Source organism: Crinia signifera, chromosome 3 (assembly GCF_055691185.1).
Source record: "Crinia signifera chromosome 3, ASM5569118v1, whole genome shotgun sequence".
In the NCBI taxonomy this organism is placed as follows: Eukaryota; Metazoa; Chordata; class Amphibia; order Anura; family Myobatrachidae; genus Crinia; species Crinia signifera.
This window is the reverse complement of record NC_139219.1, coordinates 316,115,596-316,187,684: the sequence shown is the minus strand read 5'-3', so window position 1 is coordinate 316,187,684 and position 72,089 is coordinate 316,115,596. Positions and strand designations below refer to the sequence as shown.

Below are 72,089 nucleotides of genomic sequence, written 5' to 3'. Positions count from 1 at the left end.
TCCTTGTGAGATCACATGTTTTTCTTTCGGTGTCGCTGTCCCTTTGTAAAGCTTGGGTGGGCGCAAATTTATAGTTTGCAGGAGGGCACCGAACCCCCTAGCACCGGCCCTGTGCCCTTCCACGCACAATAAGACTCTCCACTAGCCTCCAAACTTTCAAGCGTTCCCTGAAAACTCACCTCTTCAGGCAAGTCTATCATATTTCTGTTCTACACGCATAACCCTCTGAGGCACTTATGTATTATATAGCTTCCCTTCTGGACCTGTAACTTGGTGGGACTGCTATGCTATTACTGGTGCCTGTCCTTGTGTTTCCCTCCTATATCCCTATAGATTGTAAGCTTGCAGCAGGGCCCTCTAGCTCCAAGTCTGTCTGTTGTTACCCAGTTTGTTTTATCACTGTCTACTAGCCAGAAACTAGTCAGTCCCACACATGAGTTGATTTCCACTGGCCTGGCGTGCGCCGCTGCCCCTGCTCACAAGCAGCTGTGACAGCCGGGCAGAGAGCTGCGTGCTGCCCGGCTGTATCCACAAAGCAGGTCCGCGGCTATTTTCAATGCTACTGCTGGACCGCGAGCCAGTAGGAGCTCGCGGTCTGGCAGCCAATAAGGAGCGGCAGTGGTGGCTTCTTATTGGCTGCCGTGCCGCAAGCTCCTTCTGGCATGTGGTCCAGCGGGATAATTTAAAATAGCCATGGTCCTGCTTACAGTATACAGCTGGGCAGCACGCATCACTCTGCCCGGCTTTCACAGGACTGGAAGAGAATCCGCCAGTCAGCGCCTGCATACCAGTGAAGGAGGACTGGGTAGCGGCGCCGGCTGGGCCAATCTACAGCCGCTGTTATTAATGGTGCTGCTCAGTCCCCAGCCTGCCTGCAGCTTCTCACGCCCCCATTCCCCGCTGCCTCTTTTGGGTAGGCAAGCCGCCTCCTTGCCCTCACCCCCCATTCTGTCGCCCCATATTACAATAATAATACTGACTGGGAGGCAGGTTCCATGGAGCTTCTCTCTGTGGTTCCAGATCTGCAGTGCAGGAAGAAGTGCCTGTACTGTAGCCGGCAATGCCCCTTCCTTTCTGCATGCATATTAATTGGCCTGGGGAAAAGGTGGTGTCCAGGGAAGTGCCCTCGCTTCGCCTCTGCAGGAAGCTCGTGATCGCTCACAGCTGCTTATAGTACCTTGTGAGCATCTGCGACAGTAAGATGCAGCAGCATTTCACTCCCGCTTGACTACGAGCAACTTACTCCCCCTTGGAAATAAGCATGAAGCCCCCTTGGCATCCAGCATGAAGTCCCTGGCATCAAGCATGAAGCCACTGGCATCGAGCATGAAGTCCCTGGCATCAAGCATGAAGCCCCTGGCATCGAGCAAACCCCCCTAGCAATGAGCATGTAGGTAAGTGGCACTTATGTTTTAAATATGTAATGGGCATCATGGTGTGCGGCATAATGTGTAACTGGCATCACGGTGTGTAGCACAATGTGTAATGGGTATACGGTGTGTGGCCTTATGGGTAATTGGCATTACGGCGCGCGGCTTTATGTGCAATGGGCATTAGGACATAGAACCTGTTGTTAATTTATTTGAATCCCACCACTGGTTATGGATGAGAGCAAATGACAGTTGACCATTTGCTTGGAAATGCTGGAAAACTGACAAACTGTCACTCATCCATAACCATGTTCCAACCAGCCAGATCTGAAGATAAATCTTACTAGTCTATGGGCACCTTTACCTTTGTCCGACTTAGGCAGGGTCAGCCTTTCTCCTCTCTAATAAAGATGTGCAATTGGTTAACTATACTTTTAGGAAATTTATGTGATATGTGCAACATAAACGAGTTGGTTTAAAAACAAACTCCAACAACTTACAGTCTTGTGGGGGGGGGGAATAGATTTTCCTAGCGCTGAGCTGTACTCTTTCACTGCACACTTGCATTATCTTGAGGACTGGTCAGGGGCATAAAAGAGGACATTTTTAAAAGTTGGCAATCTTTTCAGATTTCTTCCCACTCATGATCAGGAAGTTCCTTAAGCCTTGCAGGACAGCCCACTACTGTGGCATACTAGGAAAAATGTGGCATGTCCTTAGACTTAAATTTGGGGTGAACGCTCAGAAATCACTCTATCTCCCCTTTCTTTGTAACCCAGAATTCCAGAATGGACAAGCCTTCTATCCATGAAATGTTTGGCATGCTCATGGTATAAGTAACATATTACTTCTTGTCAGGGCCGGCGCCACCACTAGGCAAATCTAGGCATTTGCCTAGGGCGCCGGCCACTGGAGGGCGGCATTTTGCCCCCCCCCTCCGTGCCGCCCGGGTACCTGTCCTGCGGCGCTGTGTATTTAAAGCTGGCGGCAGCAGAGAGGGGTCCCTGCAGTCCATTAGAAATAACGAGCGCTATCCGCCGGGCTATGCGGAAGCGCTTCTGTTGTGAAAACACTGGCAGCACGGCGCACGCTGATCTCAGCCAATCAGCGTGCTGCCAGTGTTTTCACAACAGAAGCGCTTCCGCATAGCCCGGCGGATAGCGCTCGTTATTTCTAATGGACTGCAGGGACCCCCGCTGCCTCCGCCGCCAGCTTTAAATACACAGCGCCGCAGGACAGGTACCCCCCCCCCGGCACTGGGGCGCCCCCACCCCGACTCGCCTGGGGCGCTTCGGTGCCTTGCACCGGCCCTGCTTCTTGTTAATAAGTTCACTAGAAGGTGTAACGCCTACGAGGAAGCCAGGGACATCACACTGTTGCAGTATACGTTTTGCATGTTACAGGCCCAACGTGATATCAGCTCTACCCTATGGGCTTTCTTGGAAACAGATTAGCATAACCCCTATGACGCCCCTTTACAAAGTCTACCTCTAACTAGAAGAGCCATTTCCACAGCTTACGCCTATCTCCATAGGCTGCTGCTGCTGGCAGAAGGGAAGACACAACCAGACCACCAAGAATGTCGAGAGTAAATCATATCTGATTTGAGCAGTTATGAATGTCATCACGGTCACTGTCGATCACACGTGCCACAGAACTTATATACACTGACTTGTCCTCCAGGGCTGCCAATAAGGGGGTGCCGTGGGTACAGCTATCCTGGGCCCCGGCCTCTGGAAGGGCTTGGGCAGCTCATTTTGCTCACCCCCCCGACTGCCTCCGCAGCGCTGCGCGCAGTGCGCTGAACAAAGCAGGTCCCCGAGCGCAGGCTTATTCAACCCAGGATGCAGGCGGACAATTAAAATGCTGCACCGGCTTTTCAGCCAATCAGAGTCCTGGGCCCCAAAATTCCTGATGGCAGCCCTGTTGTCCTCAGCTTCATCTTTGCCACCCTTAATATGTTACATTTATCTGCTTACCAGACCCAGCTGTCTCCAGTTTTTTGTAGGGGTGAATTTACTATGCCGGCTGAATACAGCCGATCCCCATAGGAATGGGATCGGCCTTATACAACCCGGAAATACGAGTGATGAATACGACAAATTTACAAAGCTGTTGTATTCTTCTCATTCGTATTCCCCCCAAACAGCGATTGGCTAATGAAGGGACCGCTGCATTTAGCCGCAAGCCTCGCTGGTTTAGCGGCCGCACACGCCGTTTCTCGTAGCGACGTGGAAACGGCTTGTGCAGGGGGTCAGTTGAATACTGACCGTGCGAGCTGATGGGAGGGAGAATAGCAGGTGGCTGTCGGGATAGCTGTCGTTGTTTTGACAGTCGGGATCCTGACGTCGGGTAAATGCCTCGGGATCCCGACTGTCGGGACCCCGTCCGGCACCCCAGTATTCATTGCTGGCTGAGACAGAAGAGTTTCAGGCTTAATTAGCTCCGAATGAAGCTTCCTGACCAGAGGAGGGAGAGAGAGAGAGCTGTAAATGACACAGGGGTCCCAGAATTTCCTCCTCCCAGCCTGGGGGGGGCGAGATTTAGTGAAGTGCGATTTTATTGCACTTCCCGAAATCGCACCAAATCGCACTTTTTAAAATCTCATTATTGGGCTGTTTCGCATATTTAATGAGATGCTAATTCGCTGCCAAATAGCGTGATAAAGTGCGATATTGTGCGATTTTTAGTCATAAAATGTGCAAATTTCAGTCATGTGCGATTTTGTTTAAAAAAAAAAAAGTGGAAAAAAATGGAGCATAACCAGCCCCGGGCTCAAAGAGCCGGTCGTGGTGTCATAAAATCACAGGGCAAAACATGTTGGGGTCCCCAGGATGTTATAAAACCAACACCAGGCTCAAGGGCCGGTCCTGGTTCCAAAAATACGGGGACAAAATGAGTAGGGGTCTGTTGTATTTCAAGAACCAGCACCGGGCCTAACCAGCCAGCAGGGTAATGCCACAGCTGGGGGGAGACTTTTTTATACAAGTCCTCCCGTTCAAAGCATTCACCCCCTGACCAGTCAGCCTGGGCAGGGGTCCTGGGGAATTGGGGACCCCCCAAAGAAGGGGTCCCCCCTCCAGAACTTATCTGCCCATGTTGAAGCCCGGGGCTGTCTTTGATGCCCCTGGGCGGTAGCATCGAGCTGATTATAGTGTAAACAAATAGAAAAACTATTTTATATTGCTGTAGCACTACAAGTCCCAGCAAGCCAGCACCGCATGCAGGACTTGGAGAACCACAAGCCCTGCCCGCCAGCCAGCCAATCATGGTCCGGGAAAACCCCCATGCCAGACCATGATTGGCTGGTGGGCGGGGCTAAGTCCTTGTCTGGGAGCAGAGCTACGGATGTAAACAAACCCGCCCCCAGATACCGGACAGCATTGCGGAGGGTCCGGAGAAGCCCCGAAGATCAGCGTGGTGAGTATTATTTGTTTCTACAGGTACCTCACTATGGATTCTACTGGTGAAGGGGACCGATCTTCTATCAAGACAGGTGAGTTGGAATGTATGGGCTCTGTATGCAATAAAGTTGTACTGTAAGTGTGTGTGTGTTTTTAACTATTTGTACTGTTGGGGGACTACTAGTCCCAGCGGGCCCTTTATTGCCGGGACTTGTGGTTCTCCAAGTCCCTGCATGCGATGCTGGCTTGCTGGGACTTGTAGTGCCACAGCAATTCACAATAGTTTTTCTATTTTTTACACTATAATCAGCTCGATGCCCACAACCCAGGGGCATCCAGGACAGCCCTGGGTTTCAACAGGGGCGGGGGGGACCCCTTCTTTGGGGGGGTCCTCACTTCCCCAGGATCCCTGCCCATGCTGACCGGTCAGGGGGTGAATGCTTTGGCCGGGGGGACTTGTATAAAAGCCTGCTGGCTGGTTGCTGGCTCTTGAAATACAGAGGACCCCTACTCATTTTGTTCCCCCGTATTTTGGGAACCAGGACCGGCCCTTGGCCTGGTGCTGGTTTTATAAAATCCTGGGGACCCATATTTGTTTTGCCCTGTGATTTTATGAAACCAGGACCAGCTCTTTGAGCCCGGGGCTGGTTATGCTCAGGAGGGGGGACCCCATGCCATTTTTTTTTTGTGAGACCCTTACCCTCTACTGGACGAGCGCCCGACTTCTGAAATATAAATGTTGGGATTTTTGGAATATGCTGAACGCAATTATCTGAAAAAGGTAAAAATTTCAAATTTAAAGACCGACTAAGACAATTGTGATTTCTGGGTTACGATGACATTTTCTGGTAATGAAAGGGGCCCGATGGCTTAGGAATAGTTCTAGGCAGGTGGTGAAGGGTTTTTCTAATAATCTACCCACATGCTGCTTTTCTCAAGTACGAGAAAGCAACAAAGCACTAAATCAAAGCTTTGTTCCATATAGAACTAAGTTCAAGGCAAAAATATACAGAACAACACAATTAGTGATGATGCAGAGTGCAAGTAGCTATCTAGGTCCCATTCCATAAGGAGAGCAATGCAGACTACAGTGTAGTTGGATGAATCAGACAGGCATCTTCATATCATGTAGCTTTGTAACTGGGCAGGAAAACACTCGGCCGCTGGTGGGTAGGTCTGTGGCCCTGCTAGAGCACAACCAGGAAATCTAAAGCCATCCCTTACCGCTGCAGCTGTGCTTGCATCTTGCCGGGGTACTTGCCCAGAAAGGTGGGCAAGTTCCCCCGCTCGCCCCACGATCACCTATGGCATCATTTTAGCCCCGCCCCATCTCAGTAGAGCCACGAATCACGGCATTTGACTGGATCGGCCCCCTGAACTGTAGCTCAATTAGAGGAGAACTGAAAAGTAGGCAAGTATGGTAATTAGCTAATTCCACCATTGTGGTGGGAGAGCCTATCCCAGCTGCGCAATCTCTGGTACTCTGGGCCCAATTCAAAGCCGTTTGCTCAAATCCACAGCCCATACAATAATAAATGGTCGCTCATGCACATGGTCCGCAGTGCAGATGTGCGAGCCACCGTGCGAACAAAGCCAGCGTTGGATAGCCCTCATGGGCAAGGTGATTGACAGCCAGGGGCGGATTGGCCATTATATCTACCGGGAACTTTCCCGGGAGGCCGATGGTAGTGAGGCCGAATTTATAGCTGCAGGCAGCAGGGGCAGCAGAGAGCACAAATATACAGCAGCTGCAGTGCTCACAGAGCCGGCTGCTGTCAAATGTCAAGTGTCAGTCATGCGGGCTCTGAGCTTCTGACTGACGCCTCACCCGCCCACTCAACCATGGAGGCGCTGCGGCTGGGCAGGAGAGGCATCCTCTCTGCTGTCCTGCTATTGCTGGTCCGGCTGCTGCACTAAGTTGCCACAGTGTGTATGAGTGCAGCGCCGGAAGCATAAGATTTCAATCCGGAAGCTGATCTCTCCTTCCCCGCAGTGCCTCCCCTGCTCGTCCGCACAGGCTGGCAGTAAAAGTCAGCATCTCCCTGCTGCTTTCTGTTCCTGCTACTAAGCACGGAACGCTTCCCCCTGCACTCCAATTACTAGCCCTCCCCTCTACATGCTGATGCTGCACGGAAGACGGAGAGCCAGACAGATTTAACACTTTGACTACTATTTTACTACAGTAAGCTAAAGTACAAGTGTGTGTGTGTGTGTGTTTTTTTTTCCAAAGACATATAGGGTCTGTGTGTTTGCATGCACGTGTGTAATATATATATATATATATATATTACACACACACACACACACACACACACACACACACTGTATATATTGCATATTTTAGATATCTGTTGTACCCCAAATTCCATTCTCCTATCACTGTCACCCCCCAAGGTCTCTACCTCTCTCCCACCCAGCCACTGCTGTTGCTCCCAGTGGTCTCTACATCTCTCCCACCTAACAACAGCTGTTGCCCCTCCATGATCTCTACCTTACCTCTCTCCCACCCACCTCTACCTCTCTCCCACCCAGCCACTGCTGTTGCTCCCAGTGGTCTCTACATCTCTCCCACCTAACAACAGCTGTTGCCCCTCCATGATCTCTACCTTACCTCTCTCCCACCCACCTCTACCTCTCTCCCACCCAGCCACTGCTGTTGCTCCCAGTGGTCTCTACATCTCTCCCACCTAACAACAGCTGTTGCCCCCCCATGATCTCTACCTTACCTCTCTCCCACCCACCTCTACCTCTCTCCCACCCAGCCACTGCTGTTGCTCCCAGTGGTCTCTACATCTCTCCCACCTAACAACAGCTGTTGCCCCCCCCATGATCTCTACCTTACCTCCCACCCAGCCATCACTGTCGCCCCCGTGGTCTCTACCTCTTACCCGCCCATCCACCGCTGTCACCGCCCCATTGATTTCAGACCGACTGCAGTATCTCTGTGGGATTGGTATGAAACCCCGGCACCAGATCCCGACCGTCGAAATCTCCAAAAGGGGGGAAGTGGTTCGGCACACTAATTTATTCTCCCTTTATGGGTGTCGTGGACACCCACAGAGGGACAAAGTGCCGGGATTTCGGCTGCCGGGATTGTGACTGCATCCCATCTCTCTCCCCTCCTTCCGCTATCCCACTACCTGGCAGCTACCTCTCTCCCACCCAGTGGTGCCTTGTATCTGTGTCAGCATCCGTGTGTCTTTCAGCGTGTATCTGTGTGCGATCATGTCTGTGTGTCAGTGTACATTTCTCATCGTTCCTTCACACAGCATGCGAATGGATGTTTGACATAAACATCCATTCGCATGCCACTGAGACCCTCCCACATCTTTCGATGGTCGCCGACCATCGAAAGATGTTGAAGGTGCACCCATATATGTAAGGTTGCTCTGAGCAACCTTACATATGTGTGTCCGCTCGGGGGGGAGTTGGCGGGCAGCAGACATCCAGTGATGTCAGCTGCCCGCCCCCCGCATATCCGTAACAGGGAAATTGGGGGGGGCACCAACAAAAATTTTGCCTAGGGCATCAAATTGGGTAAGGCCAGCTCTGGCTGCTCACCTCGGCTCAGGCCGACTCAGTTGAGCAGTAGGCGGCCGTGGCATCATTACTGGCAGCCTCAGGTTCAGCCCAGTGAAGTCTGTCCCCTTGCTGACTGTCACTGCTGGATAGTAGCCTGGCCCTGCCACCTCCCGTCTCTGAGAGCCTGGCTCTCTCCAAGCAGAGCTACCCTCATATGTCCACTGTGTGCACTATATAATATAACTGGTAATAATGCTCTCTGTACAGCGCTGCGGAATATGTGTGCGCTATATAAATAACTGGTAATAATGTTCTCTGTACAGCGCTGCGGAATATGTGTGCACTATATAATATAACTGGTAATAATGCTCTCTGTACAGCGCTGCGGAATATGTGTGCGCTATATAAATAACTGGTAATAATAGTCTCTGTACAGCGCTGTGGAATATGTGTGCACTATATAATATAACTGGTAATAATAGTCTCTGTACAGCGCAGCGGAATATGTGTGCACTATATAATATAACTGGTAATAATGCTCTCTGTACAGCGCTGCGGAATATGTGTGCGCTATATAAATAACTGGTAATAATGTTCTCTGTACAGCGCTGCGGAATATGTGTGCACTATATAATATAACTGGTAATAATAGTCTCTGTACAGCGCTGCGGAATATGTGTGCACTATATAATATAACTGGTAATAATAGTCTCTGTACAGCGCTGCAGAATATGTGTGCACTAAATAACTGGTAATAATAGTCTCTGTACAACGCTGCGGAATATGTGTGCACTATATAATAACTGGTAATAATAGTCTCTGTACAGCGCAGCGGAATATGTGTGCACTATATAATATAACTGGTAATAATATTCTCTGTACAGCGCTGTGGAATATGTGTGCGCTATATAAATAACTGGTAATAATATTCTCTGTACAGCGCTGCAGAATATGTGTGCGCTATATAATAACTGGGGTACTTGTTTCCTAGAACGGCCACAATCGTGAGTGATCGTGGCTCTTAATTAAGGGACACGATCCTCACGATGTGGCCGATTTTTTACAATTTTTTCCATTTGATTGACAGAAATCGGGTCAATCGGTCGGTCGCGACCAATTAAAATCGGCCGCGATGCGACCGACCGATTGACCCGATTTTTCCATAGACTTCAATGTTAAAAAATCTTTTAACATTGAAATCGGTCGGTCTTGTGCCATTATAATGGCACAAGATGAGATGGACTTGATTAAGTCCATCTCACATAGGGAAAAATGATAAAAAAGGTGAAATGGGCCAATATGACCCATTTCACATTTTTTATGTGCCCGCCATGACCCCACGATAGACGTGAACCCGAAGCGTGGCGAGCGCAGCGAGCCCGCGAGGGGCGGCGGTGCGCGTCCTCCGACCTTTTCATTTCCCTACTATCCACTAGGGCGTGGAGTGAGAATATAATAGTGTGGCGAGCGCAGCGAGCCACCGAGCCCGAAGCGTGGCGAGCGCAGCGAGCCCCGCGAGGGGACGCGTATACCTGTGAAGTTAGACGCGTCCCCTCGCGGGGCTCGCTGCGCTCGCCACGCTTCGGGCTCGGTGGCTCGCTGCGCTCGCCACACTATTATATTCTCACTCCACGCCCTAGTGGATAGTAGGGGAATGAAAAGGTCGGAGGACGCGCACCGCCGCCCCTCGCGGGCTCGCTGCGCTCGCCACGCTTCGGGTTCACGTCTATCGTGGGGTCTAGCACACTTATTAACATTTGGGGGGGCAATTTAAACAAATCTGGTGTAAAAAAAAAAAAAATCGGGTGAAAAATCGGCAGATCGGATCGGTCGCATCGTATGCGACCAAATCGCATGCGATGCGACCGATCCGATTTTTTATCTTACGACCACAACGATCTAAATCGTTGTGGCCGTTCTAGGAAACAAGTACCATAACTGGTAATAGTCTCTTTACAGCGCTGCAGAATATGTGTGCACTATATAATAACTGGTAATAATTTTCTCTGTACAGCGCTGCAGTATATGTGTGTGCTATATAATAACTGGTAATAATAGGCTCTGTACAGCGCTGCAGTATATGTGTGTGCTATATAATAACTGGTAATAATAGGCTCTGTACAGCGCTGCAGAATATTTGTGTGCTATATAAATAACTGGTAATAATATTCTCTGTACAGCGCTGCAGAATATGTGTGCGCTATATAATAACTGGTAATAGTCTCTGTACAGCGCTGCGGAATATGTGTGCGCTATATAATAACTGATAATAAAAGTCTTTGTACAGCGCTGCGGAATATGTGCGCGCTATATAATATAACTGGTAATAATATTATCTGTACAGCGCTGTGGAATATGTGTGCGCTATATAATAACTGGTAATAATATTCTCTGTACAGCGCTGTGGAATATGTGTGCATTATATAATAACCAGTAATAATAGTCTCTGTACAGTGCTGCGGAATATGTGTGCACTATATAATATAACTGGTAATAATATTCTCTGTACAGCTCTGCGGAATACGTGTGCGCTATATAATAACGTAATAACATTTTCTGTACAGCGCTGTGGAATATGTGTGCACTATATAATAACCGGTAATAATAGTCTTTGTACAGCGCTGCAGAATATGTGTGCGCTATATAATATAACTGGTAATAATATTCTCTGTACAGCGCTGCGGAATATGTGTGCGCTATATAATAACCGGTAATAATATTCTCTGTACAGCACTGTGGAATATGTGTGCATTGAATAATAACCGGTAATAATAGTCTCGGTACAGCGCTGCGGAATATGTGTGCGCTATATAATAACCGGTAATAATAATCTCTGTATAGCGCTGCGGAATATGTGTGAACTATATAATAACTGGTTATAATATTCTCTGTACAGCGCTGCGGAATATGTGTGCACTATATAATATAACTGGTAATAATATTCTCTGTACAGTGCTGCGGAATATGTGTGCGCTATATAATAACGTAATAACATTCTCTGTACAGCGCTGCGGAATATGTGTGCGCTATATAATATAACTGGTAATAATATTCTCTGTACAGCGCTGTGGAATATGTGTGCGCTATATAATAACTGGTAATAATAGTCTCTGTACAGCGCTGTGGAATATGTGTGCGCTATATAATAACTGGTAATAATATTCTCTGTACAGCGCTGCGGAATATGTGTGCGCTATATAAATAACTGGTAATAATAGTCTCTGTACAGCGCTGCGGAATATGTGTGCGCTATATAATAACTGGTAATAATAGTCTCTGTACAGCGATGCGGAATATGTGTGCGCTATATAATAACTGGTAATATTCTCTGTACAGTGCTGCGGAATATGTGTGCGCTATATAAATAACTGGTAATAATAGTCTCTGTACAGCGCTGCGGAATATGTGTGCGCTATATAATAACCGGTAATAATAATCTCTGTACAGCACTGCAGAATATGTGTGCACTATATAATATAACTGGTAATAATGTTCTCTGTACAGCGCTGCGGAATATGTGTGCGCTATATAATAACCGGTAATAATAATCTCTGTACAGCACTGCAGAATATGTGTGCACTATATAATATAACTGGTAATAATGTTCTCTGTACAGCGCTGTGGAATATGTGTGCGCTATATAATATAACTGGTAATTAGAGATGTGCGGCGGCCACTTTTTCGGGTTTTGGTTTTGGATCTGGATCTCCCTTCGTGTTTTGGATCTGGATTGGTTTTGGCAAAACCACCCTTGCGGGTTTTGGTTTTGGATCTGGATTTATTTGGAAAAATGCTAAAAATTGCTAAAATAATAGTTTTCGGGCCTGTTTTTGCCCCTAAAGCAGTGGTTCCCAAACTGTGTGCCGTGGCTCCCTGGGGTGCCTCAGGACACTTGCAGGGGTGCCCTGGGTTGGTGATCCAGGACCAATTCAAATTATTAATGGCTAATTATTTATGAGCAAAACAAGTGCTGGTGGCTGCCAATTATAAAATGTGTTTAAACAGAAGCAAATCCTGGCCTTTAACAAATAACTGACCCTAAGAATCACATATAAACCCAACCCAATCTAATAAATAAAAATTTGGCCTAGGGGTGCCGTGAAAATGTTTTTGATACTCTAGGGTGCCGTGAATCAAAAAAGATTGGGAACCCCTGCCCTAAAGTGTTATTAAGCTCAATAACATTAGTTTCCACTCATTTCTAGACAATTTTGATCATTTCACAGCTCACAAAATCGTTTTCATATACTGTAGTAGGGCCATAAGGTTATCCCGAGGTAGCTGGATGACTAAGCTAGGCGACAGCAGTGGGCATCACATACATGTGGACCTTACACTTCCAACCTGGCACATGTTGGAAGCAGAGCAGCACTACAGGGGCAGACAGGGTGGCAGTTTAATAACCCCCCCCCCCCCCTTTTAGCTGCGCTCCTCTGTTAGAACCTCCACACAAGTACTATTGTCGTCACACTGGCCACTGGATATATGTCGTCACACTGGCCACTGGATATATGTCGTCACACTGGACACAGGATATATGTCGTCACACTGGACACAGGATATATGTCGTCACACTGGACAATGGATATAGGTCACGCTGGACACAGGATATATGCCGGCACACATTACATGTCACACTGGACACAGGATATATGTTGTGACTTGTGACACTGGACACAGGATATATTGTCGTCACACTGGCCACTGGATATATGTCGTCACACTGGACACAGGATATATGTCGTCACACTGGACACAGGATATATGTCGTCACACTGGATATGTGTCGTCACACTGGACACAGGATATATGTCGTCACACTGGACAATGGATATATGTCACGCTGGACACAGGATATATGTCGTCACACTGGACACAGGATATGTCGTCAGTCGTCACACAGGACAGGACACAGGATATATGTCGTGAGTGACTCGTGACACTGGACAATGGATAAGATATAGGCCGTCACACTGGACACAGCCCCTTGTATTAATGCTGCCCCTGTACACAGTGTACTACTCAGCAGCACTGCAGCCCCTGCGTGTGAGCACTGCAGCACTGAGTTAGTTAGTTAAATCACAAAAAAAACAGGGTTCAGGGCTAAATAAAATAAATCACAACACAGGGCTTAGCGCTAAATAAATCACAACAGGGCACGGGCCACAGGACAGCCCCTGGACAGTGGACACTGCAGCCCCTGCGTGTGAGCACTGCAGCACCTAGTTAGTTAAATCACACTACAGGGCTCAGGCCTATAAACAGTCACAAGTCTACAACACAGGGCAGTGAGGGCAGGTCACGGAGCACAGCACAGCACGGAGCACATGGCACGGAGCACAGCACAGGGCAGTGAGGGCAGGTCACGGAGCACAGCACGGAGCACATGGCACGGAGCACAGCACAGGGCAGTGAGGGCACAGGTCAGGTCACGGAGCACATGGCACAGAGCACAGCACGGAGCACACAGAGCTTCCCAACCACCCTCTTCCCTCTTCAAGATTGGAGTGAAGATGGCGGGGCGCGCGTGAGTCTTTTATAAGATCCCGCTCCCGCGAGAATCCGACAGCGCGATGATGACGTTCGGCCTCGTTATTGGTCCGGAATTCAGGCGGGAACTCCCGAGCCGGCTCGGATCTGGCCCGGATTCCCGATATTCGGATCTGTCGGATCTCGGGAATCCGGACCCGCTCATCTCTACTGGTAATAATAATCTCTGTACAGCGCTGTGGAAATTTTTGAACTTTTTGAAAATTGCATTGTTACTGTAGGTTGCTTACTTAACCCCTTCACGACATTTGACCCCCCCTCCCTCGTAGGTGTTAGTGGAAAAATTGTCTGGGATTTAGTGCACCCCTTCCTGGATAAAGGTTATCACCTCTATGTGGATAACTTTTACACTAGCATCCCCCTGTTTAAGGCCCTTGGTTCAAGAGGTACAGCAGCTTGCGGTACTGTGCGCAAGAACCAAAGAGGCCTCCCAAAAACGCACATTGCCCAAGTAATGAGAAGGGGTGAAAGCAGGGGAATATGCACCGAAAATATGTTGTTGGTCAAATATAAGGACAAGAGGGATGTCCTTATACTGACAACAATTCACGGAGACAGTACCACCTCCGTCCCTGTACGAGGTACCAGTACCCACACCTCAAAACCTAATTGTATCCTGGATTACAATAGGTACATGGGCGGAGTGGATCTTTCAGATCAGGTACTGAAGCCGTACAGTGCCCTGCGGAAAACAAAAATCTGGTACAAGAAGCTGGCTGTGTATATCATCCAGATGGCACTGTATAACGCTTACGTGCTATTCCGTTCTACCGGCCAGAGGGGGACATTTATGCACTTTCAAGAGGAAGTCATAAAGGGCCTAGTATTTGGGAACCAGCAGGCAGAGGGCCCCAGTACTTCTAGTACTGGCCCCCGTATTGTACCAGGGCAGCATTTTCCGAACGAAATCCCCTCCACTGCAAGAAAGGGCAGGACACAAAAAAGGTGCAAAGTTTGCTATAAAAAGGGAATAAGAAAGGAAACTATTTTCCACTGTGAAACTTGCCCCGACAAACCCGGCCTATGTATAAAGGAGTGTTTTAAAATATACCACACATCTATGGATTATTAGGTTCATCATTTCACCGTGCTTCGGGGGTCTTGCTAATGCCACATAGCACCCACCAACATTCCACCAGAATCTGAGCTGCAAAATCCAAAAATCACTCCTGACAGGGTATTGTCTAATCGCTGTGCCCAACTATCCCCCCACAAATGACATAACTCTCTTGTTGGATAAAATTGGCCACAGCAGCCATCTTTATTGAAACAATACAATTTTAAACAATAATCCAAAAACATTCTCACGGAAGGTGGTCCCCGAGGCCCTCAATAAATATATATCCACACCTCTAAGCACTTCCAGGAGCTCTTACCCCCAGCCGATAGCGATTGGCTCGAGGGCACCAATTGTACACACCCAGTGCTCATTAATTAACCTCACCCAGGGGAGTCCAGCCCCCTCATGGGGCCCTCCCCGCCACATAATTAAGCCTCAATGCCACCAACCTCGAGGACCCCCCTCCGCACAGGCCACTGTGACAAAAAGACATCCTATCAAATATTCCACCTAAACTATAAAAAATAGGGAAGGGTGGGTGGGAGCTGTTGAGAAAATCTCCCAGTGACCCCTATTTCCTGCCTGAACCCTGCTTATATACCCCTCCAACACCCCGTTAAGCCCCTCCCCCTATGACCCTCTCCTTAAGCACTCCTCCTATGACAAACTGCTAGTCAGCTCCCTACAAACCCTGTCAGGGGAGCCTACCCCCAGGCTTTGCCTCCAGTCCGGCTCCTACATGACAGGGTATTGTCTAATCGCTGTGCCCAACTATCCCCCCACAAATGACATAACTCTCTTGTTGGATAAAATTGGCCACAGCAGCCATCTTTATTGAAACAATACAATTTTAAACAATAATCCAAAAACATTCTCACGGAAGGTGGTCCCCGAGGCCCTCAATAAATATATATCCACACCTCTAAGCACTTCCAGGAGCTCTTACCCCCAGCCGATAGCGATTGGCTCGAGGGCACCAATTGTACACACCCAGTGCTCATTAATTAACCTCACCCAGGGGAGTCCAGCCCCCTCATGGGGCCCTCCCCGCCGCATAATTAAGCCTCAATGCCACCAACCTCGAGGACCCCCCTCCGCCACAAAGCACGAGGTTAAACCCTTAACCCCGTGCGCCCCCCCCACATCCGGAACGCTGTTTCTATTCCCTCTTGTAGTCCCAAAGACCAAACATCTATCCCCACAGCATTCAGGTGCACACCGTCACCTCTCCAAAATGCCCCGGCACCAGACTCAAGTTCCCTGTGCCTCACCACAACAGCCCCGTTCCTGGCCATAAAACGCCCAATCCGTGCCTTATTGAGCTTGTCAGCCGACCTCGCATCCCTCCAATAATGGCGTGGCACGATATCTGACCAAACCGTGATTAATTCCGGAAACATTGCCCATAACCGTAGGAGATCAAACTTGATATCCCGTATCAACTCCCTAAATGGTCTGCTCCCAAGGTCATTCCCGCCCACATGCAGAACTAATATGTCGGGAACCCTATCGAGCCGAACAAAACGGTGAAATTCCTGCAGCACTCCACTCCATACCATACCGCGTTTTCCCAGCCAGCGAACCACTGCCTCCTCTCTATCCAAACCCAGCTGGCGGCCGTTCGGTCTGACATCAGCCCGTAAAGCTCCCCAAAAGACATATGAATGTCCTACAATCCAAATCAGGCACGGAGGCTGCCCTAAAACAGAAAAAACACGGTCAACCTCAACAATCCCCTAAACGAACATAAGACCGAAAGCGAGACGATTCCCACCGCCCAATACGCTTAATCAACTCATCCCCAAATCCCATTCTAGCAGCCTCAGTTGCGGCCCCAATGCGGAAAGAGTGACCCGCGTATTCCTCCCCCTTGAGGCCCAACGTCCGCAGGACTGCTCTAAACACACTTGTGAACTGAAACCGTGATAAAAAGGATCCATTCGCATGCATCAGCAAAGGATCCCATTCCCTGCCCACTCTGACCTCCATAAATATCCTCAGCCGTGCCACCGGGCACATATCTGAGCCTGGTACAGAGAAGAGAACTACCTTCTTCCCCCTCCCTAACTGATCCGTCTTAGACCTCCTCACCACTAGCTCTACCCTATCCGAGTATAAATCCACATCCTCTCCTAACAAACCTCCCGGCCGGGACACGCTTGGACTAACGAGCTCCCCAATCCGCAGTGCCCCGAAGAAGGCAAGCGAAAAAGCTACCCCAAACAACCTTTCCTCGAAATTGGAACTACAGACCTCCCCTAACTTCATGCCCATATTCTGTAACAACTGGAAAGACACCGGCCTTCTCTGATCCTGTACGACATGACCTCTCCTCCAACCTTTTAAAGCCTGCGCAATCAGGAAATTCTTAGTGACGTCAGGCCTGCCGCCTGCACGAAACCCAAAAGCCAAGCCCGCCATGCAGCGCGTGATTTTTGCCACTGACCAACCAATCTCCTTACAATGGCCTATATATAGCAAGACAGCCAACTCGTCATCATCCTCCTTCAGAACTACTACCTCACGCCATTCTAACCAGCTCCGCCATTCCTGATTGTATGCCGACCATGTATTCGGGGCCAAGGATTCCCTGATGAGCTGATCGACTACCCGTCCAGCAGAGCCCAGAGCCGACTCGGGAACCCGGTCCCCTCCCCGTCCGCCTCTGGTGCCAACTCCCGAAAACGCTCCCACTGTGAACGAGATAAAGCATCCGCAATGCCGTTAGAGACACCGGGAACGTGCCTAGCCACAACCCACAAATTCAAAGCCAGACATTCCAATACCAACTGCTGCAAAATAGTGACCACTGACGGTGAAGATGCCGACAATTGGTTAATAGCCATGACAACCCCCAAATTATCGCAGTGAAAACAAATCTTCCTATTGCGGAATAGCTCCCCCCAAACCACTACTGCTACCAAGATAGGAAACAACTCCAACAACGCCAAGTTTTTAACCATGCCTCTCTGCACCCAAGACTCCGGCCACCGGCCTACACCCCAATGTCCCTGGCAATATGCCCGGAACCCACCACTCCCGGCCGCGTCTGTGAAAAGGTCTAGCTCAGTAGCGACGCATGTGTCAGACATCCACAAAGCTCTGCCGTTAAAAGCTTCCAAAAAGGTTGCCCACACCCGCAAGTCCCCTTTCAACTCACTCCCTAATCTGACAAAATGATGAGGAAGAACCACCCCTGCTGTCGCTGCTGCCAGCCTCCTGCTGAAAATGCGGCCCATAGGCATAATGCGACACGCAAAATTCAATTTGCCCAGCAAGGATTGCAATTCCCGCAATCTAATCTTCTTCAACAGCAATGCCCTCCCTACCTCGGCCTTCAAACCCAGCAATTTCTCCTCGGGCAAGCGGCACTCCATATTTTCGGTATCAATGACAATACCCAAAAAACTGATCACAGTCGCAGGGCCCTCCGTCTTACCTGGAGCAAGCGGGACCCCAAAGTCTGCCGACACCCTTTCAACAGTCCTCAACAATAAGTCACATACTCCGGTCCCCCCAGGACCGATACATAAGAAGTCATCTAGGTAATGAATAACTGAACTACACCCAGAGACATCCTTAACCACCCACTCCAAAAAAGAACTAAAAGCCTCAAAATAAGCACATGACAAAGAACAACCCATCGGTAAACAACGATCAACAAAAAATTCCCCGTCCCAACAACAACCCAACAAACGCAAACTGGTTGGGTGAACCGGCAGCAAACGGAATGCCGATTCAATATCCGTCTTTGCCAATCTGGCCCCTTTCCCAAACCGCTTCACCCACTGAACAGCCGCGTCAAACGATGTATAAACCACCGAGCATATGTCAGGGTCAATGCCATCATTGACCGACGCCCCTTTTGGAAAAGATAAATGGTGTATAAGACGAAACTTGTTCGCCTCCTTTTTTGGCACCACCCCCAATGGAGAGACTATCAAATCTGGCCATGGTGCCGACCCAAAAGGTCCAGCCATACGACCCAGCTGCACCTCCTTACGCAGTTTATCCTGCACCACCTCTGGATGCTCCCTTGCAGACTTCAAATTCCTCCTCAAGCCCCCTGAAACCTGCACGTCGGAAGGTATCTTAAAACCTTCCCTAAACCCCTCCTCCAACAACACGGCTGTCTGCTGGTCATGATACCTACGCAGATAGCCCAGCATCCTTTCCAGCCGAACCGGTGTCTCCCCCTTTTGAATTACCGTCCCGTGACTTCCCTCTGAAGCATTTATTTGCAACATGGGTCCCTCCACACGAGGAACATTCATGTTTAAATTTGCATTTTGCCCCAAAACGACATGACCCGTCATTAAAGGCAAAGCAGAGTCCCTTCTGCATGGCCGTCCCATTTGTGGCCTCCCTCGGCCCCCCCCCGTCCCCACGAAAGGGCTGCCCACTTTTTGTGGGAGCCGTCACCTTTAACCATAAAGCAATATCCTTATGGTCCCAACGTATGTTAGGGCGAACAGCCTTCCTCTGCCTAAACTGCTCATCGTACCTGAGCCAAGCCAAGCCCCCATACACACGGTATGCCTCTCCTATCGCATCCATGTAACAAAACAAGCCTGAACAATTGTCAGGTGCCTTCTCCCCAATCACACTGGCTAAAATAGCAAATGCTTGGAGCCAGTTCGTGAATGACCGCGGTATCAGCCGATACCGCCGCCGTTCCTCCTCCTCCTTCTTCTCCTCCTTACGGGGCCTATCCAGATTAAAACGCTCTAAAGGGAGCAATGAAAATATATCAACGTATTCCCCTTTCCAAATCTTCTCCCTCACCTCCTGCTTCAGGTGGGCCCCCAATGGCCCCTCAAAGCATACATACACCTCCCCTTTTGCAGTGTCACTGAGCCTACCACTCTCCTCCTGCGTCCCAACACTGCCCCCTTCTGCCCCTGCACTACTGCTACTTTGCTCACCGCCGGATACCGGCACCCCACTGCTAACCGGCACCCCACTGCTAACCGGCACCCCACTGCTAACCGGCACACTATTACTGACTGGCACACTAATGTTAGCTGATGTGCCCGAATACTGCGGCGCCCATGCTGCCGCCGGGGACGGCCCCGCCCCCTGCCGCAGACCCACCAACCAATCTGCAAAACCACTCAATAATTCAGTAAAGCCCCTACTCATTTCCCCTTGGAGGGCTAACCCTCCCCCCCCTGACTCTGTGCTAAAGCATTAACAGACATAGAGACAGACTCACCAGGCTGCCTGGGGGCTGTGAACCCAGCAGCCGCAGGTCCAGTGTCCTGACGAGACCCAGCCAATGAAGAGGGACCAGGTATTTCTCCATCATCTGCTGACGCTGCCATCTCTCTTCTCCTGTCATCCAGACCCTCAGGTATAGCACCAGCCGGCGTGACCTCGTTGGAGGCGGAGCCAGCTGTGCGTCTCTCGCTCCGTGTACCAGGCCTGCGGTCCTCAGCCTGTACTTCTGCCCCCCTGGCATGACTCACCCCGCGCTGGGCAGCGGCATGCCCCGCATGCCCCGCCGTTCCAGGTCCAGTACCACGCACCGCCGGATCTTCTTGCACGTGGGGGGGGGGGTCCCCCCCGCGCGGAGGGTTCCGCCTGCTGGTTGGATTCCTCCCAGACCTGGTCCTGCGGGCGGAAGGTGCCCGGCCCGCAGCCTGGCCTGGAGGGTCCCTGACGGGGCTCCTTGAACGGCGCTGAACCCTGGGGGACACAGATGGGCTGAAGCGCTCCGGAGGCCTGGACCTCCGAGGCCGTGCGCCCGCTGGAGCAGCCTCCTGCGTTGCTGCTCCCAGTCCCCCCAGCAGACCTGACATCTGCTGCTGCAGCCACTCAGCCCCTCTGGTGCCTGCTGCCTCCCTGAGGGCAGCCAGCGCTGCAGATACCTCAGCATCAGCGTTTGGGGAAGCCATGGGAGATGCAGTGCTGCTTAGCTGTTGAGAAAATCTCCCAGTGACCCCTATTTCCTGCCTGAACCCTGCTTATATACCCCTCCAACACCCCGTTAAGCCCCTCCCCCTATGACCCTCTCCTTAAGCACTCCTCCTATGACAAACTGCTAGTCAGCTCCCTACAAACCCTGTCAGGGGAGCCTACCCCCAGGCTTTGCCTCCAGTCCGGCTCCTACATTCCCTTCTGAGTCCTGCCATGCACCCAACTGGTATTTTTTGGTCACATATGAGGCATTGCCATACTCGGGAGAAATTGGGGCACAGATTTTGGGGTGCTTTTTCTCCTTCATACCTTCTGAAAATGAAAAATTTTGAGCCAGAACTGCATTTTTGTGTAAAAAATGTAATTTTTCATTTTCACTGCCCAGTTGTATCAAAATTGGTGAAACCCCTGGGGGTTTGAAATGTACACTATACCCCTAGATGAATTCCCTGAGGGGTGTAGTTTGCAAAATGGGGTCACTTGTGGGGTGGTTCCACTGTATTGGTGCTTGGGGGGTCTTGCTAATGCGACATAGCACCCACCAACATTCCACCAGAATTTGTGCTGCAAAATCCAAATGGATATATGTCGTCACACTGGACACAGGATATATGTCGTCACACTGGACACAGGATATATGTCGTCACACTGGACAATGGATATAGGTCACGCTGGACACAGGATATATGCCGGCACACATTACATGTCACACTGGACACAGGATATATGTTGTGACTTGTGACACTGGACACAGGATATATTGTCGTCACACTGGCCACTGGATATATGTCGTCACACTGGACACAGGATATATGTCGTCACACTGGACACAGGATATATGTCGTCACACTGGATATGTGTCGTCACACTGGACACAGGATATATGTCGTCACACTGGACAATGGATATATGTCACGCTGGACACAGGATATATGTCGTCACACTGGACACAGGATATGTCGTCAGTCGTCACACAGGACAGGACACAGGATATGTATCGTGAGTGACTCGTGACACTGGACAATGGATAAGATATAGGCCGTCACACTGGACACAGCCCCTTGTATTAATGCTGCCCCTGTACACAGTGTACTACTCAGCAGCACTGCAGCCCCTGCGTGTGAGCACTGCAGCACTGAGTTAGTTAGTTAAATCACAAAAAAAACAGGGTTCAGGGCTAAATAAAATAAATCACAACACAGGGCTTAGCGCTAAATAAATCACAACAGGGCACGGGCCACAGGACAGCCCCTGGACAGTGGACACTGCAGCCCCTGCGTGTGAGCACTGCAGCACCTAGTTAGTTAAATCACACTACAGGGCTCAGGCCTATAAACAGTCACAAGTCTACAACACAGGGCAGTGAGGGCAGGTCACGGAGCACAGCACAGCACGGAGCACATGGCACGGAGCACAGCACAGGGCAGTGAGGGCAGGTCACGGAGCACAGCACGGAGCACATGGCACGGAGCACAGCACAGGGCAGTGAGGGCACAGGTCAGGTCACGGAGCACATGGCACAGAGCACAGCACGGAGCACACGGAGCTTCCCAACCACCCTCTTCCCTCTTCAAGATTGGAGTGAAGATGGCGGGGCGCGCGTGAGTCTTTTATAAGATCCCGCTCCCGCGAGAATCCGACAGCGCGATGATGACGTTCGGCCTCGTTATTGGTCCGGAATTCAGGCGGGAACTCCCGAGCCGGCTCGGATCTGGCCCGGATTCCCGATATTCGGATCTGTCGGATCTCGGGAATCCGGACCCGCTCATCTCTACTGGTAATAATAATCTCTGTACAGCGCTGTGGAAATTTTTGAACTTTTTGAAAATTGCATTGTTACTGTAGGTTGCTTACTTAACCCCTTCACGACATTTGACCCCCCCTCCCTCGTAGGTGTTAGTGGAAAAATTGTCTGGGATTTAGTGCACCCCTTCCTGGATAAAGGTTATCACCTCTATGTGGATAACTTTTACACTAGCATCCCCCTGTTTAAGGCCCTTGGTTCAAGAGGTACAGCAGCTTGCGGTACTGTGCGCAAGAACCAAAGAGGCCTCCCAAAAACGCACATTGCCCAAGTAATGAGAAGGGGTGAAAGCAGGGGAATATGCACCGAAAATATGTTGTTGGTCAAATATAAGGACAAGAGGGATGTCCTTATACTGACAACAATTCACGGAGACAGTACCACCTCCGTCCCTGTACGAGGTACCAGTACCCACACCTCAAAACCTAATTGTATCCTGGATTACAATAGGTACATGGGCGGAGTGGATCTTTCAGATCAGGTACTGAAGCCGTACAGTGCCCTGCGGAAAACAAAAATCTGGTACAAGAAGCTGGCCGTGTATATCATCCAGATGGCACTGTATAACGCTTACGTGCTATTCCGTTCTACCGGCCAGAGGGGGACATTTATGCACTTTCAAGAGGAAGTCATAAAGGGCCTAGTATTTGGAAACCAGCAGGCAGAGGGCCCCAGTACTTCTAGTACTGGCCCCCGTATTGTACCAGGGCAGCATTTTCCGAACGAAATCCCCTCCACTGCAAGAAAGGGCAGGACACAAAAAAGGTGCAAAGTTTGCTATAAAAAGGGAATAAGAAAGGAAACTATTTTCCACTGTGAAACTTGCCCCGACAAACCCGGCCTATGTATAAAGGAGTGTTTTAAAATATACCACACATCTATGGATTATTAGGTTCATCATTTCACCGTGCTTCGGGGGTCTTGCTAATGCCACATAGCACCCACCAACATTCCACCAGAATCTGAGCTGCAAAATCTAAAAATCACTCCTTCCCTTCTGAGTCCTGCCATGCACCCAACTGGTATTTTTTGGTCACATATGAGGCATTGCCATACTCGGGAGAAATTGGGGCACAGATTTTGGGGTGCTTTTTCTCCTTCATACCTTCTGAAAATGAAAAATTTTGAGCCAGAACTGCATTTTTGTGTAAAAAATGTAATTTTTCATTTTCACTGCCCAGTTGTATCAAAATTGGTGAAACCCCTGGGGGTTTGAAATGTACTATATACCCCTAGATGAATTCCCTGAGGGGTGTAGTTTGCAAAATGGGGTCACTTGTGGGGTGGTTCCACTGTATTGGTGCTTGGGGGGTCTTGCTAATGCGACATAGCACCCACCAACATTCCACCAGAATTTGTGCTGCAAAATCCAAATATCACTCCTTCCCTTCTGAGTCCTGCCACTTTTTGGTCACACATGAGGCATTGCCGTACTCGGGAGAAATTGGGGCACAGATTTTGGGGTGCTTTTTCTCCTTCATACCTTCTGAAAATGAAAAATTTTGAGCCAGAACTGCATTTTTGTGTAAAAAAATGTAATTTTTCATTTTCACTGCCCAGTTGTATCAAAATTGGTGAAACCCCTGGGGGTTTGAAATGTACACTATACCCCTAGATGAATTCCCTGAGGGGTGTAGTTTGCAAAATAGGGTCACTTGTGGGGTGGTTCCACTGTATTGGTGCTTGGGGGGTCTTGCTAATGCGACATAGCACCCACCAACATTCCACCACCAAAAATCACTCCTTCCCTTCTGAGTCCTGCCATGCACCCAACTGGTATTTTTTGGTCACATATGAGGCATTGCCATACTCGGGAGAAATTGGGGCACAGATTTTGGGGTGCTTTTTCTCCTTCATACCTTATGAAAATGAAAAATTTTGAGCCAGAACTGCATTTTTGTGTAAAAAAATTTAATTTTTCATTTTCACTGCCCAGTTGTATCAAAATTGGTGAAACCCCTGGGGGTTTGAAATGTACACTATACCCCTAGATGAATTCCCTGAGGGGTGTAGTTTGCAAAATAGGGTCACTTGTGGGGTGGTTCCACTGTATTGGTGCTTGGGGGGTCTTGCTAATGCGACATAGCACCCACCAACATTCCACCACCAAAAATCACTCCTTCCCTTCTGAGTCCTGCCATGCACCCAACTGGTATTTTTTGGTCACATATGAGGCATTGCCATACTCGGGAGAAATTGGGGCACAGATTTTGGGGTGCTTTTTCTCCTTCATACCTTATGAAAATGAAAAATTTTGAGCCAGAACTGCATTTTTGTGTAAAAAAATTTAATTTTTCATTTTCACTGCCCAGTTGTATCAAAATTGGTGAAACCCCTGGGGGTTTGAAATGTACACTATACCCCTAGATGAATTCCCTGAGGGGTGTAGTTTGCAAAATGGGGTCACTTGTGGGGGGGTTCCACTGTATTGGTGCTTGGGGGGTCTTGCTAATGCAACATAGCACCCACCAACATTCCACCAGAATCTGAGCTGCAAAATCCAAAAATCACTCCTTCCTTTCTGAGTCCTGCCATGCACCCAAATGGTATTTTTTGGTCACATGTGAGGCATTGCCGTACTCGGGAGAAATTGGGGCACAGATTTTGGGGTGCTTTTTCTCCTTCTTACCTTCTGAAAATGAAAAATTTTGAGCCAGAACTGCATTTTTGTGTAAAAAAATGTAATTTTTCATTTTCACTGCCCAGTTGTATCAAAATTGGTGAAACCCCTGGGGTTTGAAATGTACACTATACCCCTAGATGAATTCCCTGAGGGGTTTAGTTTGCAAAATGGGGTCACTTGTGGGGGGGTTCCACTGTATTGGTGCTTGGGGGGTCTTGCTAATGCGACATAGCACCCACCAAAATTCCACCAGAATCTGAGCTGCAAAATCCAAAAATCACTCCTTCCCTTCTGAGTCCTGCCATGCACCCAAATGGTATTTTTTGGTCACATGTGAGGCATTGCCGTACTCGGGAGAAATTGGGGCACAGATTTTGGGGTGCTTTTTCTCCTTCTTACCTTCTGAAAATGAAAAATTTTGAGCCAGAACTGCATTTTTGTGTAAAAAAATGTAATTTTTAATTTTCACTGCCCAGTTGTATCAAAATTGGTGAAACCCCTGGGGGTTTGAAATGTAAACTATACCCCTAGATGAATTCCCTGAGGGGTGTAGTTTGCAAAATGGGGTCACTTGTGGGGGGGTTCCACTGTATTGGTGCTTTGGGGGTCTTGCTAATGCGACATAGCACCCACCAACATTCCACCACCAAAAATCACTCCTTCCCTTCTGAGTCCTGCCATGCACCCAACTGGTATTTTTTGGTCACATATGAGGCATTGCCATACTCGGGAGAAATTGGGGCACAGATTTTGGGGTGCTTTTTCTCCTTCATACCTTATGAAAATGAAAAATTTTGAGCCAGAACTGCATTTTTGTGTAAAAAAATGTAATTTTTCATTTTCACTGCCCAGTTGTATCAAAATTGGTGAAACCCCTGGGGGTTTGAAATGTACACTATACCCCTAGATGAATTCCCTGAGGGGTGTAGTTTGCAAAATGGGGTCACTTGTGGGGGGGTTCCACTGTATTGGTGCTTGGGGGGTCTTGCTAATGCAACATAGCACCCACCAAAATTCCACCAGAATCTGAGCTGCAAAATCCAAAAATCACTCCTTCCCTTCTGAGTCCTGCCATGCACCCAAATGGTATTTTTTGGTCACATGTGAGGCATTGCCGTACTCGGGAGAAATTGGGGCACAGATTTTGGGGTGCTTTTTCTCCTTCTTACCTTCTGAAAATGAAAAATTTTGAGCCAGAACTGCATTTTTGTGTAAAAAAATGTAATTTTTCATTTTCACTGCCCAGTTGTATCAAAATTGGTGAAACCCCTGGGGGTTTGAAATATACACTATACCCCTAGATGAATTCCCTGAGGGGTGTAGTTTGCAAAATGGGGTCACTTGTGGGGGGGTTCCACTGTATTGGTGCTTTGGGGGTCTTGCTAATGCGACATAGCACCTACCAACATTCCACCACCAAAAATCACTCCTTCCCTTCTGAGTCCTGCCATGCAGCCAACTGGTATTTTTTGGTCACATATGAGGCATTGCCATACTCGGGAGAAATTGGGGCACAGATTTTGGGGTGCTTTTTCTCCTTCATACCTTATGAAAATGAAAAATTTTGAGCCAGAACTGCATTTTTGTGTAAAAAAATGTAATTTTTCATTTTCACTGCCCAGTTGTATCAAAATTGGTGAAACCCCTGGGGGTTTGAAATGTACACTATACCCCTAGATGAATTCCCTGAGGGGTGTAGTTTGCAAAATGGGGTCACTTGTGGGGGGGTTCCACTGTATTGGTGCTTGGGGGGTCTTGCTAATGCAACATAGCACCCACCAACATTCCACCAGAATCTGAGCTGCAAAATCCAAAAATCACTCCTTCCCTTCTGAGTCCTGCCATGCACCCAAATGGTATTTTTTGGTCACATGTGAGGCATTGCCGTACTCGGGAGAAATTGGGGCACAGATTTTGGGGTGCTTTTTCTCCTTCATTCCTTGTGAAAATGAAAAATTTGGAGCCAGAACTGCATTTTTGTGTAAAAAAAATAATTTTTCATTTTCACTGCCCAGTTGTACCACAATTGGTGAAACCCCTGGGGGTTTGAAATGTACACTATACCCCTAGATGAATTCCCTGAGGGGTGTAGTTTGCAAAATGGGGTCACTTGTGGGGGGGGTTCCTAAATTTTAGCATCTTATGGTGCCTAGAAACCTACATGGTGCCTAAAAAATAATCTCATAAAAAGGAGGCTCCAAAATCAAGTAGGTGCTCCTTCTATTATGAAGCCTGTGGTTTGGTCAACGTGCACACTAGGGCCACATATAGGATATTTATGAAAACAAAAGAATTGGGGGAATCAATTTTTAGTCACATTTCTCTAGTAAAATGTACTGTGTTCCTTAGAAAAATGTATTAAAATTGCAAATCTGCAAAAAAAATGAAATTTTGAAATTTCACCTACACTTTGTTTTAATTCCTGTGAAACACCTAAAGGGTTAACAAACTTCCAAAATGCTGTTTTGAATACTGTGAGGGGTGCAGTTTTTGAAATGATATCATTTATGGGGGTGTCTCACATACAAGTCCCTCAAAGTCACATCAGAACTGAACTGGTCCCTAAAAAAATCAGTGTTTGAAATTTTCTTGAAAATTTGAGAATTTGCAATTCATATTGTAAGCCTCCTAGTGTCCAAAAAAATTAAAAGGAAGTTAAAATAATGATGGAAACATAAAGTAGACATATGATCTATGTTAGTTATTAACTATTTTGAGTGGTATGATTATTTGTCTCACAAGCAGAAAATTTAACATTTTGCAAATTGCTAAATTTTCCATTTTTTTACGACATTTTGGTATTTTTCACAAAAAAACACAGACTGTATCGACCCAAATTTACCACTAATTTGAAGTACAATATGTCACGAAAAAACAATCTCAAAATCACTGGGATAAGTAAAAGCAAAAAAAAGTTATCCCCACTTAAGTGATACATGTCAGATTTGAAAAAAAGGGCTCTGTCAGGAACGCAAAAACTGGCTCTGTCAGGAAGGGGTTAATGATACAAACACATAGGGGGAAATTTACTAAAGGAAATTTGTAAAAAAAATAGGTGTATTTGTATTCAGAAATACACTTATTTTTGACATTTACTATCCCGAAAATACGGCAATTCGTAGTCGTATTGATGTGCTATCAATACGAATACGAATTGCTGTATTTTCGGGATAGTAAATGTCAAAAATAAGTGTATTTATGGATACAAATACACCTATTTTTTACAAATTTCCTTTAGTAAATTTCCCCCATAGTGTGTAGTTTTGTTACAAATTAGTGGGTAAGTTTTAGGGCCTGTATGTTGTTTCTCTAGTGTGCATGGGTAGATAGTGGTAGTGCACCTTTGAGGGAGGACTGCTGTGTTCATTTAATCCAGCCGATGCTGAGATACCATGACATATCCATCCATCTGAGAGACTAATGCGAGTGACATTTTACAGTGTCACCAACAAACAAAAGTTAATATTAATCAATCTGATATTCAGACACTATTGATGCTTTAGTTTTGCCTGTCAAAGTATAGTGATGTGGTAATCCCGCCTACTGTTATGTTGGCTCCGCCCATTATTGAATTGTTGCCGCCCACATGAGGCCACTTCCAGAAATATTCCAGGGCCACTTTTAGTCCCCAATCCGCCCCTGGTCCACCTGTCAAAACATTTGACCCCTAGCGACATTACTGCGGTGGGTGCTGTAATGTAGAAATTATATAAATTTCAATGACAATGAGGGAAGATGGATAAGATTTGGCGGGTGATAAAGCAGAGAGATAAAGTATCGGTAAATAAGCCCCCAACTGCCATGTTTCATGCTGTGACAGGAGCTGGTGGGTTGGTACATTGGGCCTAATTCAGACTGATAAGAACAGATACTACACTTGATCTTGGCCAAAAGGCCTAGAAGCGCTGGAACACCCAGCGCTTATCTAGATAGATAGAGTATATAGCACTATATCAATCTATAAATATATAGTGCAATTCCTAGATTGGGAGATTCCTAGATTGCATGGAGTTAGGGAAGTCGCTCCTATTTAAGGGAGTCTCCCTTACATTCAGACTGAGTATTAGCAAATATTCACATACTAATTACCGCACGTCATAATTCTTTCTGGCCCCTTTGGGACCAGTATTTTGTATTGGGTTTTAACTTTTTACATATGGAGACATAGGGCCAGATGCACTAAGCTTCAAAAGTGATAAAATAGAGAGTGATAAACAGCCAGCCAATCAGCTCCTACCTGCCATGTCACAAACTGTGTTTGAAAAATGTCAGGCAAGAGCTGATTTGCTGGTTGTTTATCACTCTACATTTTATCACTTTTGAAGCTTAGTACATCTGGCCCCTAGAGGAATAAAATAGGCAAAAGTTATAAATCAACACTGCGGAGCGGTTACCCCCTGAAGTTGCGGGATGCGGCCGGCAGAGGGCGCTGTGCAGAGCGGTGTCCCGTCCTATAGCTGCTTCCAGCGGGCAGAAGGCGCTCTACAGTGGTGTCCCGTCCTATAGCTGCATCCAGCCGGCAATGGGCGCTCTACAGTGGTGTCCCGTCCTATAGCTGCATCCAGCCGGCAGAGGGCGCTGTACAGAGTGGTGTCCCCTCCTATAGCTGCATCCAGCCGACAGAGGGCGCTGTGTAGAGCGGCGTCGCTGTAAGCCGCTCTCTCCCTCCGTCTGAGCTCGGAGACCCCGCGTCACTACAACAACTGCACCGGATCAGCGTGTTATCTGAGTTCTCGGTGTAACCGGCCCGTTCCCAGCAGCGCATCCCCGGGACCGAGCACCGCAGCCATGCCGCGCATCATGATAAAGGGCGGGGTGTGGCGGAACACCGAGGTGAGGCGGGCTCAGGGGACAGCCGGGTCTGGCCTGCGGGATGCACAGTCTCTGCTCTCCACCGCCATGCTGGGACTTGTGGTTCCACAGCAGCTGCAGGGTCACAGCTCACATCTCTCTGCTGGGACTTGTGCTCCTGCAGCAGCTGCAGGGTCACAGGCAGCTCACATCTCTCTGCTGAGACTTGTGGTTCCACAGCAGCTGCAGGGTCACATATATCTGCTGGGACTTGTGGTTCTACAGCAGCTGCATTTCACTGGTCCCCATCTCTCTGCTGGGACTTGTGGTTCCACAACTGCAGATCACGGTTCCCAATGGCTGGCTTATGCAGCATGCTGAGACTTGTGGTTCTACAGCAGCTGCAGGTTCACTGGTCCCCATCCCTCTGCTGGGACTTGTGGTTCCACAACTGTAGATCACGGTTCCCTATGGCTGGCTTAAGCAGAATGCTGGGACTTGTGGTTCCCCATGATTGGCTGGGACTTGTTCTACAGCTGCAGAGCACGGATCCCTATGGGTGCCGCCCTCCTGAACATGCTGGGACTTTTAGTTCTATAATGCTGTATGACCTGTACCAGATGTGTAACTGGCAGATAATCCTGGGACTTGTGGTTCCACAGCTGTGGGTTTGGATGCCGTAGCATGCTGAGACTACTGGTACCACTGATGCATGTTGCCAGGGGTTTCATACATCCTGGCGGGAGCCAGCAGCTCTGTTTATTTCTGGCACATGCGCTACATGCGGACTCTTTTAATGGGGTCCAATGGCCCCGCAGACTGCTGGGTATTCTGGTGCAGCAGGGTCATGTTCCCTATAGGTCATATTCAAATGTAGGTTTGTTGGGGTATTGCCGGCGTTTCAGCTCGCAGAATAAAAAAAAAAAGGGGGTACTTGTTTCCTAGCACGGCGCCCACAATATTACATGGTATCGCATCGCATGCGGGCATATGGCATGCGATTAAGAATTGTATAAGCACCCTAATGTGTGATTATAATATGAAATCCACCCCCACTATCAACGCCAACCCGAAGCATGGCGAGCGCAGGCGGTACGCGTACTCCAACCTTTTTATACCCCCATTATCCACGTCGGCATGGAGTTGATTTTAGATAGTGTGGCGAGCGGACGTGTATTAGTTCACATGTATTTCACTGCGCTCGCCACACTATCTAGAATCAACTCCGTGCCAACGTGGATAATGGGGGGTATAAAAAGGTCGGAGGACGCGTACCGCCGCGCTCGTCACGCTTCGGGTTGGCGTTGATAGTGGGGGTGCTTTGAACATTGTAAGCAACCATTACGGTGCTTATACAATTAATAATCTTTTATAGGGGAGCCATTTAACATTGAAAGCACCCATTAGGGTGCCTATACAATTTAAAATCGTATACCATCGCATGGTATGCCATATACAATGGTATACAATTTTAACATTGTATGACATTGGGGGCCATCGCGTCGCATCGCATACCATTGTATGCCTTATGCGATGGGCGCCGTGCTAGGAAACAAGTACCAAAAAAAGTTCTGATTTGCTCCGTTATACAGACTCAGTCACACAGATATACAAATGTCATATGAGTTTAATCAGCAGAGTCTCCTGGTGCTTTATAGTCTCATTGCTCTGCTAAAAAAATACATTAGCTGCATGGGACCTGGTGGCTCGTTCACGCCAGGCCTCCGGTGCTCCATCGCATATTGAGGTAGGATGTATGAGGACACATCTGTAAGTCCAGGGAACACTTTTATGCTGAGTACACATCAGAAAGATTTGAGCTCCATTTCCCCCAATTTGAATCGATTGTATGTAAAATGAGCAGACATATTTTCAATGCAATTCCGATCCGTGTCCCCGCCATGCGTTTGGTCACACTGGAGATTTTACCTGCTGCACCAAAGATTCGTCATCTACAATAGCAGGATGTCCATTCATTTGTAAATTAAAATCTAGTCTGCAGCAGTGTAGGTGTGAGGCAGGTATTCAATGCGGCCGGCGAGGGGGTTAAACAGCGAGGATTGCAGAAATCCAGCGATACTCGCTGTTTAACCCCCTCACCAGCTGCTCGCCCTATTCAATGTTCTGGGGAAATCCTTGCTGTCACAGGACGGCGAGGATTCCCCCAAACAGCGAGGCCAGCGGCTAATGCAGCAAACCCGCTGTATTTAGCCGTGAGTCTCGCTGCTTCTGGAGCCGCATACGCCAATTCCCCCTCGCTCAAAAACGGGAGCGAGGTGGAATTGCCGTATGAGGGGGGTGCATTTAATACTGACAGGGTGAGTGGTGACAGCGAGCAGGAAGCCCTGCTCGCTGTCGCCCATGGCATTTAATACCCCCCATGATGTACTAGTATCCAGCGGGGTAATCCAGTGCTGGCATGTGCCAATTCCCTGTGTACAAATAGAGTAAATCTAGTCCTCAGGGTACTGTACGTTATTGAAACGTCAGCTCTGTTCGTGTCTTTCAGTCAAAATAAAAAGCTTCAGGAATCACTCCGGAAGATTCCTTTTGGTTGTAGTGCGGTGGCTGTTTAATATCTATGTGCAACTTATGTTTTTCTTTTCTGTATCTTACAGGATGAAATTCTCAAAGCGGCGGTTATGAAATATGGCAAAAACCAATGGTCTCGTATTGCTTCCTTGCTGCACAGGAAATCTGCCAAGCAGTGCAAAGCCCGATGGTAATGCAAAATAAGACTTTATTAATTATACATTATTGTTATTAGACCTTTACTAAATGCAACTTGGGGGAAATATTCAAATAAGCCCTTAAAAGGAGAAGGTAATTGTAAAAAATGTGGTTTCCATGACATCACAATACCCAGCGTCTCAGGGGTGTATCCTGCCTTCCTAGTCCTTGAGGTCTGTGTGACCCTGGGCCACCTTATAGCAATACATCTGGAACAAGTAAAATAGCACTACTACCCTCAGCAGCCACACAATGACGTATAGATAGCTACTTTACCTGTCCCGTTACCAGTGCCACTGATATTATGGGGTTCTCTATGCTACCCCCTAGCTAGACAGGAGCAGAGCTCCAACAACAACATCCCCCTTTTTGCAGACACACTCTGACCATAAGAAATGGTAACGCTGCTTCCAGCTCCTCCGACTCCATTGTCAGTGTGTCAGTCATGCATGAAACAGAATCCACTGTCCAGGAATGGATGTATAACAAACTATACATTAGCCGATTATAACCAATATGGGTATTGGAAATCAGAAGTTCCATTCCCTGCAACATACATAGGGGGTCCAGGGTAGACTTTTACACAGTTAACAAAGACCAGCGCTCCCTTACACATGACAACGAGAACTCAATTGTTGATGTTTTATACTTTGTATTTTAGAAAATAAAGAAGAACGTACAATGCACTAGTGTCATGAATTCAATTCTAATAAAGCCCCATCTGTTTGGATCGTTTTGTTGTTTTTCCTATGATTGGGTGGGTTTCCAATTGGTACTTTAGTACCTCCCAATGCAGCGAGTGTCCTCCTCAGGTGTGTCTCTGAGCTGGCTGCATACACAGACACTCGCTCACTTTGGAGGCTGGTGCAAGTTATCATGGTGGGACCGATCAGCAAATCGGGCATTATTGTCGCAGACAGTCTACTGCCAAAAGACGCTTCGCCGCTCACCTGTGAATCGGGCCCTTAGGGAACAGTTTTCATAAACGTCACCTTAGTAAATGTTCCGCTGATAGGTTTCAGTAGGGATTTATAGTCAAAAAGTTTACATGGTGTTTTTTATTTTATTTATTTTTTGGTGTCTGTCGACATAGGTTGACATGGACACGTATAAGTGAATTTTGCCACTATTATAATATAACTGTGTGATGCCAACGTTGATGATAGAGTAAGAACACGTCGTTTTCTAACAAAAAAAAATCATGAAAAACTCCTTTCGACCTTTGTGGGGTTTTTGACTGTCAACCTTTTTCACGTGGACCCAGACACTGTAGATCTAATGACTGGATACCAGAGAGAGAGTCCTGTAAACAAGCTGCTAATGGTAGCGATGATCCGACCTCCGACAGCTGCGTCCTAGTAACCTGCTGAATGTTTCCTGTTTGTTGCTAGAATGTTCTAGAAGGCTGCTAACTGTTCTCTCTCCATATGTCATAGGTACGAATGGCTTGACCCAAGTATTAAAAAGACAGAGTGGTCTCGAGAAGAGGAAGAGAAACTTTTGCATCTGGCCAAGCTAATGCCGACGCAATGGAGAACCATCGCCCCAATCATCGGCAGGACGGCCGCCCAGTGTCTGGAGCACTACGAGTTCTTACTGTAAGTGGTGTCATGTGCCGCCCTTCTTACTCATGGTACAGGGCTCCGCCCACAGAATGGCTGCCTCCACTGTATACAGCCAGAGGGAACAGTAGTCGTTACCATGTCCCCTACCTGGCAGGCATTGTACAACCCTGATTCTTATGTGTCCTACATATATAAAATTATACAGAGCAGCTGATTGGTTGCCATGGACCACTTCTCCCTTATCACTGCTTCATAAATCAGCCCCTATTTAAGGTAATTAGATTAGACCAGGACGTGGCGCCTCTACAGAGCGACTTGCATAAACTGGAGGGTTGGGCAGTAAAATTGAAAAAGGTTTAATATTGATAAATGTAAGGTTATGCTTTTTGGGACCAGAAACTGGCAAGCAGCTAATTGGTAAACTCGTAGCAGCAAAGGCCAATAAGGTATTGGCATGCATAAAAAGGGGCGGGAAGAAAGTGTAATCATGCCACTGTATAAATCATTGGTGCGGCCTTATCTGGAATACGCTCTATGGTTCTGGTCAATACTCCAATAAAAAGTCATCTTGGAACTTGAAGGCTCAGAAAAGAGCAATTAAAATGAATACAGCGTCTGGAGTCATTTGGTTATGAGGAAAGGTTAGCCAAGGTTGCAGACTTTACGCACCCAGCAAAGGAAGGGTTTCTACACAGTAAGGAGGGAACGTTCTGGAATACTCTTCCTGAGAAGGTTACGGTGGCAGACTCAATGGAAACTTTAAAAAAGGGGTTAGACAAATATCTAGCAAAAAATATATACAGCGTTATAACCAGAATTCATAAGGTTCATTAGTGTACTCAGCAGTAAATCGGAGAAGCGTTTCGGGGTTGTCAGGCATCCCGGCTTATAAATGATGGGCAGTTCCCTTATCTGGGTCATTTATACCACAGGAACTTTAACCCCTTCAGTTGTAGTATTTTATAGGGAGCACTCCCCACTGGGCAAGGTTTTTTTGGGGAGCGTTCCAGCGGCAACGCCACGCACTAGATCAGCTGCTGCCCGGCTCTGCCCCCGACAACCCGGGGTATGTGCGGCGTGACATTAGCAAGGTCACTTCGCACACAGCCAGGGGGAAGGGGCGGGGCCAGGCTGTCAGGCGGCGGCTGAAGCTGATCTCAGAGGCGCTGCCCAGGAGGAGGGAGCACAGGTGGTGGCACTCCTGAGGATTTTCCGGGTTTGCCAGTCTGGGGACTGGCTAACAGCCCGGAATATTCTCGGGAGTGCCAGCTGGGTTAATGAATTTGTCTTTTTTTTTTTTTTTTTTCAATCTCAACAACTATGTAACTGTATGATGGGGAACCTCTGGCCATCCTGCTGTTGTTGAACTACGCATATCAGCATGCCCTGCTACAGTTTTGCTATTTGGCCATGCTAAAACTGTTGCAGGGCACACTGAGATAAGTAGTGCAGCAACAACTGGAGGGCCGAAGTTTCACCATCCCTCTCCTATATACTGTCTCCTGTCAGAGATGAGGTCATACTTCTTGTATATGTATTTATTTAATGTTCTATGTACTTTCTCTCCCATCAGGGATAAGGCCGCCCAAAGAGACAATGAGGAGGAGGCCGCAACTGATGACCCCCGAAAACTCAAACCTGGTGAAATTGACCCTAATCCTGAAACCAAACCAGCCAGACCGGACCCCGTGGACATGGATGAAGGTGCGTTCTCTAACACGTCTCACGGGTCATTTCTGGTCTGTTCATGAGTCATTAGTAGTGTTTGTGTATGTATAGGATCCCTGCGTTCTCATGTCTTATGTACTAATGAATAAAGCAAGGATCATGAATTCATTTTAGCTTGTGCTTTTTGTCTTTTTTATATATCTGTTTCGGTTTTTCATTATTTTAATTCAAACCATTAAGGAGTCAATTCAGTTGGATGGTAGTTGGCCTGTATAGGTTGCAAATTGCCTTATTCATGGAAAATTCACAATACAAATTTAGATGGGATCCCAATTACAACCTTGCATTGACGTAAAGCAGGCATGTCCAACGTTGGCCCTCCAGATGTTGTGAAACTACACATCCCAGCATGCTTTGCCACAGTTTTGCTATTAGGGAATGCTAAAACTATTGAAAAGCATGCTGGGATGTGTAGTTTCAAAACATCTGGAGGGCCAACGTTGGACATGCCTGACGTAAAGTAAACCTGCAGTTTTTTTGAATGCTACCCCTTGAGGTTGTAAAAAGGTTGGAAGAAATCTTTACCCTAAGGTAAACGTGTCAGGATTTGCTTTAGAACCCCTTGGACACCCCCCTAATGACTAATTAGGCATTTGAAAGTCTAAAATTAGCCTATAATTACAGATCATTTTTGCGGTAAAAAAAAAGACCTTAATTTACCCCAATATCAATGTGTTAGATTATGCACCTGAAATTTGATGAAAGCATTTATTTCTTCAAAACTTGCTTGCTTTGAATCATATTTTTTTAAACTTTATAATGGCCGCAAATTACCCTAACTTGCCCCCAACTTTTTTTTTGCCATTTAGTTCTTATGACTTTGAAGTTGTAAGCTTTTTACATTTTATGAAATTGTCACTATGACCAAGAAGGTCTCAATCTTTTTTTCATACACTTCTTCCACGTCGCCTACTGTAGAAAATATGCACCCCCATCCCCTACTGCACCTAATTGGATTGATCCCCTAAGCCAGTGTTTTTCAACTACACTGCCGTGTCGCACTAGTTTGCCTTAAACGGTTCTCACGTGTGCCCCCAGATCTAGAGATGCCCAAACCAGTTTACAGCCACCACCAGTTCAACTGTTATATACTGTTTTTTTTTTTTTAATATGGGGACCAATAGTTTTTCACTACCAGAGACCTTCAGAAAGGGGCACCTGAACTTAACCCTTTGAGTGTCAAGTGGATTTGTTAAAATCTGTGTGAAAATTGCCAAGCAAACATTGTTATTAAACATCAAGAAATATCATCTTTTTTATTTTCTATTTGAATTTTTTTTTTTTTTTTTATGTGAAGGTCCTGGTCGGCTCACGGGGGCTCGGCTGGCCATACACTGCTGCGAGAGATCACAGTAGTGTATGGCCAGCTTATTTCCTCCTCCACCCCATGACATCTCCGCAGGTGAGCGGCTCCCTTGCTCCTGCAGTGAGTCCCCAGCAGCAGAGGATTAGGGGGAATGTCTGTGTCAGCAGGCGAGTGTGCAGCACGGGTGTATGCCAATAGGTTGGGACTTGGGACTATGACACAGAAAGCTCTGTGTATGGAACTGGTTACTGTAATATAGTATCTGCATCTAGAGTCTCAAACGGTGTCTCCAATCTGCAGATGAGCTTGAGATGCTGTCTGAAGCCAGAGCGCGTCTTGCTAATACTCAGGGCAAAAAGGCCAAGAGGAAAGCCAGAGAGAAGCAGCTTGAGGAAGCCAGGTATGTACATTTAGAATCTGGGATATATAGTATATAGCCTGCCTGGATGGTGATGTCTGCCAAATAACAACCTGTTTTTTTTCCACTTGGACGTCCACTAGTGAATAGAGATTTATGCCCCTCCTTTTGGCACCCTGTAGGGTAGGGGTGGCCAAACTGGTCCTCGAGATCCACCAACAGTTAGGAATGATTGCAGCATGTTTCAAAATGTGACAGTAATGACTGGACCTGAGCACCAGCTAGGTGATCTGGGGAATGTGACCGTTAGCTGGTGCAATCTTTACTAGGTGGTCAGGACATGTGACTGTTGGTAATGACTACACCTGTGCACCAGCTAGGCGGTCTGGGAAATGTGACCTTTGTCCATCCCTGCTCTAGTGGGACAGAAGCAGTTAGATTTCCTCTCTTGCTCCTAGGTTTCCCCGGCTTCTGTCTAACACACTGGGCTGAGACCTTCATCCACCAGGAAGATGGTATTAGTTTGGGTTGCTCGGTTATCTATCATTGGGCAGATTCAAGTTAGCTATGGGATTTACCACGTTGCCAAATCTCCAGGTTTATTGCCCAGAGCCATTATTTGTTTCCCCACTGGTCTGCAATTATTTGCATTACCTGCACCCTCTGGGGTTAACTGGGTATTTGCATTAATCGAAAGGCTTTAGGCAGACTCTTAGCAGTAAAGGCCCCCATACATTAGGCCGACTTGTCCTTAGGACAAGTCGGACCCAATTCTCCCGTGAGCTCCCTGGGAGGCTCACGCAATTTGGCACTTGATGAGCCCAATTTGACATGTGATAAATCTGATTTTAAAATACCTGTCAAATGACTGGCCGTTCTCTGATTGGCTGGCTGAGAGCTCAGCCAATCAGAGAACGGCTAGTCATTTGACAGGAATTTTAAAATCGAATACCCGCCACTGCGCGTCCCGTCCCGCAGCGCTGCTGTGCTGATATCTATGATCATCACCGCCCGGCCAGGTCAGCGCTCACTGGCGCCGCTAGCTTAGCACTCAGGGACCCGCTGCCCGCCCCACTGCTCCCCCGGTGTCTGCATGCATATGCCTGTCAGGTGGGCCGGCATATGCATACAGGGAGGTCGGACGTAATCGTATGTATTGACCGTTCGACCTCCCTGATCCGGTCTGATGCGCACGGGACCGCGCATCGGATCGGATCAGATATCGCACACCTGCGATTTTGGGACGATTTCACCCGATTATCGGCACAAAGTGCCGAAATCGGATGAAATCGTCCCAAAATCGCATAGTGTATTGGGGGCCTTAAGGCACAAGGCTTATTGAATCTGCACGATTGTAACTGGGATAGCGGAGAGTAGCTCAGACTGTACACATGAGTTTGTTCCCTTTTCCCTACATAGTGAAGATGTACAATAGGTCAATCTGTTGGAATTGAGGCATTGGTGGTAAATGTGCCCTCTAGTGGTTGTATGTAATACTACAGCAGTGCTCAGCACACACTGGAAGGTCATATTGAAGGATCGGCACTGCTAAGTGGATCTCTGGCGGTTTTTCATCGCAGCTCACAACAATTATTTGTGGCCACGACTGTAAGACAGGGAGCTAATTGTGCAGTTTTCTCTACCATAGTAGAAATGTAACTGGAATATTCAATGATCATTATCTGTTATTCAGAGGGGTTTTAGATTTTTCTGTGGTCCCGAAATGAGGTCTGTACCTGTGCCTGACCGCATGCTTTCCCTGTTACAATATGTTTGCCGGATCATATGTGTAACTTAAAAAAAAAAAAAAAAAAAAAAAAAAAAAAAACAGCAATTCTAAATATGCAGCAAATTAATCTAATAAATAGGAGTTTGGATATTTCTAGCATATTAGTTGTAATTAGTGGGTTCCTGATGCATCAGAAGCTCATTGGATGCTGCTGTTCATTTTGGATAGATAGTCCCATTTGTTCCTTACCTGAGACGCTGATGACATGTTTCCCTTGGCTGAATATATTGTGATCATTTGTATTAATAACCCACAGGCGTTTGGCGGCTCTTCAGAAGCGCCGGGAGCTCCGAGCTGCGGGCATCGAGATTCAGAAGAAGAGGAAGAAGAAGCGGGGTGTAGATTACAACGCCGAGATCCCGTTTCAGAAGAAGCCGGCTCCGGGATTCTACGATACCTCCGAGGAGAACTATGACGCTCTGAACGCAGACTTCCGAAAACTACGACAACAAGACCTGGAGGGGGAGCTGAGATCGTAAGTTGGGTTTGCAGGAAAAGAACAACTTTGTGAAGGTCATTAGGACTATTGTCTAGTGCATTGTGTCTTGCCTAGGAATCATGCTCTTCTAGAGAGTGAAATGAAAAGCAGACGTTTCATATTCTCCAAAGCAACTGATAACAAATTATATGTTTCTGAATAAACTATTACCTTGGTGCCATCTATACACTGGATCGGAAGAACAAAACCAATTTTGCAGTATTCTTCTGACAGGTTCTCAATAATTGTCCTGAAAGTCCCAAGCAGTCCATGTTTTCCAAGTCTCCTCCCAGAATCACATGTGACCTAATTAGCTCTGTCTGTGGATCTTTTAAAATGTTTCAGTGAGTAACGAGTGCACCTGCCGGGTGATCTGGAAAATGTGAGCTGTCCAGTGGACCGAGTTTGAGTACCTATGTTCTATGTTGTACTACAGGAGATAAAGAGAAAAACTAATAGCATATTCACTTTTGGCCGTCACACCCCATCAAATGTTTCCACGCATGTTGGTGATGGGGTAGCTAATATGACCTAATCCTCTATGGCAGTGGTTCTCAAACTTTTTTGAATCACGGCACCCTAGATCAGTGGTTCCCAACAGTGCACGTTCTCCAGGTCACCAGACAGGTGCACTCATTCAGACACATTTTAATAGATCCACAGGTGGAGCTAATTATTTCACTGGAGGTGCTTGAGGGACCAGGGTTGGGAATCCAATGCTCAGCATTTTTTTTTGTTTTCATGGCACCCTTATGATCAAAGTTCTTTATTGATTTAAATATGAAATTAAGTAATTTCCCCTTTTTATACTGATAAGCCGGGTCGCACCCAGGATTTTAGACCCGGCTTGTGACCCCTTTTTACACTTGCCTCCTGACCCGGCATAATGGGAGGGGTGGTGATGATGTCATCAGGGGCGGGTTCTTGGCCAGTGCTGGGAGATGAGAGCATTTCGACCTAATGAGCGTATTCCTGGGATTGTAAGTGGAAGGTGTTTAGTGTTTGGCATTTGCACGTTCCGTCCTTGTGGGCTGAAAGGCTTGGATGAAAGGTTATGTGACTAACTACACAGTCACCGCTGCCATAGGCGGACCAGTATCACTGACATTACTTCATATTCTCTGTTTGCATGATAGAGAAAAAGAAGCAAAAGAGCGAAAGAAAGACAAACAGAATATAAAGAGGAAAAAGGATTCTGACCTGCCATCGGCAATCCTCCAAACAACCGGCGGGGTGTCGGAACTGACTAAGAAGAGGAGCAAACTGGTTCTACCCTCGCCGCAGGTTTGTACGGACTCCAACAAACTTGGAGACGTCTTCTGACTAAACCATAAGTTGAATTTTTTTTTTATTTTTTATTGTGTCAACCTCAAGGGGTTAAAAACAAATTTCTATTTAGCACTTGTGCAAGTCTCATCGTCTGGGCAGATAAATCCTGCTTTATGCAAATAGTTTGACCTGACTTGGGCCTGGAAAATGCATCTTTCCCCGAATATAATTATATCCATCGTAGCTGTTTGAAAAATCATAATTCAGTATTGTAAGCTCAGACTGTCCTCTGAGCACAGGGCTGGGGGAAAGGTCAATCGTCCTAGATTCATCACACTTCTTCCTCGGACCGGTAACTGCTGTATATTAACCCGGTGCTCATGTTTACTGTAGATTTCTGATGCAGAACTGGAGGAAGTGGTGAAGATTGGCCAAGCCAGTGAGATTGCACGGCAGACGGCGGAGGAATCGGGGATCACCAACTCCGCGTCCAGCACGCTGCTATCTGAATATAATGTCGCTAATAACAGCATCGCCTTGAGGACGCCTAAAACCCCAGCAGCCCAGGACCGTATACTGCAGGTAACCAGATATCACCGGTAACACCTGGTCATACCTCACAAATAACCCGGGTCCAACCCGGCTTGTTGCCAGGTCGACCCGGGTCTCTGTGTGCTGTGAAAGGGTATTTTAAAAAATACCGGGTCCAGCAATCTGACCGGGGTAAAAACAAGGGTTCTATCGTGGTCGGACCCAGTGTGAACGGGTAACCCGGGTCGAGTTCACTTCTATGGAGGAGGCAGCAGCCTCACCTTAGTGCTGCCTCCTTCCCCGCCTGACGCACCACCGCCCCGCCCTCCAGATGATGTCAGGTCACTGAGAGCCGCATTTACCGCAAGTGCTGGGTCAATCCCAGGATGACCTGTGTCCTGTTCATAAGCATTACTGGGGCAGATGTATTAGGACTGGGGAAGATATAAACTGGAGATAAGGTAAAAGGAGTTAAAGCACCAGCCAATCAACTCCCAACTGTCATTTTTAAACACATTTCATTGGATGGTGCTTTATCTCCTTTCACTTTATCTCCAGTTTCTCTCTTGTCAAGGCTTAATACATTTGACCCACTGCTAGTTACTTTAAGCCAGCGGTGGGGAACCTCCAGCCCGCGGGCTGTATACAGCCCTCGGAGCCGGTTCTTGTGGCGAGTCTCATACAGGGATAATCTTGCGAGAGCTACCGACCTCACCCGAGATTTCCCCTGTATGAGACTCCCTGCACAGCCGCCGGACCACACAGACCGGCGACTTGGAACCTGCGGCAGCCGCCGAAGAGTGGGACGGCTGCCGCTGGATGAATTGTAAGTTTATTTTATTTTTTGGCCCGCGGACACCAAAAGGTTCCCCACCCCTGCTTTAAGCTATTGGGCTGGTTGATTGGATGGGGCTTTGTCAGTGATCTTCCCAGTGTAATTATGAGCAGTGAAATCCTAGTGCAGACCGTTCCCAAATGTCATCGGAAAGGACCAACTTCATCTTGAAGCCCCTTCTGCTCAGATTGATCTCCCCACCCAGGATGTTCACAGTCATTTGAGGCTTACCAGCATAGTAAGGAATTATTCTTCTATCCTAATTGGATGGTTCTGTATAGAAATATTGCAATGCTGTACTTTATATAAATCTAGCACTGTTATGTTAGATTTTCAACGTTAAATTATTTAACGGTAACCTAGGTCACTGTAATCCTGGGGTGCGCAACCTAAATCTGCACATCCCAGCATGCCCTGACACAATTTTAGCATTAAATAATTCTAGGTAATCTGAGGCAGGGCATCCTGGGATGTGCAGTTCCACAACAGCCGCATGTTGAGCACTCCTGCCGTAATCTATCGATCCGTCCTCTGTGAAGTCCTATCCTTTTGGTCTTGTGTATTTTTCAGGAAGCTCAGAACTTGATGGCACTTACAAATGTGGACACCCCGCTGAAAGGTGGACTCAACACTCCCTTGCACGAGAGTGACTTCTCTGGGGTGACTCCTCAGAGACAAGTGGTCCAGACACCGAACACTGTCCTCTCCACTCCATTCAGGTAAGGAAGTTACCGCTCGCATGTTCCTTATGCATGCGGCAGTCGGCAAAGTGAGCGATTGCTGTTTTATAGATGGCCTATTGGGATCTTCCGCCTACTGCTCCTCTCCTTTATATTCCACATGTCCCGCTACAATGACTGTGCTTCTCACGTGGATGCAGACCTTTAGATCAGGCATGTCCAAACGATGGTCCTCCCAGCTGTTGTGAAACTACAAGTCCCATCATGCCTTGCCACAGTTTTGCTATTGGGGAATTCTAAAACGTTTGCAAGGCATGCTGGGATGTGTAGTTTCACAGCAGCTAAAGGGCCACTGTTTGGACACACCTGCTTTAGATCCTTAATGTATGTTACATGGCTTCTTCTTTCAGCCACACTAGAACGAGATACTTAAGTATATAGAAATAAGCAGGGATTTTAGTTGCAGTTATATAAATATGCATATGGCAGAAATTACTGTTCTACTGTTTTCCAATTTGCTAACGTTACTACTTAATTCTTTACTGATAAAGCTATATCTGTATTTGCATATCTCTAACATTGTGGCATGATAGGATTGGCCTATCACAAGATTCTGCTAGATTGATGTGACCGGTTCTCACACGTGGTTTGTTTTCAGCAGAACTTGGTCTAAATTCACATCTTTGCCCAGTGAGGCTGCCGTGTATGCGTGGAAGCGCCTTGTTTGGTGATGCTTTATCATTGTGTAATGTGTCAGGGAGTGAGCTGGTGTATGACCATCTGTCACACACAGATATACAAATTAATCTGCACTGTCTCTCAGTTCACCCTAGTTGCATTGCGATTAAAGGTGCACACACTAGAAAGATGTGTAAAAGATTAGATTTCCCTCCAACTCCCCGTCAGTCCTGGACAAAAGATTTTGTGCAAAGAGCACATTTTGCCAAAAATGTATCTCCAGATTTCAGAAAAATTTGGATCCCTTCTGCAGTACCCCAGGAAACCTTCCAGGCTGAGCTGCGCAGTCGGCTAGGGCTCCCCCGGAAGATTTCCGTGTGCGCCACTGACATGTAGATGCGCAGGACACCACCTCCCCCCCCCCCCCCCCCCCCCCATCCTCTCCCAACTCAAATACCCAACTGCCCGAATACTATACCCGATTCTCACAGATCTTTAGATCTGCAGCAGGGAAGATCAGAAGATGCAGCTAAAGATCTTCAGTAGTGCGCATCAGATTGTGAGTGATTTGTGGTAAAATCAGCCAATCGGCCCACAAATCGCTGTAGTGTGTGGACACCTTAAGATGCATATTTTGGTAAAAAGAATTAAAAAAAGATGCATTTTCTATCTTTATCACTATTTTGTTACTACTGGGATTACATCCACTTTTTTTTTTTCCTTCCATTAATTTCTGTAGAACGCCGTCTCAGAGCTCAGAAGGATTAACACCTCATGGGGGCATGACTCCTAAACCGGTTATTGCAGCCACACCAGGCAGGACACCACTGCGAGATAAGCTGAACATCAACCCGGAGGATGGATCTGTAGATTACAATGACCCAGCTTACATAAAGCAGTTGGTAAGAACGCTGAAAGACACTGGGGCATATTCAGTTAGCCGCGGGCTGTAACTAAGGATGCCAATCCCAGGGCATTTTTTTTTATTCCCGGGATGGGCATCCCTAATAAAAAAAACAAAAATAAAAAAAACACGCTCGTCTGGAGCCTGCAACCAGTTTAGAGAAAAGGCATAACATGGATGTTGGCGTGCACCTCTGGAGGGTGCGAGAAAAATTCCAAGTTAAGTGCTTTCCAGATGTAGGTTGCGGCCTGACTGCAGGGTACCAGCAGTTTACCTAGCTCTATGTAGTACAGTCAGCATCTCATTGAATCTGGACCATATATTACAATTTTTATGGTATATAGGGGGCTAATTTATTTATTTATTTTTTGCTCCCCCCCAGACCTATGTGTTTTTCGTGGATGCGATCATGAAATTGGTCATCCTATCTGGGATTCTTTTTTCAGTGTTCAGTCGTCAAGTTTGGGGTAGTCAGTGATGCGTTTTAAGTAGACCCATATGTTGGGTGTTCTGTCCGCTAACCTGAACAATGGTTACCTTGATCCCTAAAGTTCCACAAATGTTTCCCAACCAGGAAAGAGAGTCCCGGGAGCAGCTGCGCCTTGGCTTAATGTCTCTACCGACTCCGAAAAATGACTTTGAGATCGTCCTGCCAGAAAATGCAGAGAGAGAGCTCGAGGAGCGAGACCACGAAGACACTTTCATTGAAGATGCTGCTGATGTTGAATCTCGCAAACAGGTGAGATAAAAATAAATCCGCGCCTGGATGCTTGGTGAGACGGGATCTCCTCTCATACTTGTTAAAATGTAAACAATCGTTTGGTGAGCAGAGGTGAACCATGAGTAATTATGGAAGTATGCTAGTGATGGAATAGGTCAGGGACAGCCAACCCGGTCCTTGAGATCTACCATTGGTTCAGGTTTCCCAGATCACCTAGCTGGTGCACAGCTGTAGTCATTACCAACTGTCACATTCCCCAGATCACCTAGCTGGTGCACTGCTGTAGTCATTACTAACTGTCACATTCCCCAGATCACCTAGCTGGTGCACAGCTGTAGTCATTACTAACTGTCACATTCCCCAGATCACCTAGCTGGCGCACAGCTGTAGTCATTACCAACTGTCACATTTTCAGATATGCGCCATTCATTTCTACTACAGGTGGCCCGAGACACATGATCTGTTACTAGCTCCTGAGGACAGGTTTGGCCGCCCCTGGAATAGATCATACAAAGAGATCAGTTCTAGGCTGAACTTGATAGACTTTGTTTCTTCAACCTCACAAACTGCTACTATCTATCATGAGTAAAATCCACTGCAAAGTCTGTAGAAACACCTGAACTGCTCGGACACTCACATTATATTCATAACATAAGTTACTGAAGCATAAAAGTTACACCCGGTACATGACCATCTGTGTAGTTCCGGCTGCAGGAAATGTAACATTGACCCTTTACTGATTTGTTCCCCTCTGTAGGCGATCAGAGACGCACAACGGGCGCGGGAGCTGAAGCAGCGGCACACAGCCGTGCAGAAGGACCTGCCGAGACCCTCAGAAGTAAGATGCTGCTGCTGTTCTGCCAGAGCCGCAGTGTCGGAGTAGTCAATCCAATCCGCATATACCAACCTATGTCTGTGTATGTCTGAGGGACAGACTGTGGTATGGCACAGTTGGGGGGGAGGGGGGGGGGGCTCTGCTTCTTGCATCGGTGGCAATTGGAGTTTCTCCAGCTCTTGGGGAACTAAAAGTCTCAGCCAGTGTGCTTTGTTGGTATGAAGGCCCTGAGTTGCAGCAAAACCTCTCGTCGGGGTATGGGTCATTGGCTGGACCTAGATTAGGTCGACATGTATTGGGTTGACCACTGAAGGTCGATCTGGCTTATGTCGACACAGGAGTTAGGTCGACAATGTTTTTTTTTTTTTTTTTATCAGTGTCGACATAGACACTGTCTAATTGTAGTGGATGGCAGGGCAAGAAATACCGCCGGTCAACTAAAAAACTGTGAAAAACTCATGCTGACCTTTTGACTGTCGACCTAATGCTTGTGTCGCCCTAAGCAATGTCGACTCCCAAAAAAAAAAAGTTAAATACTCATGTCGACCTCACAGAAAAATTGGGACTGAGCAGTTCTGGAGAGAGGTCCTACAGATGGACTTGGTATTTCCTCTCCTAGTGTAACCTCTGTCTGCCCCGCAGGTCAATGAGACCATATTGAGGCCTCTGAATGTGGAGCCGCCACTGACCGACCTGCAGAAGAGCGAAGAGATGGTGAAGAAGGAGATTATCACTATGCTCCACTACGACTCGCTCCACCATCCGTATGGCGATGGCGTTGGGAGTAAGAAGAGCAAAGTGCCCGGGATGGTGGCCACCAGCACAGAACACGCGGTGTACTTAGAGCAGAGCCCGTATGAGAAGTATTCCAAAGAAGAGCTAAAACATGTAAGTATGCCGAATATCTATCTATCTCTCTGGTGGTGGGTGGTCCGACACTCCGCTCGGCCCTATATAGCTCTATCCTCCCTCACTGGCTGAGTGTTAGTGGGTGTTGTCCTGCTGCTATATACAGACACATACTGTACATATTCTTCCCTGGGAAACACATATTAAAGAGACCAACTGTACCTGTTGGATCCGATTACTTGAACAATGGTTACATTGGGGCAGATGTATTAAACCTGGTGAAGAGATAAACTGGAGATAAAGTGGAAGGAGATAATGCACCAGCCAATCAGATCCCAACTGTCATATTTCAAACACAGCTGATTGGCTGGTGCGTTATCTCTTCCAAGTTATCTCCACTTTATCTCCAGTTTATCACTTCTCCAGGCTTAATACATCTGCCCCAATGATCTCTAAGGTTTTACAACCAGCAAAGAGGGTCCCGGGAGCACCTGCTCCTTGGGTTACTGTCTCTACCAACTATTAAAGAGCAGGCAAAGCCGTAGTGATGTACAGATATAACCGTGCTCATCATCGTCGCGCCAGTCGCCACTTGCAGCTCCCGTGGCGATTGCTGCCATCCCAACAACATGCATGTGCATCTAATTAGCTCTTGTGGCTCATAGAAATGCATTGAGCGGCGTTCTCACAGCACGGCGACTCCACGCCTAGGGTGCGAATTTTGCGTTTTATACGGGCACAAGCGGTGGCGTTCTAGCAGCGATGAGCGCAGCTAAATCTGCTTGTTGTGTTGAGCGGCACCTGATATAACTGGGTATGGGTCATTGGACAGACAGCAACTAGTCAACATTGGGCGCACGTGAATACGTGATCATTCCCTAACTGCACCAATGGGGTTTTCATTCATTACTGTAGCTTTGGTTCCCATGTGTCCATAGCTCTGGTATATGTGGGTGTGATGGCTGCTCATTCTCCTGTGCGTGTGTTTGTCCAGGCTGAGGAGCTCCTTCAGCAAGAGATGGAAGTGGTGAAGCAAGGTATGGGACACGGAGACCTGTCCATCGATGCCTACAACCAGGTGTGGGAGGAGTGTTACAGCCAGGTGCTGTACCTGCCTGGACAAGGACGTTACACCCGGGCTAACCTGGCCAGCAAGAAGGAAAGAATAGATTCCCTGGAGAAACGACTAGAGGTGAGCAGTCCCGTTCTCACTGTATGCTGGTAATCGCATTATGCATGCACACATCTGATTCGCTGCTGGCTTCCATGAGTCACAGGACACTTCACCTCCTATATTACACTGCGGTGGTCTGCATAGAATCTGCAGCGGTTGTACACAGTATACAGTAAAGGTGGCCACACACTAGAACGATTTTTGGGCCGATTTTCGATAAATCGGTCGATATTTACCGATAATCGGTCGAAAATCGGCCGATGCTCGCTCCCGTGGATCTTTTGCTAAATCTTCTGATCTTACGTGCTGCACAAAAGATCAGAAGATTTAACAAAAGATCCATAGGAACGCACACGGGATCTTAAGAAAAATCTTTGGTAAAGACGTGCACTTGCCTGAAATCTTTTGTCCAGATCGGACAAAAGATTTGAAGGCTAATTTATGCGCACATCTTATGATCGCAGATCTTTCTAGTGTGTGGGCACCTTTAGTCCCAAGTGCTAAACTGGTCCTAGTAAGTATACAAGGCCTTTGGGTATTATTATAGTCTGATTATCTCGGGCATTATTATATTGGGGGAGTCAACATAAAATTCTGAGTTTTTATTCATTATAAGGTATGATACAGATCAATGGGGCAGATGTATTAAGCCTGGTGAAGAGATAAACTGGAGATAAAGTGGAAGGAGATAACTCCCCAGCCAATCAACTCCCAACTGTCATATATAAAAACACAGCTGATTGGCTGGTGCGTTATCTCTTTCTACTTTATCTCCAGTTTATCTCTTCACCAGGCTTAATACATCTGCCCCATTGACTCCTATAGAGCTTGTGATTTGGTTTAAAGACCATAATAAAATAAACACTGAGCAGTGATCCCAACTGGCTCCTTTCCCATCCACCAGTTACACAAATACTGGGCGTTGGTAACCTTTTCAGACCATGGTTTTGGAAACTGCGAGGTGGGCAATAATAATAATACATATAAGGTCAATTACAAGATTTTCCAACTGTAATATTTTTGAATGTTATTTGTTAAACGGCCTTCCTACCTCCAATAAAGTCTATCCTATTATTTGCGTAGGTGGCGAGGTGCCGTTCCAACATGTTTAAATTCCGGCAACGGCACCCGATCTAACCCGATCTCGCACCCATCACAGGGCTGAATTCGCTGTAAACTGTTCGCAACCCTATGGGGCAGTGAGCACTCCACTGCAAATTCCATCCGCCATAAAGTGCGCCCAGTGCTGTGAAAATCTGCACTCGAGAATCATCTGCGTCTAATAGGATTGATCCCTATTCTCTGTGGTTACCTAGTGTGTCACTAGGTAACTATCACTGCTGATTCCATTTGTACAGGGCATCGGCATATGCTGCGCTATATAAAAACCTGTAAATAAACAAATAGCAATGAACTACTAAAGGTAAAACGCAGCAGTGGTTTTGGAAACCTAACATTATAATTTAGTCCGTTGTGTACATATTAATGTGGCAATAGATACTGGTAACCAAGTGTACTAGTGTTGTGCCAGCAGGTGGCAGCAAAGTTCCACGTAACTGTGCTCACTTTCAGAATATTTCATTCGTCGGCATTCGGCTGTTCTGCAAGCCTTTGTCTGCAGTCAAGTAGAAAGGTCAGGTTCACCAGTGTAAAAGTCCTCCCGACATACTGAACTATATACATAGATGACTATCTCCGTTACGCCGGCAGACTTTTCGGCTTACTGCTCTTGAATAATCTAATTATGTCAAATAAATTTCATTAACTGTCGTGTGTACAGCTCACACGTGTTCCACAGCGCTGTATACAGAATCTCAGTCATTGACATCAGTCGCAACCCCAATGGAGCTTACAATCTACAGTATATTCCCTATCACATGGACACGGGCATACACACTATGGTTAATTTTGTGGCAAGAGCCAATTAACCTACCGCTATGTATTTGGTGTGTCAGCGAGAACCGGGGGCACCCAGAAGAAACCCACGCAAACAACAGGGGAAGGACATACAAACTTCTGGTTAATCAGTGCCGTGATCAGGAATTGGGCTCAGGACATCAGTGCTGGAAGGAAGCAATGCTAACCACTACGAGAAGATCATGGAAACCATGTGATTCGACTGCATTAATATGAAAGTTTCAGTTTGGAACAAGGTACATATAGGTGGATCTGTGACATAGACAGCTGTGAATCCTGTCACAGAACACAATAATAGTCATGTGATACTTGGACAGTGTTCGCAAAAACCACCCCAAAAAGGGAGTCCTGGGGACCCTTCACTTCTAAAAATTCGGGTCCTACCTGACCTTTTCTGGGTCCCAACGGAATAAAGCCTCCTCTCTCCTTCTCCCCAGCATGGCACATGTGGGTCGAAGGGGAAGGGGGTGTACCGTAATGCCCAGTACACATTAGAGCACACACCGTAATGCCCAGTACACATTACAGCACACACCGTAATGCCCAGTACACATTAGAGCACACACCGTAATGCCCAGTACACATTAGAGCACACACCGTAATGCCCAGTACACATTAGAGCACACACCGTAATGCCCAGTACACATTATAGTACACACCGTAATGCCCAGTACACATTATAGTACACACCGTAATGCCCAGTACACATTAGAGCACACACCGTAATGCCCAGTACACATTAGAGCATACACCGTAATGCCCAGTATACATTAGAGCATACACCGTAATGCCCAGTATACATTAGAGCATACACCGTAATGCCCAGTATACATTAGAGCATACACCGTAATGCCCAGTACACATTAGAGCACACACCGTAAATGCCCAGTACACATTAGAGCATACACCGTAAATGCCCAGTACACATTAGAGCATACACCGTAAATGCCCAGTACACATTAGAGCATACACCGTAAATGCCCAGTACACATTAGAGCATACACCGTAAATGCCCAGTACACATTAGAGCATACACCGTAAATGCCCAGTACACATTAGAGCATACACCGTAAATGCCCAGTACACATTAGAGCATACACCGTAAATGCCCAGTACACATTAGAGCATACACCGTAAATGCCCAGTACACATTAGAGCATACACCGTAAATGCCCAGTACACATTAGAGCACACACCGTAAATGCCCAGTACACATTAGAGCACACACCGTAAATGCCCAGTACACATTAGAGCACACACCGTAAATGCCCAGTACACATTAGAGCACACACCGTAATGCCCAGTACACATTAGAGCACACACCGTAATGCCCAGTACACATTAGAGCACACACCGTAATGCCCAGTACACATTAGAGCACACACCGTAATGCCCAGTACACATTATAGTAGACACTGTAATGCCCAGTATGTATTTATAGCACGCACTGTAATGCCCAGTATATATATTATAGCAAATAAGTGCTGCTTACCTACATGCTTGTTGCCAGGGGTTACATTCTCCTTGCAGGGGTTACATGCTGGCTGGCACAGGGGGGGGGGGGGGGGGGGGGTGTTATTCTGGTTACCAGGTGGGGGTTATTATGGTTGCCACGGTGGTGGGGGTTATTCTCGTTGCCACAGGGTGGGGGGGGGGGGGCGCGCATTTTATGCTCTCTGCCCCAGGGGGGCTAGTAAAGCTGATACACCGCTCACCAGAGTAGGTGAGCGGGCTGTCAGCGCAGTGGGGGACTGGATGTGGTGGGAAGAGCTGAAACGCTGCTCTGAGTTGAGCAGCGTGTCAGCTCTTCAAGCCACATCCAGTCCCCCACTGCGCTGACAGCCCGCTCACCTCTTATGCTGAGAGTGGCTGTCAGTTGTTACAGCCATATCGCATCCCGTCCCCCGCCCTTAGCAGCAGAATGGACTTACATGGCGGGGGGCGGCAGAAGGATGCAGAGACACAGACACTGTGACAGTGCTGCTCTCATAACAAATGGCAGGGCGTGCGGCTTTAGTAACTGGCAGGGTGCGCACTTGCAGTGATTGGCTGCCGGGCGGCCACTGTGCAATGATTAGGTCCCGGCGGCCGCTGCTATGATTGGCTAACGGCGGCTCAAAGGCGCAGCTCAGCGCGTCCTCGGGGACCCCTTCAGTTTGAAAAACTGAGTCCCCGGTGGCCGTTTTAGGGTAAAATACGCGCTATAGCGCGTATTTGCGAACCCTGACCATTGGACATATTTTCAGTGCTCAGTTGTATATAATATTAGTGTACACACTTGTAGCGTTCCCACTAGAATCTGATGCGCACACGGTGCCGGTGGAGGAGGAGCGGCCCAGCCGCTTTCACTGATGGGGGGTTGTTCCCAGCACCTACAGAGGTGCAGAGCTCCCACCAAACTGTATCTTAAATGTGAATACACGGCATCAATTCACTATTTGCCAGCAAAGCAGCTGGCAGCCTTTTTAGTAGGCTGCCATTTAAGGGGCAGCTCAAACAGCCTAGCACACTATACACCTGTGTATTATTATAATGCCTGCAACTCTGAACTTCGACCTTCGATCCTAGCACCGGCCATTGTAAGATATTCTACATGGCAGACCGATAAGGAAAAGACCCATTCAACAACCAGCCGATGTCCGTAATGAGCAGCAGATGTTTGTATTTATCCTGATATCTCATTACTCTCCCAACATCGAGCGTTCTGCAGGAAGACACTTGCTTGGAAGTGATAGATTTGCTAGGAAGCAATACTTGTTATACAGGGAGCCGGGCCGGGCCGCGCTGGCAGTCATCGCCAATTACCGGCATACCACAGCAGCATCCTTTCTGCAGTCAGCTTGGCAGAATGTTACATGCTCTGGTTTCCATCAGTGTTCTCTCTGGGCAAGCGTCTCTTTCATTAATCACTCCAGCCCCCCTGAGACTGGATCGCATTGATTGACAGGGAGCGGGCTGTGTTTTCCTGCACAAGATTTAAGACGCTGGCACTGGGAGTGATTAATAATTTGGCTGCGTGGAGGCCCCTGGCTGGCACACTTGCAAACGTACACTGTAAAATCACGCACCCCACTGACCTGTCGGAACCAATCAGCCTTCCTTCTGGAGAGTGGGGCGTTTTCCGTGGAGCATCGATTTTCTGTATGTTCTGTGATACTTTTATTGTGTCTGCGGGTTAGAGGTGAATATGGCATTATTTTATTGCCCGTTTCAGTGACCTTCCGCTAACATTCAGTCGCATACGATATTTGGGCATAGTGGCAGTGGAGGTGGCGGGCACTGCACTACCATGGATAGTCAGATGTCAGAGAGCGAGAAGTTCTTGGAGCTGAAAGGATGATCTCCTGCCCCCACAGATCTAGAACGCATTCTCTGGATGCTGCAGGAATGTGGCAGTCTACATGTCCCACACTAATACCGTGGCACTAAGGAAACATGTCCATTTTTTTTTTTTCTTTCTGTGTATATCACATGGAAGGAGATGAAAAGTCCAAAGAGAAAACTAAATCTATCCTGGTGGACTCAATTGCAAGACCCATCAGAATTTAGACTTAAGAGATCGTTGGGCGAGATTAAATGGCGCCCGAGTTCAGCGGCAGTGCGATATGTCCGCCGAACTCACATTTTTTTTTTTAAAGGGGAATTAATTCACAAGGCAAAACCCTGCCTTGTAAGTTAATTGCCCTTTTTAAAAAAAACATCCGAGTTCGGCGGGCAGCTCGCACCGCCGCTGAACTCGGGCGCCATTAAATCTCGCCCACTATCCTCTTTCGGGTGAGTGGGGTGTGTGTGTGTGTAGTGATTGTTCAGGTATTTAGTAATCTAGTGACTGCATGACCCATCAGGGGCGAGACCCGTGTGCAGTGATCAGTGTGTAGTGATCAGTGTGTATCAGGGGTGTGATTACAGTATGACGTGTATCAGGTCCATGATATAGGGGTGATTTAGTGTGTAATATACTGTTAAAGGTTTTGTGTTTTCTATCAATCAGATGATTAATACTGTATATGCAGCGTGGGGAGGGGGGTGTCTGTGTGGGTCTGGCTGTGGGAAGGGGAGATATCTTGGTGCAGAGTGGGACTAGCTGTTGGGGGGGGGGGGGGATATCTGGCTGCTTGCGGTTAGCGAGGGGGGCTGGCTGTTGTGGAAGTCTGGGTGTGGCATGATTTTATTAGAGGAGGGTATCTCGCCTATTAGGATACAAGCACAAGGTTGCATGTGGCAACATAATAATTGAGTGTAGCCTGCAGATAATTGCATCCAAGGGGACGTCCTACTCGCGTCCATGGGGACATCCTGCGCGCATCCTTTATAAATGGCCGCAAAGATTTTCAGTTTGCATAAATTATCTCTGGTATGAGGGGAAATTGCCTGAACCTGCGGAGTGTTCCCCAATCACACCATCCCCATAGGCAAATCTGTGCTGAGCCTGGAACTGCATGTTGTACATGGTTACATTGAATGAAGGGGTTCCTCTCTTATAGATATACCCATTTATGCTCGGAATACAAACTAAAGAGCTTCTCCATCCGTGCGGTATTTCCTCTGTCACAATCAGTTACAATCACTGCTAGGTTACATGGTCATTAAACACTTTTTTTTTTTTTTTTTTTAATATATATATTTTGTCCACTTTTTAAATGACTCGCCTCTAACAATCCGGAGTACAGTGAAAGACAGTGGGGTGATCTGTAGCTTGGGGGTTTCAGTCTTTATTTTGAAATAGGAATACCTTACCGATGTATTCAGCCACGGAATTCTTGTCCCATGCTCTTTGGTGGAGCAGGAAATGTGGGTATTAGACTCATTTATGTCAGTGTCTGGCTGAGGAAGTTGTCTCCTCTTCCATTGGCTGTGGTGCATAGTGAACACTTGGCAACAATTTTATGTCCAGCACCTTTCTGTACGGCATAAACTACACCATACCGGGCAGGTGTACAGAGCATGGGATGTTTCTCCAATAACCCATGGAGAGGCCGGGGAGTCCAGGAGGACTACACCATAGCAGGTAGGTGTACAGAGCATGGGATGATTCTCTAATAGCCCATGGAGAGGCCGAGGAGTCCAGGAGGAGGACTACACCATAGCGGGCAGGTGTACAGAGCATGGGATGTTTCTCCAATAGCCCATGGAGAGGCCGGGGAGTCCAGGAGGACTACACCGTACCGGGCAGGTGTACAGAGCATGGGATGTTTCTCCAATAGCCCATGGAGAGGCCGGGGAGTCCAGGAGGACTACACCGTACAGAGCATGGGATGTTTCTCCAATAGCCCATGGAGACGCCGAGGAGTCAAGGAGGACTACACCGTACCGAGCAGGTGTACAGAGCATGGGATGTTTCTCCAATATCCCATGGAGAGGCCGGGGAGTCCAGGAGGACTACACCATAGCGGGCAGGTGTACAGAGCATGGGATGTTTCTCCAATATCCCATGGAGAGGCCGGGGAGTCCAGGAGGACTACACCGTACCGGGCAGGTGTACAGAGCATGGGATGTTTCTCCAATAGCCCATGGAGAGGCCGGGGAGTCCAGGAGGACTACACCATAGCGGGAAGGTGTACAGAGCATGGGATGTTTCTCCAATATCCCATGGAGAGGCCGGGGAGTCCAGGAGGACTACACCGTACCGGGCAGGTGTACAGAGCATGGGATGTTTCTCCAATAGCCCATGGAGACGCCGAGGAGTCAAGGAGGACTACACCGTACCGAGCAGGTGTACAGAGCATGGGATGTTTCTCCAATATCCCATGGAGAGGCCGGGGAGTCCAGGAGGACTACACCGTACCGGGCAGGTGTACAGAGCATGGGATGTTTCTCCAATATCCCATGGAGAGGCCGGGGAGTCCAGGAGGACTACACCGTACCGGGCAGGTGTACAGAGCATGGGATGTTTCTCCAATAGCCCATGGAGAGGCCGGGGAGTCCAGGAGGACTACACCATAGCGGGCAGGTGTACAGAGCATGGGATGTTTCTCCAATATCCCATGGAGAGGCCGGGGAGTCCAGGAGGACTACACCGTACCGGGCAGGTGTACAGAGCATGGGATGTTTCTCCAATAGCCCATGGAGAGGCCGGGGAGTCCAGGAGGACTACACCATAGCGGGCAGGTGTCCAGAGCATGGGATGTTTCTCCAATAGCCCATGGAGAGGCCGAGGAGTCCAGGAGGAGCAGCCAGGCCTGTGGAGGCATCTTGAACCACGTTCTCTTTCACTTTTGCTATTGACGCCTCTGTCCAAGGTTCCCCCGCTACTTACAGAATATAGGCCTTGTCGAAAAAATGATTCTCCAGCAACCGTTACCAATAAAATAATGGTCACAGGACGCCTGTGTAAATCTGATTACCGATGTACTTTTTTTTTTTTTTTAAGTATTCAAGTTGTATGACCATGAACTTTTGCCCTTTATTGCGTTTGGCTCTGTGAACTTGCTTCATCGTTGCTGGAAGAGTCCCTCGTTAAAATATTGCAGAACAAGCAAACCTTATTCATTATTCTCCGCTCTGAGCGTAGTGCAACGGTGCCGTTAAAGGGCCTCTGTGATGGACATCGGGAGGGGGGGATATTATGTTGAAGCTTATGTCCTTTTCTGGTTACCAAAGTGTTGGCTCAATGTTCCATTTATCTGCTGACTATAACACCCCCACGTTTGAGATGGCTCAGCCCATACATTACAGCATTGGTGAGAGCATTGTTTAAGCCTTTGTCATGAACAGCACCACCAATGGTGGTTAGGGGGAGGGGCCCTAACACCAATGGTGGTGTTTGTTTTTTGTCCATTGGCTTAGAGCAGTGTTTCTCAACCCCGGTCCTCAACCCCTAACCCACATTTTCCACTCCGAGAAGATACCACCTGGTAACATAGGATAACGAGAACTGTGTGGGGCCCTGAGGACTGAGTTTGAGAACCACTGTGGTGGTGGTGGTGTTTTTTTTTTTTTTTTTACATCTAAAATGATGAGTAAAAACATTTGAATTTGCTATGAAGGGAACATACGTGGTGGTATATTATACTTCTATATCCCATGTCATTCTCTCCTCAGGTTAATAGAGGTCACATGACTGCCGAGGCCAAAAGGGCAGCAAAAATGGAGAAAAAACTGAAGATCCTGATGGGGGGCTACCAGTCGCGGACAATGGGACTCATCAAACAACTGAACGAGATCTGGGATCAGTTTGAACAAGCCAACCTGGAGCTGCGGACGTTCGAGGAGCTGAAGAAACACGAGGATACGGCCATCCCCAGGCGAATAGAGGTACACGCTGGTTGGGCTTCATGGTCTATGCTCGGGCACTCCCGATTAGCTGGGGGGGTTAGAGGTCCTAGTTGCAGCGCAGATCCTCTTCTTGGCTTGTACAGTGACACATACACGTTTATACAATCGCTTTTATTTGAGGATCACGTACAATTACAGATAGATGGATATAATTGTGCATGGTACATTAAGGTTGGGTGGAACATTTTCATACAAAACAATCACATAGAACAGTGTATATTAGTAGTAGTAGTACGTTTATTTATAAGGCGCCGCAAAGTGTCCGCAGCGCCGTACATAGCAAACAAAAAACAAATGACAAGGTAACGTACAGGGTGTGTTGAAAGATACAGTATAAATAGGGGTATAGCTGGTAGAACTAAAATCAGCATCAGTTCAGAAGTAGGTGTGGAAATTGTCGAGGAGACTGAAGATGAAGTAGAGGAAGGGAAGAACAGGACAGGAGCACAGGTGAGGTAAAGAGGTAGGGTGAGTACGTGAGGCAGGAGGACCCTACTCATAAGAGTTAACAGACTAAAAGGAGGTGGGTGGATGAACGAAAAACAATAGGATAAGTAGGAACGGAGGCAGGATAGGAGGATCAAAAGAGGTTAGGAGGAGGGATAGGCTAGTAGAAAAAAGTGGGTTTTGAGGGAGCGCTTAAAGGAGGTAAAGGAATCAGCCTGATGGGTGGCGGGAGGTTGTTCCAGTGCAGGAGGGCAGCGCGAGAGAAGTCTTGGACACGGGAGTGGGAGGAGGTGATTAGGTGAGAGGTCAGTCGGTGGTCAGCGATGGAGCGAAGAGGACGGGAGGGAGTGTGGATAGAGATCAGTGAAGAGAGGTAAGGAGCGGTGGAGGAGGAGAGAGCCTTGTAGGTGGTGGTGAGGAGTTTAAAGAGAACTCTGAAAGGAACGGGGAGCCAGTGAAGAGATAGACAGAGGGGGGAGGCGGAGGTAGAGCGGCGGGAGAGGAAGATGAGCCTAGCGGCAGCATTAAGAATGGATTGGAGAGGTGCGAGGTTGGTGAGAGGTAGCCCAGAGAGAAGGATGTTGCAGTAGTCAAGGCGGGAGATGACAAGAGAGTGAATGAGAATTTTGGTCGCGTCAGTGAAGAGGAATGGTCTGATGCGTGAGATGTTGCGTAGGTGAAAGCGGCAAGACAGTGAGAGCACGAATGTGGGGGGTGAAAGAGAGGGAGGAGTCGATGACAGAGGCAGCGCGTTTGGTCGGTGGAGGTGATCTCGGTTTCACCAATGCTGATGGAGATAGTGGGAGAAGAGGGGATGTTCGGGGGATGGAAGATTAGAAGTTCAGTTTTAGCCATGTTTAGTTTCAGGAAGCGTTGGGTCATCCAGGCTGAGATGGCCGTGAGGCATTCGGAGACCTTGGACAGGAGTGATGGGTATAGGTCGGGGGAGGAGAGATAGATTAGGGTATCATCAGCATAAAGGTGGTAATGAAAACCATAGGAGCTGATGAGGGTGCCCAGAGTGGTGGTGTAGAGGGAGAAGAGGAGAGGGCCAAGGACTGACCCTTGGGGAACACCGACTGGCTGCGGGGTAGTAGGAGAGGAGGAGCTCGGAGTGGAGACGGAGAGGTATGAAGTGAACCAGGAGAAGACCATGCCAGTGATGCCAAAGGAGCGGAGGGTGTTGAGCAGGAGAGGGTGGTCAACAGTGTCAGAGGCAGCCGACAGATCAAGCTGGATGAGGATAGAGCAGAGGCCTTTGGATTTAGCCGATAGTAAATCGTTAGTGACTTTGGTCAGGGCAGTTTCAGTGGAATGTAAAGGGCGGAACCCGGATTGGAGGGGGTCTAGAATGGAGTTAGCAGTAAGGTGGCTTAGGAGATGATTATAGGCCAGATGTTCTAGGAGCTTGGAGGCAAAAGGGAGGAGGGAGATGGGCCTGTAGTTGGATGGAAAGTTGGGGTCCAGATTTGTTTTTTTGAGAATTGGGGAGACAAGAGCGTGTTTGAAGGAGGAAGGGAAGATCCCAGAGGATAGGTAAAGATTAAAGAGATGAGCCAGGTGAGAGCAGACTGACGGACTGAGACGACGGATAATATTGGAGGGGTTAGGATCGAGCGGGCAGGTGGAGGGAGAAGCGGATTGAAGGATAGAGTGGACTTCAGCAGCAGTGGTGGGGTAAAATGAGGACAGGGGTTGAAAGGAGGGGAGTGAAGATGTAGGAGGGGAGGAGGGAGAGGGTGAGGTCATGGCAGCAGTTATGGCAGTCCTGAGAGAGGAGATTTTGGTTGAAAAGTAGGTAGCAAAATCACCGACTACGATGGAGGACGGAAGAGCTGGAGGAGGGGGGGAGAGCAAGGAGTTGAAGGTGGCGAAGAGCCTGCGGGGATTGGAGGATTGGGAAAGGATGAGGGACTTAAAGTAGGATTCCTTGGCCAGAGCAAGGGCAGAGCTGAAGGAGGAAAGAATGAATTTGAAATGGAGATAATCCGCAAGGGAGCGTGATTTCTTCCAGAAGCGCTCAGCAGTGCGAGAGCACTTTTTAAGGAATCGGGTGATAGGCGAGTGCCACGGTTGGGGGTTGGAGCATCGAAGGGGGATAGAGAAGGGAGGGCAGGCATAGTCCAATTCCGAAGATACGGTGTCATTATAGAGGGAGGTGGCGAGGTTCGGGCAGGACATGAGGGTGATTGGGGCGAGAAGAGGACACAGCGTGTTTGAGAAGGCAGCAAGATTAAGTGTGTTGACGTTATGCCGTGAGACAATGCGCTTGGGAGGGGGGGTGGGAGAGGGGGAAGCAGTGAGGGAGAAGGAGATGAGGTGATGGTCAGAAAGAGGAAAAGCCGAGATAGTGTAGTCAGTAAGTGAACAAGAGCGAGAGAAGACGAGATCGAGGGAGTGTCCTTGGATGTGGGTGGGAGAGGTAGCCCACCGAGATAGGCCTGGGAGTGTGAGAGAAAGAGAGGCCACCGTGGGAGAGAGCAGCTGGAGAGACAGAATCAGAGGTGGAGAGCCAGGTCTCGGTGATAGCAAGGAGGTGGAATGCTCTAGAGATGAATAGGTCATGGATGGCAGGGAGTTTGTTGCAGATGGATCTGGCATTCCATAGTGCACAGGAAAGAGGGGGGGTGGGTTGTGTATTTATGTGGATAAGGTTTTTGGGATTGCAGAAGCGAGGGGGGGGGTTGTTGGGAGGGTGGGGGTGCGGGGGCGAGTGGTCAGGATAGGTATGGGATGGGAGGGGGGAGGAGCGGTTGGAGAAAGTGAAGTTGAGAGATTAACAGCCATGAGGACCAGGGGTGAGAGGGTAGGTTAGTGAAAGCAGACAGAGGGATTTGGGGGGACAGACAGCGTCTGTAGTAGATTTGCGAGGATGTGGTAGAAAACAGAGTGAGAGAGAAGGTAACAGGCAAGGAACTACTGTCAGAGAGGAGACAAGTGGGTAAAATCAGGTTGATTGAGTAATCCAATTAAGTGGGTGGGTGTAATCCTTGCACCCAGCTGATCACATCACAGCATTGTACCCTGCGTTCCATTGCGGCACTACCACTCTGTGCCCTTCTGTGGTATAAGGAGCAACTAAAACGGTACGTGATATGATGTCACCGATCCGGTGCCTTTTACGACCCCGGGTGGGATCGCTGCCTGCTTCTTTCTCATGACCAGCTTCCCCCCCTCACACAAGGAGGTCCCCCCCTCCCACATGCATACGTGTAGATACTCAAGGACCATCACCTACTGACATTTCACTTGGACTTACTGGATTACACTGTTACAAGGACAAAGCCCATTTATACCATATACACTAGAGTTATTCAACATGCGCCCTTCAGCTTTGGTACAACTACATTTCCCAGCATGCCCTGCTGCCGTTTTGTTATGTGGTAGGTCATGCTGGGATGTTTGGTTCCATAACAGCTGTTGGGCTGTGTGTGGGATTCCCCGATTTATACAGAGGAACTACAGCTACCAAATGGAAGTCTGATGTGCATATTACCATTGCTCTGTACAACCCTTCCCGGCATTCGTTATTCAGTAAGGCACCGTTTCTGAATTTAGTTAAGAAAAATGATGATCAGGTCAAATGCTTTCGCCCTGTGCAATAGTTACTCCTCCTGTCACCCAACTGTACATGGTTAAGGATTAGGAAAGGTATTTAATGGCAAATGACATCACAGGGTCTTCTACATATTGTAAGCTCATTTTGTTGCTGTGCCTTGTACTGGTAGCTCCTGCCCATCTTCCAGAACAGTTCTCCTGCATTATCAGAGTTTCTCACAGGTGAAGCGTTTGGGTCTGAATTACCCCTTTAATTGCGGAATGCGTTTGGATTAAGCACCTTTTTTCTATGGCAGCAGTTGTAATCTGTGGGCTCTGTTATTATCTTTGTTGCTTTTATATTTGTATTTTATTTTGGCTGTCGTTTATGCTTACTGTATTTCATTTCTTCTTCCGTAGTCTCTTAAAGAAGACGTCCAGCGCCAGGAGGAACGAGAGCGCGAGCTGCAGCAGAGATTTGCAGAGCTGCTGCTCGAGAAGGAAGGCTCCGTAACTAAATACTAGAAGCAGAACACGCGTCCGTCCCATTGTCCATGTTTGCATGTGCGCATCCTGACGCCTGCGACAACAGACTGAAGCCTAAACTCCTCCGCAGCGACGTGTCCTCGGCATCCCTCTGTCTTGTACGGAGAAACGTGCTTTAAACTGTGGAAGTCGGTTTTATTTGCAATAAATAGATCAGACCTATCCGGTTTAAAGACTCGCGCTAGAATGATTAAATCAGTGAACATATTTTTATTTTGTGATACCAAGAGCTACTTTTTTTTTTTTTTTCTCCTACGCTCGTAAATCCGTGTGGCGCTGTGAAGTGATACATTTTATCATTGTGTCGCGCTGTCAGTGGGCTGTCTCGTATATTTTTACTAGCTGTATATCGGTTGCATTTTACAGATCTAGACGATTCATTCCATGGAACGTGCGTGCTTTGTTTCATCTTCAAGGTTTCCATTGCCTGCAGATTGTTGATGTACAATAAATATGACTGTAAAATATCAAGTCAAGGATTTTGTTTTTTTTAGAGAACGTAAAAGATGACCGAAACGTCTGACGCTTCATACAGGCAAAAGCAGCAGAGCAGTGTATTTATCCACGGCCTGGTTGATGGTGTACTCCAAAAATAGTTCCAGTGGAAACCTAAATAGTGAATATGTACTTTTAAGCTATGATTGTTAATAGTTCCTGAGTTCCTGGGAGCACTAGTACTTTTTTTTTTACTTATTATTTTATATTGGCCTTAGCAGATAGCATCTAGGCTGTCCTATTGCCAGCATTGGTAGATTCAGGTTAACATGGAACCGCCGCTGCGAAACGTCATCTTGATCTCTATCTTGGAAATGCAGGATCTATTGGCGCTGACGCAAAATCTCGCTCTCACCGATATGCCGCCGACCATCCACCTGCATCCTTTACAGCTAAATCCAATTAGTGTTCATTCTAGCACCCTGCATCTTTCAAAACCCATGCAGTTCCTCTTTCCTACGTGGGGTGTCGCTGTCGACTGTGGTGTCATTATCGCTTTGTAGTCTGTGTTTCAGTACAGACCACGCTGCTCCAGAATCACAAAAGCAGACAGCGACACCCCAGGCAAGAAAGAGGAACTGCATGGGTTTTGAAAGGTGCAGAGTGCTAGAATGAACTCTAGGAATATTGGTCAAAGGTAAAGGCCAGGCCATGAAATTTCACTGTGTGGATGGAGAAGAGGAACATTTACTAAAATGTAAAACTAGTGATTTGTATTATGTGGGACCCTTACCATCTATAGTTCTTTGCTGTTGCATCTTTCCTCTGCTTAGAATAAGTCCCCTTTATTTATTTTTTGTTTTCCTTTGAATAAACTGAATTTTACTAGCTTTACTAAGACTTGGCTTAATTGGGTCACCTTGTAGCTGAAGTTCTCCTGCTATGAAGCAGATCAGTTTAGCAAATTTATCATGATATCTGTCCACTCCCCTGATTATTACAGGTGCGCATTCCCAATGCAATAATACAATCAATATTGCAAATTTTAGCACTGCTGAACTACAGGTATATTGTTTGTACTGTGTACGCAATGAGCAGCCCCCCCCAGTCTGTTTATGCTTCTCGACTAACGCTATTCCTCAGTGTGTGTGAGATCTATCGTTCACGCGGGAGTTCAAGGGAGATTGTTTGTGGTGTCTTCCACAGACGCTTTGGCGTATTGAGTACCCACCTTTAGACTGAACATCTCTAAACCTTTCCGTGCTGGGTCCATCTGCTGCCAGATGTCTCAAAACCATTTACCCATATTCCTAACGTAATCAGACCGTGACCGATACAACAGTTACAAGATTATGCTACTTGTACTTTACATGGGATAAACACTTGTTACTTTTTAATGCATTGTCTTGTTCTACCTGACTTGTCAAGTCCCAGAAATGATTTTACAGAAATCAAACTAATACTCCTCTGTGTTGCTAACCCCGGATAGCTTATGGTCACCTGTTTATGTGGATTATTATTATTTTAATAATTGGTACTATTGAAATTAGCAATTGAAAACAACAAAGAAGGGGGGGGTACAAAAATAAAAGGTAACAAGGGTAAGGTGGGAAGCCAGCAACATGACTAGTTCCATAAAAACAACAAATAGAAAGCCTCACAATTGAAGCAGTATGATAAGGACATGATGGAGAGGACCTGTATATGTTAATGATCAAATAGGAAAAACAAAATGTACGTGATAATCAAACAGTAAGGCTACACTTTGGGGATTGTAGTATGGAGAGATCTAATTGAGAATTGTCCGACAAGGACTGATGCAGTTTCTACAATGGGAAGGTCCTCACCCTTCTGCAATAAAACTCCAATCTTAGGCAATATACCGCTATTACCCCTTTCACACTCGCAGAGCCGGGTCATACCCGGGAATGTGTTCCCGGATGCATCCCGGGAATGTACCCTTTCACACTACACTCAGACCTGGGAACGACCCGGGACAACCTCATTCACAGTGATCCCAGGACATCCCTGCAAATACATATGCATGTCATTAGAAATGTACTCCATGGCTCTGAAAGATGACATCAGCAGCTGGAGCTTTCTTGGGCTTACAATCAGCAGCTTTTTTTAAGTCCTGTGTACCCGAGTACGGGACCATTCACACTGACCTCATCCCGTGTCGATTCCAGATTCTACCCAGGTCAGGACCTGGGTAGAAATCCCGGAATGCTCATCCTGGGATATTCTTTCAAGAACCTTTCACACTGAGGTTGATGCGTGTTCATGTGCAAAAACCTGGGATATTTTTGCAAGTGTGAAAGGGGTATAAATGAGAGAGAAACTTTAAGTTCCAGACTGCTCATTACAGAGCGCAGTAGTTGGAAACGAACCTGCGCTGCCTGATGTCATTAAGCTCCAAACCTCCCGACCATTACTCTGCGAGTAACTGTGAAGACCCAGGGACCAGCGGGTTGCGTTTCTCAATCTCCCCAATCCTAGCACTCCTTTGGAAATCTGTCATCTGCAGGGAGGATAATCCCAATTTAGCCTCAGGACACAATTACAATGTTACCACCTATTACTTATTCATTAGCGATCCCATAGTCACCAGAAAATAACCTCCAACACCAGTGGTTTCCAAACTGTGGCCTAGTCACCATGAGCAAAGCTCTTGCAGGGGTGCCCCTTGGTTCAGGACCAGATTCAATTATTTATGTCGGGGTCTATTCTCCACTGTGCAGCACCGGGCAGTGGTGACTCTCAACTGCCCCTCCCTCTCCCCCCCCCCCCCCCCACACACACACACACACACCACGGGGCACTTCCGGGACGGGACACCGGACCATCCCAACAAAGCGGGACCGTTGGAAGGTATGCATTATTGACATACTTTCTGTACTGCAAGGGATGTTGGTCCTTTCACTGTGCAATATTGTTAGCGGCCTATCTATCAACCGTTACTAAATCCTTTCCACATGTTTAGAACCCCAAATGGTATCTGGTCGACAGTCAAAAGGTGGACCACTATTGGTTGCCAGGCAATAGGTCAACACATGAAAAAAAGTTGGCATGTTTTTTTTTTTTGTGTTTTTTTTTTTTGTGTTTTTTTTTTTTTTGACCAACTTGTTTTTACTTCCTGATCCAAGTGGTCCTAGCCGAGCGCAGCGTGGGAAGGCGGCGCACTAATACTTTGTCCCTGTTGACCTTTCATCATAGACACCAAAACCATGAACAACTCATGTTAACCTTTTCCTGTGTCAACCATTTCCATGTTGACCTGTAAATTTGACCTCAACCATGTCAATCTTTTTCATGTGTTGACCTATTGCTTGCCAACAATGGTCAACTTATTGACTGCCAACCTAGACACTGTGGACCTAGTAATCCACATCCGCCCCAATCGCACGCAGCGATGTCGCTCGTTTTGACCCACCTCAGTGATATCTGTAATATCGCAGGTCATTAACGATGTCCTCTGTACATGCAGCTCAATCTGACTATATCGTCTGCGTGTACGGGTGATGTCGCTAAAAAAAAATCCATTAACGATATCAGTGTGTATTTGCTGTTTTGTTTGCCCGGGATTTTTGCAGGGATTGATAACGGTATTGCTCATGGAGCGAACAGTCTAGTAGTGCAAGAATGTCCGAACTGCGACCTGTTGTGAAACTACACGTCCCAGCATGCCTTGCCACAGTTTTAGCATTTTCTAACACCAATTGTGTGGCAGGGCATGCTGGGATGTGTAGTTTAACGACAGCTGGAGGGCTGCAGTTTGGACAGGCCTGGTCTAGTGTGTATTGCAGGCATTCCCAACCACGGTCCTCAAGGCACACCAACAGTGCAGGTTTTAGTGATATCCAGCCTTCAGCACAGATGGTTTAATCAGAATCACTCGGGTACTAATTGAATCACCTGTGCTCAAGCCTGGATATAACAAAAACCTGCACTGTTGGTGTGCCTTGAGGACCGTGGTTGGGAAAGCCTGGTGGATTGTGTAGTCAACATATCTTACACAGCTGTTTTACAAAAAAGTAATACAGGAGATATTGAATGATACCTCGTGTGTTGTTTGAATGAGTAATGAATGAGGAATGCAAATTGTTGTTGTTTATTCATCTCAGGTAAAAAAATATATTAATCTGAGTTAAAATACAACTGGAGAGGTATCTTCTGTTCCTTCCCTGGCAGGCTAGACATTCTTCCTCCTCCTTCCTGTGACTATTATGAATGCCACTGATATTGCATCTCTTATTGCTGCGTAATGCATCGGAAATAGATGCAAAATATATAGTTTACGACAATAGTGAAGTAAGCGCCATTATTTATGACACAGATATATTTTGTGTAGAAAACCTGTATACATGTATAATTAAAAACAAATGTAGTAATTATCCAGAGGTTTTTTTATCATAAAAAGTCCATGAAAATTAATAATGCAGATAATCATTCTATCTGAATAGTCTCTCCTTGACCTCTGATGAAAACTGCTCACATGCAGTTGAAACGGCTGTCAGGTCGGCAGCTGTCTCTTTGTGCAATGATGTAATTGCAATAAACCCTTTTTTTCTTCACCTACTACTGTGTGCCGGCTCCAATCTTTTCTGCGAGGGGGTAAGTGCTTTCTATTAACCACATTATGTGCCTGGCACCGGAACAGTTTTATCTTTAACCAGATTGCCAACCTGAGAACCCAACTGTCTTGATTTTTTAATAGGAGACGATGACCATGTAAGTAGCATTAACCAACGCGTTTCGTCTTGTACCAGACTTCATCAGGGGTTAAACCTACAGATGTACAGTGTAAAATGAAAAATCAATATTGGTAACAATAATAACCACATCACAGTAATACACGGTACTTATGTAATATCTGGGCTCCCGTTTTTCTTATGAGACCGCATCCCCTCGCGGGGCTCGCTACGCTCGCCACGCTTCGGGCACGGTGGCTTGCTGCGCTCACCACACTATATAAAATCAACTCCATGCGTAGTTGGATAGTAGGGGTATGAAAAAATGGGGTGCATTTAACATGGGAGCCCAGATAATACATAAGTACCTAATACACATTTTCATATGATTTGTTTTTAAATAAATCTAGAACAGGCAGTTTATATACAATATTGATTTGTATATATATGTATGTGTGTGTGTGTATATACTGGACAACTGTATCAAGGTCTCACCTTCTGGGCAGTTCCAACAGGGATTACATAATTTGACTCCAGGAGCTTTTTTATGGTTTCAGTCTGCTATTGTATTATTATTATTATTTAATTTTCAAGTGTGAACTGCCCAGCCTTCTGGAAGTTAAATCTCATGTGTGGCAGTACGGACAGTGTAATGGTTAGCATTACTGCACTGAAGTCATGGGTTTGATTCCCACCACGGCCCTAACTGTGCGGAGTTTGTGTACTCTCCCCGTACTTGCATGGGTTTCCTCTGGGTACACAGGTTTCCTCCCACAATCCAAAAATATACCGGTAGTTCAATTGGCTTCCAACAAAATTAACCCTAGAATATCTGCGTGTGCGTGTACATGTGGTAGGGAATATAGATTGTAAGCTCCACCGGGGCAGGGAATGATGTGAATGTTCAACTATACTCTGTAATATGTGTGCGCTATATATAAGAAACTGTTAATAACTGTTAATAAATGATAATAATAAATGATAATAAATGTGTTCCAACTATACATGTTAACATGTACACAACTCTTCTGGAAGCCTGCCCTCTTGTGGACGTACGGGGAGTAACGCCCTCCATGTGAGTCATCTATTTATACACTGTTGTAATTAGAATCAGAACACATTATAGAAACAGTTGTCTTTTCCTAGATCTGTTTTTGTTGGGCATGACATTGGAATAAATTATTATCTGCATTTGTTAGCGATTGATTTTTTCCTTTCCAGCGTTGCGTATATTTTGCAACATTTTCCAAGAATAATTGTTTTTGACGTTCCCTTTCTGGTCAGTGGTCGTGTTGTCTGCTCTTATAAACTGCATTCTTGGCTTAGTCTGGGAAGTAGATGTGAAACACAAGGTACATCTGGTATTTGTAGAGCGCTCCGCGCAGTTGTTGAAAACAGGAAAAATTACCTGTGTTTTGTTACCATAAACCTGCTATTTGCCATGTACACATGATTATAAGGGCTTGTCACCTGCAAACACTAGAGGCAGCTGGGTTATGGGCAGTACATTTATAGAACCGTGCCAAGTAGGTGACATTCTACAAAAACTAGTATTATTACTATATACATATATACCTGCTAACCACCTGGAATTGCCAGGAGTCTCCTGAAAATGAGACAGCTTTCCCAACCTCCTGGAAATGTGGGCAAGACTCCCACATCGTCATGGTGGTGTTGGGGTCTTTTTACCCTCTAGCTACTGCTATTAACTCATTCCTCCTGAACCATCCTACATTTGAGGTCCATTCTCTACATTTGAGGTCCATGCTCTGTGCCTCTACCAACCAGTTAATCTTCGAGTTGCTGTCATTTACCGTCCCCCTGACATGCCCTCCAAATTTCCGCGATTGCACAACCACTCCCTGTCCCCCCCACATTGGGCATCTTCTCGCTGGTCATGCCCCCATGTGGCGATCAGCCTACCCCTACTGGAGCAGGGGTCAGAAAAAAAGTATTTATAGCCTATTAGCATATCACCAGTACACAAAGACATTTCTGGAGGCGGAAACCAGTAAGCCCCATTCTAATTTGTGGTTCAAAGTTGCCGCACCGACTAAAATAATACTGATGCGTTTTTTTTTTTAGTACCATTCAATTAATGCTTCTATTTACTTTTTATTTTTTATTGAGGATTGAGCATAACATGAATACTGATAGTTTACAATATGGTCCAAAAGTATTAATAAACGATTTAGCTAAAGAATAATTGAGTGTGGTTTTAACAGGTGTTTGACATGTTACTTTCGTCTTTAGGTCTTTCTGGATGGACGCAACTGGAGAACCACATACAATTAGTTCTAGAGGCAGCTAACCTGAAGAGTAATTGGTGGATTACCTGAAACAATTTTGGTCTCATACCACAGCGTTGATCTAAAACATTTATATATTTGTGTCTTGAGCACGGTTGATAAAGAGTCAATAAGTTACTTTCAAAATTTGGAGAAAGATAAAGTAATCAGCTTCTGTCTGACATCTTGCAGACTGTGTTTGAAAATTTATAGGATCAGATTGGCTCTATCTACTTTATCTCTCTCCAAGCTTTGATAAATCTCTCACAATGGCCTTTATTCAGATCTGATTGCAGTACAAATTTGTTTGGAAAATGGGCAAAACCATGTGCACTGCAGGTGGGGCAGATGTAACGTGCAGAGAGAGTTAGATTTGGGTGAGTGTTTCTGTGCAGGGTAAATACTGGCTGCTTTATTTCTACACTGCAATTTAGATTTCAGTTTCAAAGAGAGATAAAATTAAAAAATGAAATGTAATTAAAATAGAAGAGAGATAGTGTTAGGATTGCTTTAGTGCAGCTTTAACACTTTTCCCTCACTAACACTATCTCTCTTATATTTTATTTACATTACATTTTTTTATTTTATCTCTCTCTTTATATATAGCTTCGGCTTCCTATCACTAATATTTACTAACACTATAGTATCTCACTGGCGTGCCGCACTGGGCTTCCCAGCTTATGATGTTTTTTTGGGGTGCCGCACCCTGCACCTAGATATAGCGCTAGGGACCCCCAATATACAGAGAAGCCTTGACGTGGCTTGGGAGCATGTCATACACCTGCGCAGGTATATGTAACCAATATCTCTGAATTCTATTATCATGTAGTGTTCAAGATTGGTTACTAATACTATTCATTGTGCTGGGGGAAAAAATGTCTTGTTTTAAAAACTTGTGTCTACCTTGTTACTATCGACCAGGTACCCAGGTACCGATCCTTCACTTGCCCGATCTGGCGTCACTGTCTATCTAGACCCCATTGACCAAGTTTAGGCATCTAACTAGAATCCGTTGACCCCCTAGTGGTCGGACCATGGTACAATATCGTCGACCTAAATATGGTTGATCCGCCGTCCGGATACGCCATAAAGGTATCACATTTAGGGCCAGATGTATCAAGCTTCAAAAAGTGATAAAATGGGGAGTGATAACAGCCAACCAATCAGCTCTTACCTGTCATGTTACAGGCTGGGTTTGAAAAATTACAGATAGGAGCTGATTGGCTGGCTGTTTATCACTTTTTGAAGCTTGATACATCTGGCCCTCAGGCAGGATACCACTTAGTCAGTTGGCGCAGGACTACTCTGCTGGAATATCTCCAACGTTCATTTTATTTCAACGAGGAAGTCCGGCAATCTTTCCTATTTTTTAACCAATCCGTCAAATTGGTTGGATAATTGATATGTGGCTAGGGCCGGTGTAAGTGATATCAGTGCCCCAGGAGGGGGGGGGGGGGGGTGGATGCGGCCACCGACCTGCTCCGGGGGGGTGGGGGTGCGGCCGCCCCACCGCTCACCCGCCCCAAGGGGGGGTGGATGCGACCGCCTCCGACCCAGTCCATAGGGGGATATGTGCAGGTGCTGCGCTGCTCAGGGGGGGTACCTTGCTCCAAAGTGCCGCCCTCCAGTGGTCGGTGCCCACAGGCAAATGCCTAAAGCTGCCTAGTGGTGGCGCTGGCCCTGTATGTGGCCCTTCTGAGGAGCTCTTCCTTGTATCAATGACCAGCTGATCTTGTACCCAGCGCTGCAAGGAGGAAACCAAGCAGGGTTTTGATTCCGATGTGGCCACTTTCCCTACACACCACATGCATGCCTTATTCCTTGTATGAGATATTGGAAGAATCAGTCTCTCCTCTTGCAGCCTTATCAGGGGGAGATCTCTGGTCAGCTAAAACGCTGCTTTCAAGTTGAAGTCAGAGGTTCTCCTTAATCCGATCAAGCCGGCTCGTCCTGTTGGCTCGCGAGATCGTTTTGAAATTTGCAGCTCGTAACAATGTTCCTGAACTATTTAAATTGCCTTTGTGTTAATATCCCGGCGGAATTAGAAGGGAAAAAAACCCTCGTCTTTAGATCATTTATGGGCAGTGATAGCATTTATGAGCTGTCCTGGGAAGCTAAAACCACGTCTGTCATGTCCTCAGCTCATCCATCAGCTCTCTGGCCAGTGAAGCGTCACAGGTAAGTGCTATGTGGGATCCTAGCGAGCGCATCTTGTCTGTGTAACCGCCTCATCATGACCAGCTGAGAACATGTGCGCGGTTACACGCAGTATGTGCCTGATCCCGGGACAGGGCGAGCCGCGGCATCACTCGTACAGACTATTGGAACTATGTACTAACAACATGGACATTTGATGTGAGTCTCCGGGCCTAATTAAGACCTGATCGCTGGACAAATTTGTTCTCAACATGGGCAAAACCATGTGCACTGCAGGTGGGGCAGATGTAACATGTGCAGAGAGAGTTAGATTTCGGTGGGGT

At 47.1% G+C, this 72,089-nt stretch overlaps 1 protein-coding gene and 1 pseudogene across 1 annotated transcript; one reads left to right on the top strand and one right to left on the bottom strand.

The window, feature by feature from the left end:
* Window positions 1-29,021: 29,021 nt before the first annotated feature.
* LOC146066092 (U2 spliceosomal RNA) lies at window positions 29,022-29,159 on the bottom strand (annotated as a pseudogene).
* Window positions 29,160-29,902: 743 nt separating this feature from the next.
* CDC5L (cell division cycle 5 like) lies at window positions 29,903-62,666 on the top strand. Its single transcript, XM_083178695.1, has 16 exons — window positions 29,903-30,085; window positions 32,662-32,765; window positions 34,210-34,371; window positions 35,912-36,042; window positions 37,673-37,772; window positions 39,776-39,994; window positions 41,134-41,281; window positions 41,660-41,848; window positions 43,203-43,351; window positions 44,730-44,892; window positions 45,469-45,633; window positions 46,373-46,453; window positions 47,093-47,338; window positions 48,294-48,491; window positions 57,432-57,644; window positions 62,070-62,666. The coding sequence occupies exons 1-16, from the start codon at window positions 30,041-30,043 to the stop codon at window positions 62,172-62,174; spliced, it is 2,418 nt and encodes an 805-aa protein (XP_083034821.1). The 5' UTR covers window positions 29,903-30,040; the 3' UTR covers window positions 62,175-62,666.
* The last annotated feature ends 9,423 nt before the right edge of the window (window positions 62,667-72,089 follow it).

Bases quoted from the DNA above. Each gene is read 5' to 3' on its own strand.
- CDC5L (XM_083178695.1), top strand. From the start codon at position 30,041: ATGCCGCGCATCATGATAAAGGGCGGGGTGTGGCGGAACACCGAG. The intron at 46,454-47,092 runs GTAAGATGCTGC...TCTGCCCCGCAG, and splicing joins ACCTGCCGAGACCCTCAGAA to GTCAATGAGACCATATTGAG. The intron at 57,645-62,069 runs GTACACGCTGGT...CTTCTTCCGTAG, and splicing joins CCATCCCCAGGCGAATAGAG to TCTCTTAAAGAAGACGTCCA.